Source organism: Zonotrichia leucophrys, chromosome 6, assembly GCF_028769735.1.
Source record: "Zonotrichia leucophrys gambelii isolate GWCS_2022_RI chromosome 6, RI_Zleu_2.0, whole genome shotgun sequence".
NCBI classification, from domain to species: Eukaryota; Metazoa; Chordata; class Aves; order Passeriformes; family Passerellidae; genus Zonotrichia; species Zonotrichia leucophrys.
In genome coordinates this window covers 2,014,704-2,075,651 of record NC_088176.1, presented here as the reverse complement: position 1 = coordinate 2,075,651, position 60,948 = coordinate 2,014,704, and the positions used below count along the sequence as shown (strand labels likewise).

The window sequence follows — 60,948 nt, the reverse complement described above, 5'->3', positions numbered from 1 at the left end:
TATCTGAGCTAAATGAAAGGCCCACCAAAACTTATGAAATAGACTTCAAAGCCATTTATTTGAAAAAAATAACATTTAAAAAGCTGCTTACATCTGACTGTATCACATCTAAAGTCATCACAGCACATAAAATAGTCTTTGAGGCAAGCTAGAAAATAAAACAGGAGTAAAATCAAAAGTTCTGCTTTGTAAAAGATCTGAATAGTAGAATTGTATCCCCTGAAGCACAAAAGGCTGGGTGACCTTGTCCTGTATCCCCTTCCCAAGCATCAAGCTTGGAATGAAGGTCACATTTCAGATCTCAATAATGCATTGTTGTTGTTGTTGTTATTATTAATATTGTTTTTCTTCTGTCTTCAATCACAGAACAACACAGTGTTCATGTTGATTCTTGGCCTCACAGGCCCTCAAATTCCAGTCTCAGTAATGAATTCCTGTTTTGGAGCAGAGATGGGGATCAGCTTTATATCTAAATGAAGGTAACTAATTTGTGGATTAAAATGGACTTAAAATACTAATTTAACTTTTATTTCTGCTCACTTGCTCCCTTTATTCTTCTCCCCCTCACCTTTGTGATTAATAGTATTTTTTGTGGCTAGTACTATTTCAATCTGATCAAACAGATGCTGAAATCACTTTATAAAGCCTAAGTGAAGCTGAATTGATATAAAGTGAATCTGGGTGTGTTTTATTGATTTGGGGAGGTGCAGATTTGGGACCACTGAGCTCCTTGCAAGTCCCCCTCCCTCAGAGAGGGGCTCGATAGGGCTGGACAGGTTCAGGTTTGGGAACAGGTTCAGGTTCAGATATAGGCACAAGTTCAAGTGTAGGTTCAGACACAGATCTAGATAAAGGTTCAGGTACAGGTTCATGTGCAGGTACAGGTGCAGCTATGGACAAGGGTTCAGCTACAGATACAGGTATGACCACAGGTATTTTTTTGGGTACAGGTGTAGGGACAGGTTCATATACAGACTCAGGCACAGGTACAGATTCATGTACAGGTATAGACACAGGTGCAGGTACAAGAACAGGTTTGTGTGCTGGTTCATGTACAGGTACAGGTTCAAATTCAGGTACAGGTTCAGATTCAGGTGTGGTCAGAGGTACAGGTAGAAGTTCACGTACAGATACAAGCAGAGGTACAAGCACAGGCTTTGTCATTGGTACAGGTTCAGGAAAATGTTCAGGTTGGGGCACAGATACAGCTCCAGGCACAGGTACAGATCGGGCACAGGTTCAGGACGGGGCACAGGTACAAGCGCAAGTTCAGGAGGGGACATAGGTACAAATCAGGTCCAGATACAAGCACAGGTACAAGCACAGGTTCAGGCCGGGACACTGATACAGATGCAGGCGCAGGTACAAGCACAGGAGCGATGCCAGCTCCTATTAATTTCTCCGTGCCGGTCCCGCCGTGAGGGACCGGCTGCTCCCGTCGCGGTTCCCGGGCAGCGCCTGAGGCGCGAGCGGCTCCGCGGGGCGGCGCCTCCGTTTGAACTCAAACCGCCCTCGCCGCTTCCCATTGGCTGCGCGGCGCGTCGCGCGCCGCCCCCTCCGCCAATTAGAAGCCACCGCGCTCCTTTTCGAATGTTCAACGGTCCTCTCGGTGCGTTCGTTTCTGCTTCCGCCGATCCGGTACGGGGTAAAGCTAAAAGAGTCCCTCTGTCCGGTACCGCTTGTCGCGGCCGGGCGGGCTCGGTGCTGTTCCGCCGCCATGGCTGCTGCCGGCAGGCGCGAGCGGTGGCGGCGGCTCCCAGTACATCCGTCTGCGCGGTTCCCGGGGGCTCTGTTTTGGTGCCTGGCGGAGGGATACAGCGGGGCGGAAGGGGGGGCGCAGTGCGAGGGCTCGGGGGCGGCGCGCGCGCGCGGGAAGGGCTCAGTCGGCGCCGCGCCGTGCCGGGAGCGCGCGTCGGACGCCGCCACACGGGGCCCCTCAGCGGCCGCCAGCGCTCCGGCTGACCCAGGTACGGGTGGGCCGGCGGGGAGGGGAGTAGGGCCGGGGGGACGCGGCTTTGGGGTGCCGCGAGGAGGACTTGGGCTGCCTGACACCCCGCTTCGGTGGCCACCTGCCCTGCCATGGTGGCCCCATGCCATGGCGGCTGTTGCCCTCTTCTCCCCCGGTGTTTACCTGTCCTGTGGCCGCCTGAAGCCCGTGCTTATCAGTTTCTGCTTCTGCAGCTCGTGTGGCTCGTTTGGCCTGTGGGCGCTGGTGGCTGCCGTGGGCAGGACCCCGAGTGTTTGCGTGCCCTAAAGCCTGAGGGACGGCCGGCTTCCCCTCCGAGTTGTGTCTTGTTATCAACAAGTGTTTTATCGCATGAAACCTACCTAAAAATTACTTGAGAACTTCTCTTTAACTGCGCTTAATTGCCTTGTTTTACCTTGCTGCTTTCAAATGGAGTGTTAATAAAGATGCTCCTTTGAGGATCGATTGTGGTAATAGTACTTATACATTAAATGTATATATATTTATACATTTGTATATATATATAACTATAAATATATACATACGTTTATGGGACGAAATCTGTGTTGCTCCTGAAGCTTTCCAAGGTTATGTTGGGTAACAAAAGTCACCTGAATACCAACATTAGTCTGACAATTTATATAAATATATTCCTAATTTTTACACAGAAAAACACATATAAGCAGCAGTGAGATTCTTCTGCCGTCCATTAGAAAATATCTCATCTCTGGTACAAAATAAAGCACAAAAATTTACATCAATTTTATCTCATGAACATGTAAATCATAATTAGGAGGAGTAATCTGGGTGTTTTTTATAGGTAAGGTTCCTTACGTTCGACGATGCCACGCTATGGAACCATCGTTGTCATTAAAAGGAATGGGACTGATGGAATTGTTTTTCCTCTCACCTCAACTTCTTGTTTATTTGGAAGGTGAGAATTTGCTTGCATACATTGAAAGAATGAGTGTTTTCCTGCAGATGTTGTATTTTAATGCTTATTTACATTGAAAGAATGAGTGTTTTCCTGCAGATGATGTATTTTAATGCTTATTTACAAAAATAAACGTGTATTTAAGAATGGTGTACAGAGGAGGGAAGGTGATACTGGACTAGGGTTGATGTAAGAGTAGAAAGTTGAACTTTATTTTATTACTCCTTTTTGCCTTTCCTTGCCAGAAGTACTTTGAGTGATTGATTGATTTTAAGTTTCTGGCCACAGGAAATGGGGGGAAGGGATTAAAGATGATGAGTGATAAGATGAACAGCAAGTCAAAAGCATTAGAGATTAGCTTCAGAAAAGGACAGAAAGGAAAAGTCTGTACATTTATAAACATGTTTTAGCTCACTAATAACTTTTAAGAAGGTGGAAATTGTTCTGCAGGTGAGACCAAGGTCCAGTGACCTGTTGGCAGTCTCAGGTCAGAAATGTAAACCTGAGAATGACTTTAACAGCTCATTTTGTGTGAAAATATTCCACAAGTTTCAGGAAGCTCTGGAGCAAGTGAATCCCACAGCACCAGCTGTGCTGTAGTTGTGTCTCAGCTTGTTGTGATCTGCTTTTTTCACTTTGGGTGTTTATCTGGTTTTCTGATGCTGGAGGCGTGTCAGCTGCTATTTTTTAAATAGCAGTTTAAAAAGACTTTGGTAGTTAATTCTCTTTAAACGAGACACATCACGCTGCTGTACCATTGCTAACTGAAACATTGGGTGATGCCCTGCTTGTGGCAGTGTCTGTGTGGGACTGAAGCCGTGTTTCCCCCAGGAAATCGGAATGCGACATCCGCATGCGGCTGCCCTGGGTGTCCAACGAGCACTGCAGGATCCAGATCAACGAGAACAAGGAGGTGAGCTGCTGTGCTGAGCATGCCCGGGGTGCTGCAGCCCTGCAGGTCACTCATGCCTTGCTTTGCTTTGCTTTGCTTTGCTTTTCAGGCAGTCCTGACCAACCTGAGCTCGGTGAACCCCACGCAGCTGAACGGGGCTTGCTTTGAGCAGCCGGTGCTGCTGAAGCACGGAGATGTGCTGACCATCATCGATCGTTCCTTCAGGTGGGTGCCAGCCTCTTCCTTATTTCATTCTAGATAAGAAATACTGAAATTTCGTTCATATTTCCCTGTAAAATCTTACAGGGCTGTCGCAGACATTTTGTCATAAAAATCTTTTCTTTGAGATTTGTTCATCTTCTGGGAAGCAGAGCCCCAGAAGAAGAATGTAAGCAGTGGTTATGGGCTGCTGTGATTGGCTCATGTTCTGTGTGTACAATTAAAGGCCAATCACAGGAGCAAACACAGACACAGAACTTTGTTATTCATTCTTTTCTATACTATTCTTAAGTTAGCAACCTCTGCAACTTCTCTTTATTCTTTTTAGTATAGTAATAATGTGTTATATATTATCTATCAATAAATCCAGCCTTCTGATCATCAGCCAAGATTCTCGTCCACATCTCTCACCTGAAGGCCTCATCAGGTCTCTGTAATATTGGGCTTCATCAGAAGGCAGGATTGCTGAAGTCAGCTTTTTATCACTTCTATTGCATGAAGCTAAATCAGTGAAGATAGAATTGTTTAGAGACATCATTCTTATTTTGTTTTAGGGTGAAATTTCAAGTTGCTAAAGCCTTTCAAATGGAGATGTATGCACTGTTGGGAGGGGGCAACATTCCTAGGTTATTCCTCTTAATAATCAGAATTGAGTCATCAGTTATTTGACAAAACATGGTGTTTGAAAATATTTGTTCAGGTTTGAATATCCTCTGCAATCAACACCAAAAAGGAAGCGGTCCAGGTCTCCAAAAGATGAAACTCTGCAGGTAACTTTGGGCTGTGGGATTTTTCTTTACAAACATATTGGTAGTAGTGACATGATTTTATATCTTCTAGTTCTGTTTTCTTATTAAAAGGAATTACACTTTTCTTATTAAAAGTAACTTTCAGCCCTAAACTGCCCTTCTGTCTTCAAATACAAATCAACTCTTTCTAAGTTCTTTGAAAAATTTAGCAAATTTTAGTCAGAAATTTGCCACTGTTTGGTAATAGATAATTAATAATTCATGGTGTTACTAAGACAGAGCTATAAATCTTCCACTGGGTTTGGTAAGGGGAGGTTCAAGTGTTTTCATTCTTATTTGACAGCTCAGAATTTAAGTGATAAAACAACATTAAAACAACATGAACTTTTCCCATCTAGGGCCTCAAATGTATTGGCCAATGTTAAATATTGAAAAGTTCAAGGATTATTAATTTGAATACTTTAAAGCTTGTTTAAGGACAGTGCATATTCTCCTATAATAGTTTATTTCAATGTAGAATTGAAAGCTGAAGTATAAAATATTTGTTGCTCTGCTGTAATGTTGTACAAATTTACAGGTTCTTCATGTTCAGCAGGTGGCAGAAGTGGAATCATTACCCAAACAACCTCCAGGAGCTAAAAGTCTTGATGCTTCAGGTTGGTGCCTGTTTCATCAGGGCTTTGTTTGCTTTTGCCCCCTTAACTGCATTTATTGTTGGCATTAGAATGAAACCACAGTTAAAAGAGGGGAGAAAAGGCATTTTAAGACTTTTCCAATCTGAGAGCACCTTGTGGTGTCAGTCATTATCTCATCATGTTTAAATACTGTGAATTCACCTTGGACATTCAAATTGAACTTGAACTGCTCTGCTGACCTACAGCTACACTTTTTTCCTTAGCCAATATGGCATTATCTCATGCATTCTTTCCTGATGAAAAATTGAAAAAGTAGAATTTTGAAGGTACACAATATATATATTGAAATGTTTACAGGAACTGTTTGCTGTAGAACCAGAAAAATCCAGAGCTGCTAATTCTGGGTAATTGTAACCCATAGACTGCTTAAATGCCAGGACTTCACCTTCCCATCCTTCTTGTCTTAAATAATCCTGATTTTCAGAGAAGGCTCTTTATTATCATTTCTGACTGATATTTTTGTCCCAATGCAAAAAGCCCCAGCTGCTTCCAGGTGTTCCATTTCAGTAGATCCTGTCACCAACATCTTTTCATAAAAATCCTTTCTCTAGGATTTTTTTTGTGGCCTCAGCAACAAAATGTAACCAATGGTTGTTTGCTGCTGTGGGATGCCACAGGTGCATCTGGGATTGTGTTTGGATTTACTGACCACTCACAGCAGAGCTGGGTCTCACTCTGTGCTTTATTTATTTATTATAGCCCTTTGTTATTCATTCCTTTTCTATTCTTAGCTTAGCTAGCTTCTGAGAATTTTCCTTCTATTCCTTTTAGCATAGTAATAATGTAATATACATCATAAAATAATAAATCAAGCCTTCTGAACATGAGGTCACCATTCTCACCTCTCTCTTCACCCTGAAAAACCCTTGCAAGCTCTGTAACAAGATCCTGGCTGACAGGGAAAGTCTTTGCTGACCTGGATCTTCCCCCTTGGGAGGGAAAATAAGGAATTTTCAATCTGTATTGATGGAACTTTTATTTGTAGTTCTGCAATTTTAAAGTAACTCTGTGTCTGTGTTTTTGTTTATCTACAAAGAAAGCAAAGCAAATGCTGAGTGTGAAGAAAAAAATGCCAATGAAGAGAAACAAACTCCAGAGAAAAATCTTCCTGAAGCTTTCCCTGTCAAACTCCAAACACCCAAATCTTCACAGAGAATACATCATGTTCTTAAAAAACAAAATGAAATGTCTCCCTTTAGTAAACTCTATGAAAAAGTGAAAAATGAGCTGAAAGTGGAAAAATCTCTGCAGAGGAGAAGTTCCTCTCAGCAAGCTGCAAAAGGAGACGCTGGGAGTGCTCCCATTCCATCCCAGAGTTGCCCTTTTGATCTGGGCAGCCTGGCTAAAAGAAGGGAATCAGGCAGGATGGAAAATATTGAAAAATGTATAATTGTGAGAAGAGAAGAAGAAAACAGCCCAGGTTTTGAGCAGCTGTCAGCTGGGGGGAGAGCTGCCAGGAGGAGTTTTACCAGGAGCCCTCAAGGTCCCGTTTCACAGGAGGTGTCAGCAGAGAGCAGGCAGGGTGCATTGCAGGATCCCAAGGGATTGAGGACACCGGGAAGTTGCAGAGGTGCTGCAGTTACCCCCAGGCCCAGCAGGGAGAGGCAGAGCAGCTCGCTGGTGCTGCTGGAGCAGTGCTGCATCGAGAGGTTTGAGTGCCCCGTTCAGAGGGCTGCTGCAATTCCGGCCGTGCTGGGCACAGCCACGGCCACCAGGAGGAGCCCTCGCTCTGCTCCGGTGCCACCTCCCACAGGGAGCCCTGCAGGCACCCCTGGCACCCCTGGCACCCCAGGGCGTGGGGCACTGAAGCTGGAGCCCCTTGCAGAGATGCCATCTGCAGCGTGCAGAATTGAGGACACACAGCTGCCTTTGCCAGAAGAGAAAAGCTTCAAGCAAAGACGCAATAGCAAACAACAAACACCAGGAAAACCTGCCCAGGAGGTGCTGAAAGAAATCTGGGATCAGGCAAACCTGGAGAACTCAGAGGTGGGATATTGTGAAACCCCTGCCTCTGTCTCTGATTCCAAGAGTCCCAGAAGAAGCAGCAGGGAAAGTAAAGAATTCTTGGGCAAAAGTGCCCATTCAGAGGCATTGGCTGCAGAGGGGATGTTGGCATCTCCTGCTGGTCAGACACCTGGGAGGAAAAGGGGGAGGCAGAGGAGCTCTGGAGGGCTGGCTGGAACAGCACTGGAGACAGACCCTGCTCAGGAGCAGCACAGCTCAGGCAGAAAGGCCAGGGCAGCTCCAGCAGAGCTGGCCATGGACAGGAGTCACCAACAGCAGGGTCTGGAAGTCACCAGTGCTGCAGGAGCTCGGAGAGCATCAGGCAGGAGATCTGGAAGTGCTGAGCTGGGAGACACCGAGCCTGGCTCAGAAAGCAAAACTTTGGGCCTCTTGCATGGAGGAGACTCAGGTAAATACACTGGATTCCCTACTTGGTTTTTGTATGAGAGAAATTCTGTAGCATTCTCCTACTTGGCTAAAATGTACAACCAATTACTGACACTAATTATAAAATATTTATAATGGAGTTACATTTGACCTTAACAATACCCAGTATGTATAAAATATCCTGGATTGAATCTATTTCCCTTTAAGGTAAGTTTCTCTGGGTTTTGTTTCCAACTTTGAAATGCACAAGGAAAAGTTAAAATGCTGCCTTGGATTCTTGGATATCTAAAAATCATTTCAATTGTTCTTTTCAGGCAAGACAAAAAGAATCTCTCAGAAGAGGAAAAGTGGTGAAATGCTCCCTCAGACTTTGGGCAAAAGGAAGAGAGTGTCCTTTGGTGGCCATCTGAGCCCAGAACTCTTTGATAAAAGTTTGCCTCCCAACTCTCCCCTGAAGAGAGGAGCCCTCCCTGCCAGGAGGAGCTTACCCCATGGAACCTCTCCTCGGGCTGTGCTCAAAAAGGCTCAGAGCTTGAGGCTCTTGTTAGATCAGGTAAATGTTCAGAGAAATCAAGTTGCTGAGTCCATTACTGTCAGCAGAATTTAGAGATTCTATTATATATGTATTTATTAATTCAGAATTAGTAGTAACCCTTGTGTGGTGCATGCTGGTGTCACTCATGAGTGTTTGGGGATGCTCAAAGAATCATCAGCTAAAACAGGTTTATTATAAAGTGAAAGTACAACCAAGGTCACTCTGCTACTTTGTGGATGGGTAAAACACACAAGGAAAAATCAGGCTAAAAGTTTAAAATCAATCAATCTGAAACTAAAATAGACATAAAAAGATGTAGTTGGTGGCTGAGGGTGGATGAAGGGTAAGGATGGGAAAGGATGAGGATCAAAAGTAAGGTAAAGGTAAACCCTCCTGCCTAACTTAGCCCAGACTTGATCAACAGTTTAGGAATCATTTATCATTCCTGAAAAAATAAAATCCAAGTCTCAGGCAGAGTTTGCCTGCACTGATCACTTCATTAAAAAGAAGGAAAAATTTTTAATTTACTTTTTATTTTTTTCCTAGGAAGAGAAGTCGTCACCCACAGCTTGCCCGGCCCAGCAGCCCCCGGGTGCCTCAGGGCCTGTGCCAGCCCCCAGAGCCCCTGTGGGCTCCCCATTCTCCATCTCCCAGCCCCCCACTCCCTTCCCCATCACAGAGGAGGATCCTGAGGAGGAGAGTGGTGCCCAGGGGAGGAGCCCCAGATCTGCTGCTGCTGCTGCTGCCCAGGATGGCACTGCCAGCTCTGCCAGAGGTGCCCAGCTGCGCCCAAAGGGCTCTGCCAGGAGGAGCAGGGGTGGGGCTGTGGCTGCCATCAGTGCCAAGAGGAGGAGCGGTGCCTCCAGTGCCAACTTAGTAGGTTGGTTTCAATAGTTAATTTTTAATATTCACACACAGGAACCACACTGGGAATGACTTGGTTTTGTTATGCAGAGGCCACCAGGTAATTGGGGAATCTTGTGAAATCTGCTGCATCTATAAATTCATTTAAAGACAAATATTAATGTTCAGAAGTTTTAAAATTAACATTCTCTTTGCAAGGTTATAGTCATGATCTTTAAAATCTGTCAGGTTCAAGTAGTGTTAAACTAAACCATGTTTATCACATCACTTTGGTTTTGAGAAACTTCACCTTTCATAGCAATGCAGCTTCACTTTGGTTATTTTGTGCCTTCTTTTTATACAAGGCTCACAAACTTAGCCCAGGAACTGGGCTGTATTTAACTGCTCCAAGTGGTACTTAAGTGATAGAAATAAAAAATAGGATCATAACTGGGTGTTATTTTCAAATCCTCAGAATTCCCAGTGTTGAGCACTGATTGGAAATAGTTCTGACAGCACTGGAAACTGTAATAGGGGAGTTCTGGTTCTTCAGGTTTTGACTTTTGAATAAACTTTGAAGCAGGGTGTATTTGTCACCTGTTTCTTCAGTTAAATCAGTTTGACAAAGTCCAATTCCCCATTCACCCAGGAATTTTTATTACTTTATTATTCTGTCCATTTCAATGGCAGCAGAGCTCTTGACAAATACCAGTGGCATTCCATTTCTCACCACTCTGTATTGTGCTTTTTAATATCACTGCAGCAATTCCTGCTGTAATATGAAAAGAACATCACAGCTCTTAAAAACTTCAGCTCCAAAGTAAAACTGATCCCAGAGCTTTTCCAGGTAATTTCCTGGATGCTTGGCATTTCCCCTGCATCCTGCACACCCTGGCAATGTCAGCTCTTCAAAGTTCTTTTTATTTACAGACTGACATAGCAATTCTGACAGGAGAATAACAGCATCCTTTTCTTGGATGGGAAAGGAGCAGCATTCCCCTTTTTATCTGTTTTAAAAAGTCATTTCTTTTATATGATCCCTTTGCTCTGATAGCTTTTATCCTGAAGTGAACCAGGCAGGTGTTTGACACCTTCCAGCTCCATTTATTGCACAGCTGTAACTCACTGCTCCCTCTGCTGGGTACAGAATGTGCTGAGATGAACAGAACCTTGCTGTGGGAATTTTGGGAGTGTGTCACCAGGAGAAAGTGATACAAGAAAAATGATGGGAAGGCTGTGTAGATCTAAATTCAGGCTAAATAACTGAAATTCCTCAGGAAGATGGAAAAGAAACTTCACTTAGAAACAATTTCTGTTCTGTTAAATCTCAGCAGAGTAAAGCTCATTTATAATGAACGAGGCTGAAAAGCTCATGGCAAGTTCCTGTTGGGAAAAATGAGTTCCTTCCAAAAGGAACTGGGTTGGTGTTCAGCTGCAGGATCTGAGCTGTGTTTGGCACTGTGTTTGTGTAAAGCTCATTGCTTTGGTGTGGAAACCTCACTGGGAACTTGGAGTCTCCTTAAACTTCAGCTGAAATTGGGTTTTCAAATTGAGAATATTTCAGAGAGCACTTCAGCTGTTACCAGATAATAACAACCAATTTCCTCTGCCAGACTGCAGAAAATGTGTTGGAATCATAAAAAAAATAATTGTGAACTTCCATTTACACAGCTGAGAGTTAAATTGGTTCTTTCTCCTTTTCTTCTAGTTGCAAAATCTTGGGCAGAAGTGGTAAAACTGGGAGTGGCAAGACCACAGCCAAAGACTGCTAAAAGAACTGTCCATAAAGGAAGAGCCCTGAAGAGATTAAACCACCCACCCAAGGTATCCCTGTCTTTCTTGTGTTGCTTTGTTTTATTTTCTTGCATGTCCACCAAGCAGCTTGGATGGATTTTGGCTGAGCCCTTGGTGTGATATAAAACGGGAGTCGATGTCTCCCACAGCATGTGGGAAATGGAGATTGGCACAGAAATAATCCCAGAATTAATAGGGTTGGAAAAGACCTCAAAGATCTTGGAATCCAAGCTCTGATCTTAAAAATCAGGCAGGAGCTGCCTTTCCTAAATAAACTCAGGCTGGCTGGACCTTCCAGCCCTCACCCTGCAGCCTCTGGCACCTCCCAGTTACCCATGAGTGATGGAAAATTATGGAAGGAGCTTGGCCACCATCAGTGTTTCTTCAATAACTGTTTGGTTTGGTTTTGTTTTTTGTTCTTTTCCCTCTGCAGACTCCAGAGAGGAAAATAAAAGGTCACTTCAGCACAGGTCATGCAGAGTCACCTGCCACCATAGTTGTAGGCAGAGCCTATTCCACCACAGTCAGCTCAGCTGGACACGTCCCCAGAGTGGTGAAAAATCCCAGGCTGAAGCTGAACATGGACATGGATGAAAGTTTCACAGGTGAGATTTCAAAGTGTTGCTTCATCTGCCTGCTGTGCAGTTCTTTTGTCAAAACCTCTGCTCATTTCCCCAAATGTCATTTCTAGGGGTGCCTGAAATGTTCCAAACCCCAAAAACTCAGGGAGGACGAGCACTTCCTTTGGCTGCTGCTCAGAGTGCTGATGTTACACCCCCGTGGGCTGCAGGGGACATCTCTGACTTGCACACTCCTGAGGAATCTGGTAGGTTTGGTATTTTAAAAAAAGAATATTGAGATATATTCTAGGTTAGGAGCAGTCTCAGCCTAGGCAGACTTAACTGAGGTGAAGCATCCAGCAACCCCTGAGAGGAGCCATTGAGATTTATCAGGTTTTAAAATGTAGTTCCAGTTAGTTTCTGAGTAGGATATTTTATTATTCATTGTGTTTGGTGTGGAACTTCAAGCTGCTGATGAGACATTGAGACACTGAATGCCCAATGCACTGTTTGGATTTTGATTTCTAGAAGGGTCTATTTGAATTTGAATTGGATTTTTTTTTTACTATGCAGCAATTAAAATGCTTGGATTTTCTGCTTAATTTATTTCCCAAATTACATAAATCTACTGCTTATTTCAGGAGAGATGCTGGTGTCACCATTAAATAATTCAGATGCTTCAGAGCAGAAGCAGGAGAGCCCAGGCATATTCCACCTTCTGGGAGAGGAGTCATCTCCATCTGTGTGTGATGAAACAGCCACAAAAACTCCTGAAAAGAGAAAAGCTGTGCACAAAGATCCTGGGGATGGTCTGGCAGTAACTCCAGCAAAACCAGCAGCTCTGGGGAGATCAGCAGGGAAAAGGAGGACTCCAAAGCAGAAAGTGGAGCCAGCTGAGCTCATGTCAAGCAAAAGGAAGATTTTGAGGACCCCTGAGCAAAGGTCAGAAGCAGGAGAGGTTTTGTCAGGTATCAGGAGACTCATGAAGACCCCAAGGCAGAAGCCTGAGCCTGTAGAGGCTCTGTCAGGCATCAAACAACTCTTGAAGACCCCAGAGCAGAAATTGGAGCCTACAGAGGTTTTGTCAGGCATCAGACAGCTCTTGAAAACCCCAAAGCAGAAACTGGAGCCTGTAGTGGTTCTGTCAGGCACCAAGCAACTTTTGAAGACCCCAGATGAGAAGTTGGAACCTGTAGAAGTTTTGTCAGGCATCAAACAACTCTTGAAGACCCCAAAGCAGAAGTTGGAGCCTGCAGAGGTTCTGTCAGGCATCAAACAACTCTTGAAGACCCCGGATGAGAAGTTGGAACCTGTAGAGGTTTTGTCAGGCACCAAGCACCTCTTGAAAACCCCAGATCAGAAATTGGAGCCTACAGAGGTTCTTTCAGGCATCAAACAGCTCTTGAAAACCCCAGATCAGAAATTGGAGCGTACAGAGGTTTTGTCAGGCACCAAGCAACTCCTGAAGACCCCAGATGAGAAGTTGGAACCTTGTTAGAGGTTTTTGTCAGGCACCAAGCAACTCTTGAAAACCCCGAAGCAGAAGGTGGAGCCTGTAGTGGTACTGTCAGGCATCAAGCAACTTTTGAAGACCCCAGATGAGAAGTTGGAACCTGTAGAAGTTTTGTCAGGCATCAAACAGCTCTTGAAAACCCCAAAGCAGAAACTGGAGCCTGTAGTGCTTCTGTCAGGCACCAAGCAACTTTTGAAGACCCCGGATGAGAAGTTGGAGCCTGCAGAGGTTCTGTCAGGCATCAAACAACTCTTGAAGACCCCAAAGCAGAAGTTGGAGCCTGCACAAGTTCTGTCAGGCATCAAACAACTCTTGAAGACCCCGGATGAGAAGTTGGAGCCTACAGAGGTTCTGTCAGGCATCAAACAACTCTTGAAGACCCCGGATGAGAAGTTGGAACCTGTAGAGGTTTTGTCAGGCACCAAGCACCTCTTGAAAACCCCAGATCAGAAATTGGAGCCTGCAGAGGTTCTTTCAGGCATCAAACAGCTCTTGAAGACCCCAAAGCAGAAGTTGGAGCCTGCAGAGGTTCTGTCAGGCATCAAACAACTCTTGAAAACCCCAAAGCAGAAACTGGAGCCTGTAGTGCTTCTGTCAGGCACCAAGCAACTCTTGAAGACCCCAAAGCAGAAGTTGGAGCCTGCACAAGTTCTGTCAGGCATCAAACAACTCTTGAAGACCCCGGATGAGAAGTTGGAGCCTACAGAGGTTCTGCCAGACATCAAGCACCTCATGAAGACCCCAAAGCAGAAACTGCAGCCTACAGAGGTTTTGTCAGGCATCAAGCATCTCATGAAGACCCCAAAGCAGAAGTTGGAGCCTGCAGAAGTTCTGCCAGACATCAAGCACCTCTTGAAGACCCCAAAGCAGAAGTTGGAGCCTGTAGAGGCTTTGTCAGGCATCAAGCACCTCCTGAAAACCCCGAAGCAGAAGCTGGAGCCTGTAGAGGCTTTGTCAGGCATCAAGCACCTCCTGAAAACCCCGAAGCAGAAGGTGGAGCCTGTGGAGGCTCTGTCAGGCATCAGGCACCTGCTGAGGACCCCACGGCGGAAGGCAGAGCCACGGGAGGAGCTGGCAGGCATCAAGCAGCTCCTGAGCACCCCTCAGCAAGAGCTGGAAGCAGTCACAGATGGAATTGCCCTGAAAAGGTTGCTGGAGACTCCAGCAGAGAGCAGGGGAGCAGTGAAAGCTGTGGCAGCTGGGAGTGCAGGCAGGAGGAGCCCAAAGCTGAGATCGCAGCCCCTGGAGGACATGGTTGGCATCAGCCGCCTTTTCCACACACCAAAGGAGAAGGCACAGCCTGTGGAAAACACCTTTGGCATTCAGAGATTGATGAAGTCTCCTAAAGAGAAACATCAGCCAGTGGAGGATTTTGTGGGGCTGCAGAGGCTCCTGGCAGAGCCCAGGCAGAAATCTGATTCTGAAGTGGATTATGCTGGTGTGACTGAAATGTTTGGTACCCCAGAGGAAATGAAGGTAAAATACTTCAGCTTTTGGAAAGGATGTTTTATTTAATCAATTTTTTTATCAAATTTATTTATTTAATCAATTTATTTAATCAAATATTTTAGATTTTGAAACTTGTGGTTGAAATGAATTTAGGCTTCCTAGTATGATACTTTGTATCTTGCAACATTTTATAGGGACAGCTGCATTTGTGTGTGTTAAAGTGCATTTATTTGAAAGGACCTGTCACAAATGAGTGTTTTAAGGGTGTTTAAGGATCATTAAAAACAGGCTTCATAATTAAGTGCTAAGGTGAATATAAAAGTGACATTCCCAGCATCTCATTCACCATTCCACACTGACCATTGCAGGCAGAAGGGAAGTGCTGCAGTCAGTGGGTCAGGGTTGGTGATGTCTGTGCCCAGCCTGGTTTGTTCTGCTGCTGCTTTTTATTGTGAGGAGAATCTTGATCTTCAGTGCAGATGTGCTGCCATCACTGCCAGTATCATTTCCTGAAAAAATGATTTTGATTCTCACTTTCCATAGGTGAAATGCTGAGTACCCCTGGGCTCAGAACTACAATGAAACACTACAGAACACTCAAATCTTCAATACCCCAAATTCCCTTTGAGCACTGATTCAGGCACTTCTCAACCTCTCCACAGTGCAGTCTTTCACTTGAGATGGCAAGAATTGAATTTGTTATCTTTGTGGGTTTATATCAGATAAATGGATGCATTTATAAGACTAATTGATTTAATTTGTAAAGAAAAGGGTTTCACAAGCATTTTTATAAACACTGCTGTACATTCATCTGGTATTGGTTGGCTCCAAGTTCTTGTCCTGTCAGACACACATTTATTGGGTTTTTTTTATTCCTTTAGGTCAGATCAGTAAATGTTATGGATTCTCAGGGAGAAATTTCACCTCCTGGTTCTAATTCCAGTCATAAACATGGTAAGGACAAATATTTTGCTTAGAGGAATAATGAATATATAAAATCATGAATGTTACCATGAAATTCAAATGTTGTGAGCCCAGCTATTTCCTGAGCTAAGATTTTTTTCCCTTTGACCTATTCAAATAAATTAAACAACTTCAGTCAGAAGCCTGGCCTTTAATCTAGGTTAAATATTTCTTTATTTATTGTATGATTTGTTTGAGCAAGATGCTTCTGCGAGGGCAATGGGAATACACAGATCCTTTGATGTGGCACAGGAATGTCTAATTTTTGTTTGTGCTCTTTGCCCTGCTCTAGAAGAGAAAGGAGAAGTTTGCCCAGGTGCAGATTGCCAACAGGACTCAGCTGGTGGAGAGCAGCCTGCCCAGAGAGGCAGAAGGGCCAGGAGGGCTGGAAATGGTGGCAGCTCCAAGGAGGTGCCAAGCCCTGACAGCCAGGAGGAGATGGGAGTGATCACACCTGGAAACAAGGGAAGAGCAAGGAGGACAAGGCCTTGCTTACAAGGAGTTGTTCCAAAGTGCCCTGATCAGGAAGGGATTGATGTTGTTTCATCTGTGGAACCACCTGGAGCTGCTCAGAGAGCAGGGAGAGGTAAAAGGAAAGAGCTGAAGGAGTTAAAACCTCCAAATGAACACCTGGAGTCGTGTGTGGAAGATTCCTCAGTGCTACAAAAAGCACCTGCAGATACCAAACAGAGTTTGCAGGAGGGCGGCACCAGTGAGGCTGAAGGTGACCCAGGCACCAAGACAGGAGCTGGAAAGGCTCAGAGTGAAACGTGGCAGCTGCAGACAGGTTTGAATAACCCTGAGAGCAAAGCTGAGGACAGTGGGGAAGGGCTCCTGTCACCGAGGAGGAGGCACAGGGGAGCAGAGAACACAGACCCAGGGATGGCACCAAGGAGAGGGACACGGGCAAGGAATGACCGAGGGAAAGCAGCTTCTCCAGGAGACCCTCATGGAACAAGCAGGAAGCTTCGTAAAGACCCATCCCCAAAGGTGTCACAAAAACAGGAGCAGGCTTGGGACAAAGCTCCTGAGGCTGTCACAGCACAAGAATCTGAAAATGGCACTCAACTTGAACTAGAGGCAACAGAGAGAAGAGTGAAGTCTCTTAGAAGTACGAGAAACAGAAAGCACTCAGCTGAAATCAAAGCAGACACTGCTGGGGTCGCACTTGAAAATACACAAAACATTCAGAAAACTGAGGAAACATCAAGTGAAACTGATGCTGAAGCACAATCCCACGTGAAAAATAAGATGAAAGGATCTCAGGGATATGAAACAGGAAATGCTCAGGAAAATACAACAGAGGCAGCTCGAAGATTAAAGGCAGAGTCACCTTCTGCAGAGACAAACAGAATGCCAGCCAGTGCTCAGAACGTGGAAGCAAACAGGGCTAGAACCAGGAGAGGCAAAAAAAACTCTTTGGAGCAAAAAACTGAGGAATTTCCTGAAAATGTGAACGGCCTAAAACCAATTGCTGCCAAATGTGAGTCAGAAGTGGCTGAGTGTTGTCTGCAGGATGCTGTGGGCCCTGTGTGTGGCAGTGCAGCCCCGGGCAGGGAGGGGCAGCCCAGCCCAGGTGCTGCTGACAGGGCCAGTCCTGCTCTGGGCACTCACAGGAGGACCAGGAATGAACGGGGAATCCTTAAAGCAAAGCAAACTGAAACCCTGCAGGGCAATCCAGCACAAAATAATGCAGTGCTGCCTAGAAGAGGAAGAGGTAAAAAAGTTAATTTTCAGCTTGAAGAAAGCAGTTCCAAAGCAATTGAAGGAAAAAGTTTACCTGAGGGTGATGAAGGGGTGACTGACAAAGATAATCAACGTGAGAGTTCCGAAATTCCTCCTTCACTGGGAAGGAGGAGCAGGAGGAAGCAACCTGATTCCATCCCACAGAAAGCTAGTCCTGCCTTTGTGGGAAAAGCAGCATCAAGTGCAGATGCCAGGCAAGTTGTGCAGGAGGCAGGATCAGCGCTGGGAGCAGAGGACACGGCACCGAGGCGGGGCCGGAGCCGCGGGGCGGCCGCAGCCTCAGCCAGCACATCCCCCTCTGTCAGAGCCAGGCAGGGGCTGCTCCTGGAGGGCGCTGCCAAACAGGTGCCACTGAGAGAGGAGCAAAATCCAGCTCTGGGGAAGAAAACTCTGAATGCACCAGCAAGGGACAGAAGGAAAAAGACGGATCCAGCAGCAGAGGCAGGTAGTCCAACTCCTCGTGCCTTGTCAGAGACTCAGGATGAAGGCACTCAGGAAGAACAACATGTGCCTTTGGAAGCAGGGTCCTGTGCCAAGGAGAAGGCACCAGGAAGGGGCAGAAGGAAGGAAGCTGCTCTGGCATCACACACAAGCAATTCCATCTCTCTGCGAGGGAAGCGCAGGTTGCCCGCAGGTGATGGAGAAGCAGCTCCCAAAGAAGAGCAGAATGTTCCCTTAGAAACTTGTGATCCATCTGGGAAAGAAAATCAGCTGAGAAGAAGCAGGAGGAAGGAAATTGCCCCCTTGGTAGAAGCCAAAAGTTCTGTTCAGGGAAACCAGGTCCTGTCAAAACAAAGTGGTAGGAAAAATAACAGTAGGGGAGTTCAACAGAGTTTGGACAGTTCTTCCCAAGAAAATACGGAGCTTGTAAAAGAGAGCTCGAGGCAAGCAGCCACCTCACTGCCTCCTACTCCCACCTCACTGCAGGGTTTGCCAGAAGATGGTAAGGACAGAATTCCTGAAGAAAAAAGTAAAGTTTTAAACATAGCTCCACCTGCAAAAGAAAATCCATCAAGAGTGAGCAGGAAGAAAACAACTTCTTCCACTTCTGAAGAAACAATTTCCACTTCTCTCAGGGGAAAACCCAACCTGCCCAGAGGCAGAGCTCAGAAGAGGGCTCTTCAGGAAAGTGAAGATGCATCTGCAGAAGATGACCCATGCCAGGGGAGAACAAGGCAGCTGAGAGGCAACAGGAGGAAGGTGGAGGTGTCAGAGGCAGCTGCTCCTGCTGCTCCCCACAGAAGCAGTGACTTGGCAGGCAATGGCAGCGCTCTGGGAGCTCAACATTTGAGTGCAGCTCCCACTGGTTCTGGAGAGGATCAGCCAGGACAGGGCCAGGATGGTGCCCCTGCTCCCCAGGCAGCTCCCACCTCTGGCAGGAGGAGGCGCCAGCTGCCAGCAGAGGATGTGCCAGCCAAAAAACTGAAACCAGGTGAGGCAAGGCTTGTCTTTCTCTGTAAGCTTGGCTGAGTTTGTGATGGAAAAGCTCCCAGCTCCCTCAGCTGCTCCTGGGGCTCTCCCAGCCCCATTCCTGTGGGATCTCAGCACCTCAGGACTGAGGTGTCACCGAGAGCACCCTTGGGGGGCTCGGGAGTCCTGGAATGTTCCAGAAGTGTCTGGTGGCTGGACTTTGATCCTACACAGGAGACGACACCTGTATGAGGAAGGAGGATTTCACCGGGGTGAATGGTGAAGGGATTAAGTTAATTAGAGGGTGAGACACAGGGTTTAGGATTTCTGTACAGGGGGGTTTAGAGAATAAGATGGAGGAATTGGGGCGTGTCCTGTCCTTCTTCTTCTTCTTCTTCTTCTCCTCCATCTTCTTTGGTGATGGTGGCACTTTGGGATTGGTCATTACTAAAAGTGCACCGAGCAATAAGGGATAAATGGTATTGGGGAAAAATGATAAATATTGTACACGTAACATTTGGGTATAAAGATAGGTGACTGTCCGGAGGGCAGCACAGTGTGCTCATGGCTGGCTGCTGAGCAGAGCTCTGTCGGGCTGAAAAGAAAATCTTTTAGATAAACAATTAATAAACACAGAGACCGAGAAAAGAACTGAAGCCTCTTCTCGTCCTTCGATACGCGGCTGCCCCAAGGCCACCCCGGGCCTTCCAGGCCCTCCAAACAGCCGAAAACCGGACACTGTCCCTTCCCTGCTCACTGCCCAGCCCCTCCTGAGCTGAGGGACCCAAACTGGGCCCTGGGCCAGTCCCTGCCCTGTCCCTGCCCTGTCCTGCTGCCACCTAAAATACTGCCTGCAGTTTTCAGCTTAACCTAAAAACTCCCAATTAGAAAATATGATCAAATGAGTGCCTTGAAGGAGAAATGGCAGCAGCTCTGTAGTGCTACAGCAAGGAATTGCCTGCCATAAAACTTGCCCTGTTTTCATTTTTGCAGGACTTTGGTGTTGGTTGTGTTTTAGTTTCACATATCAGTGGAAGGAATTTTAGCTAAAATGGCAGCTAATTGGTTTTGGTGCTCTCATTAATGTTAACCTACTTTCAGAAATAGCTGTGACTCCTCAGGGATCCAACTTAGAAGTGTGGGGTTGGTATCTGGTTTGTTGAATTCAGAGCTGTCATCTTTGCAGTGTTGTCATTGGGGACATTTCCTTGCCAAACAATGGAGGGGAAGATGGAATTTTGTGGGGAATGTTTGATGGATGATACAAATTGACATTTTTGTTCCATGTGCAAATAGGGAATGATGAAAATGGGTCTCTGCAAAGAGGAAGAAGAAACAAAACTAAACCTGGAGAAGAGGATGCAAGGGCAGCTCAGAGCACTGCAGGGATGGAGAGGAGGACAAGATCCAGCACAAGAACCAGGAAATAGCCTAAGAGTCCCAGAACCAGTTTTTAAATCAATTCAGTAATTCCAATTACAGGATTTTTTAATGTGAATTGATTTGCACTCTGATTTTAAGCTAAGACTTTTGGTAATTCCATGGTTGCTTTGCAAAATATATTTCTTAATGTGCCTACAGATAGACAGTAGATATTTCCTTATAGCTTTGCCAATATGTGGTGGTTCCTAAACCATGGGGTGCTTGTGCAAAGCTGCAAACATAAATTCCATTTTGTTTACCAGTGTTTCTGCCCTTTTTCCTGTTGATCAGTACAACAATCAGGAAGCTAAAGCTATTTTCTGCTGAAATTTTCCTACGCTTAAATTTTATTTTTCGTTGGAGTTCTGTAAATATTCTTTTAAAAAAAACATAGTTGTATTAGCAGAAGTATTATGCTAAATTTTAATAAGTTTTTTTAAAAAAATTCAATTTGTATTGAAAAGTGCAGGTTCTGAAGTCATTAAACTTGTAAACAGTTTGGTGCTTGTGTGGTTTTTTGGGTTTTTAAGAATGCATAAGAATAATTGCTGCTGTTTTAAAAGTTCATTTCTAAGGTTCATCCTCTGATTGATGTGGTTTGCAGACAGAATTTTTAGGACTTTTTACAGATAATTTGTCTTCAAGGCTGGGGACTTCTGAAATGCAGAAACAGAGAAAATTCAGCCTGGACATCAAAGTTGTGTGCAGTTTTTAGACCTGATTTCAAATCCTTGTTGATGTGTGTGAGGAGCTGGGGATGGTTCTGCAGCAGAGCAGCTGGAACTGGAATTGTTCAGGTTGGAAAAGATCCTAAAACTCCAAACCTCAAAACTGATATAATAATACGATTTTTTTTTATTTAGGTTGGATTTTTTGCCTGTTTTTTATCATGTGGAATGTGCTGTACTCATATCCACAGAGGGTTTTTATTGAATTATAATGCACTTTTTAAAAAAATTATTTTATTCTAGTGTGAAAATTCCAGTCTGTCCATACATCCAGGGTTGCTCCATCCCAGGAGCAGAATCTGCTGCTTTCCCTTGAGCCTCACATGGTTAAATATGAGAATTGGAATATTCTGTGGTGAGGGGGTCTGTTTGGTTTGGTTTGGGTTTTTTGTGGGTTTTTTTTAACCCTGTTTCCCAAACATGACATTCCTAAAACTTTAACCCTGAAATCTCAGAGGAAAGCAAAATTTTACCATCTCCCCTAAATTCAAAACTGTCTCCTTTGTATAAGCAATGCCATGGTTGGGAAATACAGGGATGCACAGGAATATTTTTCTGGATTTAAGAAGTTTGGGGTTTTTTTTCTCCAGTCACTCAGATCAGATTTGAGTTTTGTCCTAATTCAAATTTAACAAAGCTTGGATTAAATGCCTCAGTTCTCCTCCACAGCTGGGGTTTCTCCCCAAGATGGAATTTGTGGATAAACTAAACTTCAGGAACATCTCCTGAAGTAAATTCTCCTTGTCTGGTACTCAAAAATCAGAATTGTCTGCTCTCATTGCCACTTTCCCAGGTGCCTCACTGGAGTTGGTGTTGGGTCTGAGCAGGAATCCTGGGCAGAGGCTGCTCTGAGGTGGGCAGAGCCTCTCCAGGAATTTATCCCACTGCTTTTGCAGGAATTGGAAAGATCTCCCTGAGGAATTTATCCCACTGCTTTGTGGGAATTAGAGATCTCCCTGAGGAATTTATCCCACTGCTTTGCAGGAATGGGAGAGATCTCCAGATGCAGAGCCAGTTTCTGTCATGCCAGGAGCACGCCCACATCCTGTGGAGATCTGTGCAAGGCCAGATCTGTGTTTGGTGGAGATGGACAAGGTAGGATGGGAATTCCCAAAGCAAAGGTTCACTTGTGGAAGCCTCAGAAAGTGATGTTGTGTCATGTTGATTCAAATTTGATAAAGATGTATTTCATTTTATAGGCAGCTCCACTCTGAAAATCTGAAACTGCAAATCCACCTCAAGGTAGTTAATTCTGAGGGAGAGCTGAGACAAATCTTTTACCTGAGGGGTCAAACAAATCAAAAGAATGCAAGAAGCTCTTTTGCTGCTTCTGCTGCCCACAGCATCCATGCCGGAATGCCCTCCAATGCTGTGATCCGTATGATGTCCTCTCCCTGTTGCTGCGCTTCATCTGAAATCTCTTCATCTTCACGAAATCCCGAAGTTGAAGGACAATCCGTTTGCTGCGTTGTCATTGTTTTCTTAGATGTTTTCTTTTTATAAGTTGTTGGCAAAAATGGCTGCATTGTTGCGGTCTCGCCACGAGATGGCGCTGTGGCTCCCCCGAACAGATCCGGCACCCCGGGCACTTCGGTCATCCCCCCACAGGGTGGCGCTGTCACCGGGCCGGACAACCGTGATGGCGGCACGAACTCGACTGCCCCTCGTTCGGCAGAGTGCCGCGTCCGCGATCTTGTTTGGCTGCATGACTTCTGATTGAGCTGACAATGGAGCTTGAATACGTGAACCTCTCCCCTGGATGGAAGAGGCTTGGGCCCCAGGGTTTGGACTGAAGGCACCGGGAGCGGAGAGGGGGTGGAGCCCCGAGCGCGGCCCCTCCTCGCCCGACGTCACAGGGGATCGGGCCCGCCTCCCGCCGCGCTCTGCTTTCCGCGCATGCGTGCTTTCGGAAACGCCCCCCGTCTCCTCCGAGCTGACGTCACTGTCTCCGTCCCGTTCCTCCTCCGAAGTCTCCTCCGTACGATCTGTCCCTGACTCTCTCTCCTCCTCCTCTGACGCTGTATCCCCGCCTCCCACCGGGGCGCGCAGCCGGGCCCGCTCCGGGATTCGGGCCGATCTCCGCGTCCCGGCTTCCGGGTTTGACGTCACAACCGCGCGTCCTCTGCGTCTCCCTACGGCAGCCGACTGGAGCTCTGTAACCGCCCCTGTCTCGCTGCCCGTGTCTGACGCTGCCGCGTCGGTCTGAGAGCCGTCCCCGGAGTTCCGCGAGCCTTGCCTCTCGCACGCGTTGTTGGCGCCGTGCCGGCTGAGGCAGCCGCCGCTCCCGGCGCTGCGCTCGCAAAAGCCGCACCAGAACCCGCGTCCCTCATCGCCTCCACACGCGCTCCCCCCGCCAGCCCGCACCGCCGCCGCCGCGAGAAAGCGCTTCCCCCTCCCCTCCTGTCCCCCTTGGACCCCCCTTCCGACCCCGCCGCTTGTCCCGTCCCGTCTCCCCCTGGCCCCTGCGAGTGGAAGGGCGCGCCCCCAAGGAGCGACCCGCGTCCTCGGTCTCGCTGGGAGAAAACCTCAACTCGTCTGGGATTGGGATGGTGTCATCTGTGCCTGAGTCGGAGCCTGAAGCCCCTGCACTCTCTGCGGTTTCAGGGCGTTTTGGAGATCTCTTGGGTTTTCGGGGTGGTGGGACCGGAGGCAATGACATTGCTCCCTGCTCCCGTTCCTCGAGAGCTTTTTCCCCCTGACTAACTGGGATCGGAGCCAATCTCCGTTTCGAGCCTTGCTCACCTCCCTCCGCCCCTGTGGGATTTGCATCAAGTTGTTGCCTCGCCAATCTTTTTGACTGCACTGAGGTAGCTTCTAACATAATTCTTGCCGGAGACAGCGATGTCAAGGCAGTCTCGTCCTTTCTCGCGGCTAAGAGATAAAGGTGTCTATTAATTTCTTGCCAAAACCCCACTTCAAACAACAGACGCGTCTCCGAAAGCGGGTAATTGAGTCTTGCGGCGAGGGTGTATCTGGCCTGGGATGGGTCCGGCTCGCAGAGGGCAGGCCGACACCCCGCTGCAATCAGCGAGCACCCCTGGGCGTGTGAGGGCCTCGGGCTGTGCTCGCCTGCGCACCGATCTCACCGCCAGTGGACTCTCGATGGGGTTAAGTCCGGTTTAATGAACGATCCAAGATGACATCCAAGGACAGGCCCCAAGGAAGGACTCCAAGAAAAAACCCCAAGGAGAGACCAAGAAATGGGGGAGAAACAAGGTTATGAAGGGAGTGGGTGTACAAAGGAGGGGTTGACACGGAACCAATCAGGAAGGGTGCAGGGATGAACTTAACATGACTGACGTAAAGGGGAATCCAGTGAATACAAAGTAAAGGAGGGGCCCCACAGGCAACCACAACCCCCAGAGAGAAGAAGGCTGGAAAGTTGGGAGGAGTGGGGGGTGATTGACCAGGGAGGGGAGAAAGTCTACATTTAAGAAAATAAAGGGAGAAGAGGTATTATATAACTTAACTGACAATTTATGCCAATAGCGGGAAAACTGGGAAGGGCAGAACCATTTGCAAACATAGGGGGGAACAACACAAAATGGGGGAGCTATACAATACACTTAACAAACACACTACTACACTTAACAAACACACTACTACAGGTCTGCAGGGCTTCAGGCTTGTCCCCCTTGTTGGGGTGGCCCACCCAGGAATGCCAAATGACCGCTCCAGCTGTTCATCCCTGCACGGTCACACACAGGATGGCCTTGGGACAGCCCACACTCCAAAGGACGAGCCTGCACTCTTCAGATTTTCAGTCTTCGATATTGTTTGTTATTTCTTACCTGCAAAATTTTCTTCCAGCCTGACAGAGGTGTGACCAGCAAGGCAGCCAAGGGCACTCTGACCTCCCACTGGGCGGTCGTCTATTTTTATACTAAAAACTACCTACAATATATTTACCTTTCACTCATATTAGCAAGTCCACCTTCACCAAGAACCAATCCCAAAGTGCCAACATCACCACAGAAAGTGGATGACAAGAAGAAGAAAGAAGAAGGACAAGACACGCCCTGATCACTCCATCTTGTCTCCATAACCCCTCTGTACCAAAATCCCAAAATCTGTATTTCCACCCTGTGAATACTTCATTCTTACACCACTTATCCCCAAGTGACTCTCTTGTCCTCAAACAGGTGGAACATCCTGTGCAGGGTCAAAATCCAACCACCAAGCCCTCCTGGCAACATTCCAGGATTTCTGAGCCCCCCAAGGGTTGTCTCAGTAACTCTGGCCATCAGGGGTGATGTGCTGAGTTCCCACAGGAAAATTTCCAAATTCTCTATAATTTATGCAGAGTTACATCTTCATTGTTGGTTGTGTGGCAGCACAAATAAAAAAAAAAATGGAAATGGTAGGAAAATGTCATTGCAATCTTTCTGCATTGTCAGTCTTTTTTATTTTTAATCTGGGCAGATGATTTTCTTAAGGAAAGAAGGAAAAGAATGGGACATAACATCAGGAAGCAGAGGTTTCTCTTAGTTATCCATGATTGTTGTTCACATTTACAAGTTGCTGGGTATAGATATATCTATATGTTTTAATATCTATGAATTTATTTAAAGCTATTTTCTTCAGTGATTTTGGGTGAGCAGTAAAGAAGAATGAGTATTTTAAATTTTGTGTAAATTTAGAGAGCTGCCTGTTGATGATATTTAATCTCTCAGCCTCATTTAGGTTGGAAAAGTTTTCCAAAACCATTGAGTCCAAGGCCACCTCTGTCCCATGTCCCCAAATGCCACATCCTCATGGCTTTTAAATCCCTGCAGAGTATTTATTATTTAAGCAGGAGCATTATTTTTCCAGAGGTTTTGGTTTGATCCTCCTTTTGATGGCATTGTCACCGCTGTGCTGTCAATTGTCACCGATCCCTGTGGGAGCTTCCATCTCTCCTCTAAATTCCATCTCCACACTTATTAAAAATAGATGGACTTCCTGCTTCCACCACATAAATAAGGTTGAAAAATCAACCTGATTGTCACAGAGAGTTTCAAAAACCTTCAAAACTTCCTGCCAACAAAATGATTTTAATATTTCAGCCCTGCCTTGCCGTCAGTGCCACAGCCCTGCCTGTTCCTGACAGTCTCTTTCATATCCAATTTCCTTCCAGGCTCCTTGGCTTGAAAGAGTTCCCTGACAGCAAGACAAGCTGCTTAATTACATGAAATATGGCAGGAAAATGGTTTGAGTTTTGCAGCTTTTAATTTGTCTCTTTCCACAGCATTCCTCCCTGCCCTGACCCAAGGTGTGATGCTGTTTTGGGAGGGGAGTTGTTAACCTTGGAGCTGAGCTGTAAACACCCCCAGAATTTTGGGAAATGCTGTAATTTCCCAAAGGCTGGGCTCTGATGGAGGCAATTCTCAGAGATTTGCAGGGAGCAGGTAATTGATGATCTTTGAGGATGTTTTCTCCATAGATTCCCACTCCAGCTTCCTTCCCTGCTCCTTTAGAATATCATTTATGGCTGGTACCCACAGGAGGTCACAGAAAAATCCCAAACACCAGTGGGAACTCCCATCCTTTTGAACAATTCCATGTGAGGTTCCCTGCCACTCCAAAAGCTGTAATTAGTGAATATTCTCAGGTTTGCCAACAGAGGCTGGAATCTGTGGATAAACTAAATTTGAGGAACATCTCCTGAAGTAAATTTTCAGTAGTACTAAAAAAGGTAATGAAAACATCTGGAAATTAAATATCAGGGTGTGGGGTCATCTGGGAACGTTTGATGGTGCTCAGGGCAGGTGTTGATGTTTTTGTGGTTCTGTGACAGGTAGGTCAGGACTTGCCAGCCTGTGACAAACATTTAACACTAAAAATAGGGAAAAAATCAGTGTATTTGACAGCTAAAACCCCAATCTTGTTCTGATCTTCAGCATTATAAATTTCCCTTTTGTATTTAATGAATTTAAGCAAATTCTCCATATTTATGTAGTACATTTTTTCTCCAGAAGTACTTCTTAAATTCCAGTAGAATGCAGGATTGTGCGTGGCTAAAATACACCCTTGTAATTCCAAAGTTTGATAACCACAACTTTTATGGGACACATGGCAGAAAGAGTAAAACTTTCTACTGTATTTCACTGAAAATATCAGTTTTATCGAGAGATAAAACCAAATTCTGCAGCCAGAATTTGGAATTAAGGGGGGATACCATAAAATCAAGACTGAAGTGTTTCAATACCAACTCACTGCTTATTCTGAGCAGCATCATTCAGGATCACAGGAAATATTTTCAGCCAAAGCCAGAAGAAATCAAAACTCTTTGAGGCAAATATTCCTTTGTCTCTGTATATAAGGAAAGAAACACTGGAAAGAAATCAGTGTTTTTAGCACTACTTTTAGTGCTGCTATTAGAATTATCTAAAGAAATACATGATACATTTTAAAATTTATTACTTACTTACTATATTTTAAATTTTATTTTATTAAGATACAAAAATCTTGCCAGAAAGTTTCTCGTGGCTTATTTTCCCACCTAAAATTGGGTGAATATTTAAAACAAAACCTGAGGGAGAGGAGTTTCACTCCTCAGTGTTCATTAAGGAATTAAAAAATCTTATTTGGACTTCAGCAGTTTAAAATCTGCTGATGCAAATCTTTCACCACAAATTTCCCAGCTCCAGGAGACACCTGGACTAAGTGAAGTTCAGCACTTAAAAAGAGGAGTTTAATCTAGTTTAACCCAAGTTTAAACTTGGACAGATGCAATAATTTGTTGGATTGGAGTTGTTTTCATGTTTTACCAGAAGAGAAACTTCTTAACAAGAAATAGCAGCTCTTTCATTTAACAAAAAAATGTTATGATTTCCAAAAGAACACCACTTTTTGTGGTAGGAGATGAAAGGACTGCACAGCTTTGCAGCCATCTGAAAAGTAGAAATTTATTTCTAAATTTCTTATTTTAATTCTAAGTAAAAGTTTATTTCAGAAATTAATTTAATGTTAATATTTAGCTTTTTAATAGAAATATTTTTATAAAATAAGTTATGTTAGTATGAAATTATTGTAGAATCTTTTATATTTAATATTCAGCTTTTAATTTTTTTTAAATGTCGTTTTCTTCAGTGAGAGGATCACATTTTCTAGGGCATGATGGAAGGAAATTTGGGATTTTGTGCAATTTAGAGAGTTTTCCAGGCTGCTTGGTGGAAGAATGTACCTGAACTCCCGATTTTCTCCTCTGCTCCTTCCAGAGGGAGCTGCATCTCCATGTGCATCTGACACTCCCAGTGTTGCAGCTCTGGAGGTATTTTAAATTTTAAATTGCAAAGTTTGTGAATGCCAGGGAAGGATGCAGCTTCCACTGCCCTCAAGAAGGTCAAACAGATTTTTCTAAAAAGCAGCTAATTAGAGCTGTAAATTAGATTAGACCAGGCTCTTCTCACCCACCTACGAGCATTTATCCTGTGAATCTCCCCAGAACCCACTGCCATAAATCCTTGTTTTTCTTTGAGGAGAGATGCCCCACCAGCTGACCAAAACTGTGCTGGTGAACTTTGTAATTAATATTTTGCACGTGTTCCTAAAACTCTCAATGACCTATTTTTAAATAATGGGAAATGAGAAACCCCTCCAGGAGGGTCAGGCGGATCAGAAATCATCCACGAGGCAAGCGAGGGGCCAAATCCATTTTAATTGAACCCACTGAGAGCATCCCCTCAGTCAAAGCCTGAAACTAACTTTAAAACTAAAGCTGAGACTTTTAGGTGCTGGACCAGATGAAAACCCACCAGCTTTTGTTTTATTTTGAAGCCGAATCCTATCAATTTACCAAAGCCCAGCTCGTTATAGACATGCAAATCAGGCCAGCAGTGCCTTTTGGGGTGTGGGCATCGCTTTGCAGCCCTCCCGGTGCAATGTGTGATTAATCCCAGCCAAGTCAAGCCCACCAATTAGCACCAGCTCATTTTCCTCCCTTTCCAGCGAGTGCCTCCTTTGTTGCACCGCTCCCTGTTCATTAGTGGGAGCACCCCGTGCCAATTAGGCAGGCAGAGGCACTAATTTGATCATCTGGAGAGTTGATCCTCCCCAGATCCGCGGCCGTTCCTCCAGGGCGCTCCGGCTCGGCTTGGGGCTCGCGTTCCCCCTCTGGAGAAGGCTCCTGCTTCCCATTAACTAAAGGGAAAGCCCTGCTCCTCAGGCAAAGCTCAGCCCCGCCTGGCTTCACGAGGGAACCCCGGGCACGGTTGGCTGGGGAGTGCCGGGGCTGAGGTGGCTTCTGAGAGAGCGGGAGCACGGACACCGCCAGGCCAGCCCAGCCTGGCACGGCTTCCCAGGCTCTGGCATGGCTGTGCTGGGCCCTGGGATCAGTTCTGGCCCTGGGATCAGTTCTGGCTGTGGGATCAGTTCTATCCCTAGGATCAGTTCTGTCCTTGGATCATCTTCCTCTGGATCCATTTGTCCCTGGGATCAGCTCTGTCCCTGGGATCAGTTCTATCCCTGGGATCAGTTCTGGCCCTAGATCAGTTTCTGCCCTGGGATCAGTTCTGGCCCTGGGATCAGTTCTGGCCATGGGATCAGTTCTATCCCTAGGATCAGTTCTGTCCTTAGGATCCCTCCTGGCCCTAGGATCCATTTTGGCCCTGGGATCAGTTCTGTCCCTAGGATCAGTTCTGTCCCTGGGATCAGTTCTGGCCCTGGGATCAGTTCTATCCCTAGGATCAGCTCTGTCCATAGGATCAGTTCTATCCCTAGGGTCAGTTCTATCCCTAGGACCAGTTCTGTCCATAGGATCAGTTCTGGCCCTGGGATCAGTTCTATCCCTAGGATCAGTTCTGTCCCTAGGATCAGTTCTGTCCATAGGATCAGTTCTATCCCTAGGATCAGTTTTGCCATAGGTCACATCCTAGGGTCAGTTCTGTCCTAGGATCAGCTCTATCCCTAGGGTCAGTTCTATCCCTAGGGTCAGCTTTTGCCATGAGGTCAGTTCTATCCCTAGGGTCAGTTCTATCCCTACGATCAGTTCTGGCCGTGGGATCAGTTATGTCCCTCTGATTAGCTCTGTCCATAGGATCAGTTCTATCCTCAGGGTCAGTTCTGTCCATAGGATCAGTTTTATCCCTAGGATCAGTTTTTGCCATAGGGTCAGTTCTATCCCTAGCATCAGTTCTATCCCTAGGATCAGCTCTGTCCATAGGATCAGTTCTATCCCTAGGGTCAGTTCTATCCCTGGGATCTCCAGTTCCCCCTTGGACAGCTCCCGGATTTCCTCAGGACACCACTGCCCTCCCCAACACAGCACCAGGGAGGGATGAACCTTCCCAGGAGTCAAATTCTTAAGTGATGTTGGCTGTGGCACCTATTTGGTGGAATTCATGGAATTCTAGAGTCATTTAGGTTGGAGAAGACCTTTGAGCCCAGAGCAGTTTCCCAGAGCTGTCCCTTGCTGTGGTTGGCAGTGCCCACTCTGAGCCTGCACTAAAACTGACCCTAAAGACAAACACCCCCTTTGCCTTGCCCACCATTGCTCCCCTCTAATGGCAACTTTTAAAAGCCCAAATTCCCTGTCAGGATCTCGGAGCAGACCTTGGCTGGTGAGGCAGGACTCAGCATCCAAAGGAGATGAATCCTCCTGGAAGTTTGGGAGAGCCCAGCCTGAGCAGTCCTGACCAGAACCAGCTGAAAAAAGAGCAGCCTGTGAGTGGATTTAATAACTTCTCATATTTAAAATTGCCTTGTCATTTGAGTAATGAGCTCTCTGTGCTTTCTGCTGGAAAAGATCACCACGGAGCTTTGTTTTTGGTGGGGTACCCACTTGGGCAGCCCAGGTGTGTTGCTAACTGAACCCAAATTATTAACCTTAATACAATTTTTAAACAATTATTAAGCTAATCGGATGCAAATTAAACAAAATGAACCTATAAATATATGTGTTTTTCAAATTAGTAATTGGATTTTTTGATGATCTTTGGCTTGACATTGATAAGCTGCTTCTCATAACAGTCTAATTAGGCAATATGTAAACTTTGGCATTCGGTTCTGTCCTAGTGGCTTTTTCAAATGATGTTTGTAAAATTTGCAATTTCATATTACAGATTAAAAATTAAAAACTGCAGGAGGCTAACATTAAAATGAGAATTCATTTCATGGAAAGCCCTGTAGACAAAATTCACCCTAATAGAATTGTGCATAAGGGGCTGCAAATCATGATCTATAGTTACACAGGGGAAGGCTTGTCAAAACCAGTATTGTTGGCCTGTAGTTCTATTCACAGTATTAAACCCATCAGTGGAGTCACTTTGGGGAAAATGCGAACATTATCAAAGAACAGTAAATTAGCAAGAAATTAAAGCATATACCCTTGCATTTCCAAAACAAAAGATCCCTTCATTAAAAACCTTTCATCAGTGGTTTAATATTCATAGCAGTAATTTGCATAACTAAATCAGTTTTCACTGATGAGAGACGACCAAAGTTTTTTTTTTTTTTTAATTTTTTTTTTTCTTCACTAATTTCTTTTTTGAATGAGCTCTCTAGTTTTTTGATTAAAATTTCACACCAGTAGTTGAGCAAAATTGAATACATGACTTCACTGTATTTGTGAGCATCCTCCTTTCCAGGCCCGGGGTTAAATGCTGCTGGGTGAAAAGCAGAGCCTGGGCTGGCTTTGTTTACCCCTGTGCACCCATCCTGTGTCCCTGCCAAACTCCAGCCCCAAACCCCACAATTCTTGGGGTTTTATTGCCTTTTCCACCTCTCCATAAACACGGGGGGTTGGTACAGGTGAGTAGGAATAAAGAAAAGTCATTTGAGTGCACGGTAAGAACTTTCTCTGACAGTAAAATCCTTTTTCTGAGTCCTTTTTGATGTTTTCCAAGGACCAACTCCCTTGTGAGCAGCAGGGAGGGAAGAGGAAACAAATTTGCCTTAGGGAATGAAGACAGAAAAGTCTTTTTCAGTGAAAATCAGTCTTTTTTTCAGGAACTGTTTCAAGGTGTTGATGGTAGGACTTGATGATTTTTGAGGTCTTGGAATGAAGACAGAAAAGTGTTTTTCAGTGAAAATCAGTCTCTTTTTCAGGAACTATTTCAAGGTGTTGATGGTAGGACTTGATGATCTTTAAGATCTTTTCCAACCTTGCTGATTCTATGATTCTATGCAAAATAAATGGATATTGTGCTGGCTGAGTAGCCTTTACTAGAAATTATTTTGGGAAATAATGAGATTTGATTCATTAAGAGATACAGTGAGCAAGCAGTCATGCAATATTTACATGTGGGCTCTCTGGGCAGTGATTCATCCATCTGAAATAATCAAATTTATTGGAATTCTGACGTGACCTCAGTCACAGAAAACAACTCTAATAACAATTAGCAAAGACCTCATTTCTCCTCTTACCCAAACTTTTGGTCCTTTATTTTTACAACTGGATAGAACTACTTTAAAAACTTTAATATTTCCCTTTGCACCCTTAAGTATTCAAAGGTGTGATCTCCCCAAGTGTTTCTGCTCTAACCAGCAAACAATATTTCGTACAATTCTGATCTGTTAATTCTAATTAATATTGAAGCAGATATTGGCAGGGCCTTCCAAGTTTTTCCTTTATTTTTGAAGAAAGGCCTTGAAGGAGAAGGACCTTGTCTTCATGATAACAAAGGTAGATATTTCTTGGAGTTTTTTGTATTTTTCTGACATTTCTTAAATTATTCATTCCATGAGAACTATTTTATTATTTACTTTCACTCCAGAGTGGTGATAACAGTGTCCAACTGTGCAGGAATGAAAAAGAAAAACCAAAATGAACAACATTGTTGTTCATATCAATAAAATAAAATTAATGAAATTTTAAAAATTATTTAAAATGTTGATTGTGTTAATAAAAGCAAATAAATCATTAATTTATTTCCAAGAATACCCAAGTGTCCCTTGGTTGTTTCAAAAGGCAGGGCAGGAATGATCAGAAAGGTGCTCCACTAATAATGAAGGATCATTAAAATTCCTTAAAAAAGAAGTAAGGGTATCCCTGTAAATAAAAATTATATAATCTATCTACAAAACTAAATGGCAGGACTGCCTTTGGAGAGGCCCATGGAGAGCTGGATCCCATGGGAGCCAGGCTGGAGCAGGGCAGGGCTCCAGCCCTGAGGAGGAGGAGGAACAGGGGGTGAAGAGCTGACCATGGCCCTTCTGTCTGTCCAGCCCAGGGAGGGAAGGAGCAGCTTTGGTGATCCCTGGGTCAAACCACACTCCTGGGCCTTGGAACAGCCCCAAACCATGGGATGGTGTCCTACAGAACATCCTGGCTGTGCGAGAGCCACCCTGCATGGTCCAGCTGAGGAGGAGGCTTGAGTCCTGCTCTGGGTGCTCCAGGTATGGCAGATGATGGTACCAAGGTGATATGTTTTAATCAAATAAATAATGTGGGGGCCTGAATATATGTTGTATTGTAAGACCAGTGTGGGTCCCAGTTGCTCCAAACGAGCTGCAGCTGCAGGGTCCTTAGTTGGGCAGCAGCTGTAGCTCGTGAAGGTAACTGAGATAAATAGGGGTGGGTCAAGAGCCCAGGAGGAGCCCCTGAGAAGATAGAAAGGATTGTGCTGCAGGGAATGGAGAAGAGCCCCAGCAGAGAGGCAAGAACAACGCTGCAGCAAAGATTACAACAACTGGTGCCCCGTGTGAGGAAGAACACACAACCAAACATTGAAAGAAGGTATGGAATCCCCTGGACAGCCGAGAGCTGTGGCAGCCTGAGAGCTGGGACTTTGGAATATCAGCCTGAGAGCTGGGACTATAGAAGATAGGACAGCTGAGAGCTGTGGCAGCCAGAGAGCTGGGACTGTATGTGTATTGTAAATGTGTAATTGCTAAAAGAAAAGGCGGGAAATATGGGGGCCTGAATATATGTTGTATTGTGGGATCTGTGTGGGTCCGAGTAGCTCCAAACGAGCTGCAGCTGCAGGGTCCTTAGTTGGGCAGCAGCTGTAGCTCGTGAAGGTAACTGAGATAAATAGGGGTGGGTTGAGAGCCCAAGAGGAGCCCCTGAGAAGAGAGGAAGGACTGAGCTGCAGAGAATGGAGAAGAGCCCCAGCAGAGAGGCAAGAACAACACTGCAGCGAAGATTACAACAACTGGTGCCCCGTGTGAGGAAGAACACACAACCAAACATTGAAAGAAGGTATGGAATCCCCCGGACAGCCGAGAGCTGTGGCAGCCTGAGAGCTGGGACTTTGGAATATCAGCCAGAGAGCTGGGACTATAGAAGATAGGACAGCTGAGAGCTGGGACTGTATGTGTATTGTAAATGTGTAATTGCTAAAAGAAAAGGGGGGAAATGTGGGGGCCTGAATATATGTTGTGTTGTGGGATCTGTGTGGGTCTGAGTTGCTCCAAACGAGCTGCAGCTGCAGGGTCCTTGGCTGGGCAGCAGCTGTAGCTCGTGAAGGTAACTGAGATAAATAGGGGTGGGTTGAGAGCCCAAGAGGAGCCCCTGAGAAGACAGGAAGGACTGTGCTGCAGAGAATGGAGAAGAGCCCCAGCAGAGAGGCAAGAACAACACTGCAGCGAAGATTACAGCAAATAATTTTTAATATTTTAAATTTTTAATATTTTAATAATTTTAATGAAATAAATAATATTTTGCATTCAAATTCAGCAAGGATGTTTCTGTGGGAGCAAATCCCCTAAGTTGGTGCCCATGGGCTGAACGTGCCCTGATGGCAGGGAATGTCTGCAGGTGAACCTGGGCAGCTTCCAGTCCAAGGATGGGAATAATTCCCTCACAGAATCCCAGGTTTGGGTTGGAAGGACCCCAAATCCCCCCCAGTGCCCCCCAAGCCATGGCAGGGACACCTCCCACTGTCCCCAATGTCCAGCCTGGCCTTGGGCACTGCCAGGGATCCAGGGGCAGCCACAGCAAATCTGGGAATTCCATCCCAGCCCTTCCCCACCCTCACAGAGAACAATTCCTTCCCAACATCCCATCCAAATTTCTCCTCTTTTTTAAGCCTTGCCCATTTTAATATAAATTTACAGCCCAGGTCTGAGAAAAGCAGAGCAAATTTCATTAAAATCTCACCAAAATCCAAATGATGAATAATCTCCATTTAAAAACCCAAATTTCACTCTGCATGTTGTGTGTTAATCATCCGAAGGACAAGACAGATAAACTCAAAAAAGGCAGAGAGATTTGTTCTTTTGTTTATTTATGAAACTCTCATAACCTTGGGCAATAAAACACTGACTGCAGTTTAAGGATCTATATAAAAATGATAAAGACTGAAATTTTGGTTTTTATCATTGACTTATTCCTAATAAGATTTATAGTACTTAAATTATTTACGTTAATATAAAAGTTAACACATCTAATATTGCTAAGCTAGAGAATTCTCTACAAAATAAGTTTAAGTGCACAGATTGCTTCAATTAATATCTTTGCATAGTAATTAATCATAAATGTGTGAAATGCCTAATTTAAACTGCAAGCTGAGACATTTGGGGAGGTAAATTTACTATGTATAAGTGACAGAGTAAAATAAACTTGGTTCTAAATCTCACCCAGCTCTAATTTGCAGCGCTAATTATTATTGTTGTATTCACAACTTCCCCAAAATGCTCCTCACTCAACTTTTTTGTGGTTGGGATTTTTTATTTTTTTTATTCTAATGGAATATGATCTGGCTTCCTAAAGAAATCCTGGTGGTAGCCCCTGACCCAAATGTACATCAGGAGCTGTTCCCCCATGGCCCTGGCCTATTTATTGCTTTCCTAACTCCTCCAGCTCAAACAGGAGCTCAGAACAAAATTGAAAATGAGCTTGGGGTCTTTGCCTGGTCCCAATTTGTTCACTTCCAAAAGCACGACCCAATTTAGCCTGGCTGCTCACCGGAGGGCAGGGGCTGCAGGAGGGCAGGGCTGGAGCTGCTGCCCCAGGAGCCTCCCCAGGCCGGGCAGCGCCTCAGCTGGGACAATCTGAGCACAAAATGCAGAAAGGAAAAATAAAAAAGGTTGGTTTTTATTAGTCCCCACTCAAAATATGTGTGGTGAAATCTGTCAGGGGCTCTGGCAGCAAGGCAGGTTGTTGCTGAGGATTAAATAGCAATTTCTTGATATTTATATTATCAATGTAATATATTACACTTGTTTTCAATAAGATGCTTATCATTGATAATATAAGTATATATTATTGGTAATATAGCTATATTATAAATAACATAATATATACTTATATTATTATCAATATACTTATATTGACTTATATACTATCAAAATAGTATACTTATATATTTATATATATATACTTATATATATAAGTATATATATGCTTATGGATATACTTATATACTTATATATACTTAAGTATGTATAAAGTATATATACACTGATATAAAATATACACATAAATTATATATATATAATTATATATTTATATATGTATATATAATATACTTATATATATTTATATATATATACACATATAAACTATCAAGATAAAATACTTATATATTATCAATATACTTATATTGACTTATATACTTATATACTATCAAAATAATATACTTATATATTTTATATATATTTTTATATATAAGTATAGATATACTAATAGTTATACTTATATATACTTATATATACTTAAGTATATATAAAGTATATATATACTTATATATATAATTTATGTGTATATTTTATATATAATTCTATGTATTTATATATGTATATATAATATACTTATATATATTTATATATATAAACACATATAAACTATCAAGATAAAATACTTATATATTATCAATATACTTATATTGACTTATATACTTATATACTATCAAAATAATATACTTATATATTTTTATATATACTTATATATAAGTATAGATATACTAATAGTTATACTTATATACTTATATATACTTATATATACTTATTTATTCTTATATATACTTAAGTATATATAATTTATGTGTATATTTTATATATAATTCTATGTATTTATATATGTATATATAATATACTTATATATATTTATATATATAAACACAAACTATCAAGATAAAATACTTATATATTATCAATATGCTTATATTGACTTATATACTTATATACTATCAAAATAATATACTTATATATTTTTATATATATACTTATATATAAGTATAGATATACTAATAGTTATACTTATATACTTATATATACTTATATATTCTTATATATACTTATATATACTTAAGTATATATAAAGTATATATACACTGATATATATAATTTATGTGTATATTTTATATATAATTCTATGTATTTATATATGTATATATAATATACTTATATATATTTATATATAAACACATAAACTATCAAGATAAAATACTTATATATTATCAATATACTTATATTGACTTTTATACTTATATACTATCAAAATAATATACTTATATATTTTTATATATATACTTATATATAAGTATAGATATACTCATAGTTATATACTTATATATACTTATGTATACTTATATATTCTTATATATACTTATATATACTTAAGTATATATAAAATATATATACACTTATATATATAATTTATGTGTATATTTTATATATATTTCTATATATTTATATATGTATATATAATATACTTATATATATTTATATTTATAAACACTTATAAACTATCAAGATGAAATTCTTATATATTATCAATATACTTATATTGACTTATATACTTATATACTATCAAAATAATATACTTATATATTTTTATATATACTTATAAGTATAGATATACTTATATACTTATACTTATATACTTATATATACTTAAGTATATATAAAGTATATATACACTTATATATATAATTTATGTGTATATTTTATATATCGTTCTATATATTTCTATATGTATATATAATAGACTTATATATATTTATATATATAAACACATATAAACTAGCAAGATAAAATATATTATCAATATACTTATATTGACTTATGCACTTATATACTATCAAAATAATATACTTATATATTTTTATATATATACTTATAAGTATAGATATACTTATATACTTATACTTATATACTTATATATACTTAAGTATATATAAAGTATATATATACTTATATATATATAATTTATGTGTATATTTTATGTATATTTTTATATATTTATATATGTATATATAATATACTTATGTATATTATATATTTATTGTATATTTAATTTATTTTTTATTTTAAAATTTTTTTTAAAATTTTACTTTATTATTTTATTTTACTTTATTTCTTACTTTATTTTATTTTTTACTTTAGTTTATTTTACTTTACTTTACTTTATTTTCCATTATTTTATTCTATTTTTTAAAATTTGCTACAGAGGCATGGCTTGCTTCAAATGGTTTGCATCAATGCCTTTTCAGAATGGAAAAAAAGTCATGTGAAGGTAAGTAAGAGAATACTGACCTGGGGAAAAAAAGTGAAAATGTAAATGAAAAATGAAAAAAAAATTAGGTCTTATTTTTGTCCTACTGGAAAATCTTGAAAATAAAATTTAGCATTAAATTTGTGTGGTATTTTTAGAGAAATATCTGGAGCAGCCTTTGCTTTTCAGGGCTGTTCCTCCTGCTCCAGGTTATTTCCTGGCATCATCAGCAGCTCTGGGTCTGCCCCTGATTCAGTAACGCCCACTGGCAGTTTAATTTAGCAACAAAAAGAGATTTAGAAATAAAAGAAATGCTTTAGAAATCAAGAGAGACACAGAGGAAAACTTTCCTGCTATAAATTAGGAGTGAAACTAACTTGTTAAACCCAAAAAACCCCACAAAGTGTGAGAGAAATACAGAATTAAAGATTTAAAATTGAAAGCTAAAACTCAAACTAAGGTTTTTTGTTTGCTTGAGATATTAATGGAGTGCCAAAAAAGCCACACACAAATATTACAAATATTACAAATATTTCTTGTGACTTTATTCCTGTTTTCTCCTGACATTTCCCACCTGGCTTCACACGGATTTGGTGTCAGGAGACTCCCAGCATTCAGGCCCTCAGTCTGGGCAGAAATCACACCTTTAATAATAATTTTCATCATTAATAATTAATTTTTTTAAATAGTTTTGCTTTGAAAATACTGAGGTGGCCTTTTTTCACCTGTGCTTTTAAGGAGCGTTAATTTAAAATGCCTGTACTTGAATCTGGGATTTTTATGGATGGCCCAGGGAAGAGAATTCCTGTTACAATTAATTATGGAAAATTTTACTCTTGGCAGGTAAAAAAATCTGTTCCATGCACAGGTATAAATATTTTTAAATAGTGTAATGGGATGGAGGATTTCCAGAATTTGATATGGATTATATGGATACTTTTTTTGTTTGTTTAAATGAATTGATTTGTCTTTGGAAAAGCAAAGTAGTTAAATGTGAATGAAGGATTTGTTAAATGTGAATGAAGGATTTGTTAAATGTGAATGAAGGATTTGTTAAATGTGAATGAAGGATTTTTCTCCCCAAGTCCTGCTCTCACTGGGATCAGTCTGCAAACAAGATAAACTTTTTTTTTTTCCACTTTCCCATTTCTTTCAGGTAAAGGATCCTAGGAAGAAAATAATAAATGTTTCCTGCCAGCAATATGGCACAACTGGAAAAGCAGGAGTTCAGTGCAGGTTTGGTAACTGGGGTTGCTCAGGAAATATTCCAGGATATTTCCAGAAGAATATGAGAACAACTGAGGTAGAATTAAACTGAGAATCTGTATTTTTATACACAGGGTGACAGAGAGTGACACTTGAAGTTTTGTCTTTGTTTTAAGTTTAAAAATGCTGAATTTGATGTAAAAATCTCTTTTTACAGAACTAAAATTTCTGATTTTTTAGAAGACCCTCAGGACCACCGGCTGTGTGTGGGTCATTCACCATGAGGAGAAAAGGAAGGAATAAATTTGTCACTTTGCTGCCAGGATGTGGATTTGATCCATCCAATTCCCCAGCAAATGCCCAGGGCTGCCCCTCCTGGATCTCAGGAAATTCCTGCTGGAAATCCTTGGGATGGCTCCTCCCTGAAAAATGCTGGTTGCATTTTTCCTTTTCATTTTTATGGATTTCCAGGACATTTTAATGGATTTCCAGGACATTCATTTGCATTTTTATGGATATTCAGGACATTCCTGCTGGAAATATGTTCCTTGGGATAGCTTCTATCTGGAAAATGCTGCCTTTCCTGGATTTCCAGGACATTCCTGCTTGAAATGTATTCCTCAGGGTGGTTTCTCCCTGAAAAATGCAGCTTTTCATGGATCTCAGGATATTTCTGCTGGAAATGTGTTCCTCAGGGTGGTTTCTCCCTGAAAAATGCAGCTTTTCCTGGATCTCCAGAACATTTCTGATGGAAATGGGTTCATCAGAGTGGTTTCCCTCTGGAAAATGCTGCCTTTCCTGGATCTCAGGACACTCCTGCTGGATCTGTATTCCTCAGGCTAGTTTCTCCCTGAAAATGCTTTTTTCCTGGATCTCAGGACATCTCTTGTGTTCCTCAGGGTGGTTTCTCCTGAAACGCTGCTTTCCTGGATCTCAGGACACTCCTTGTGTTCCTCAGGGTGGTTTCTCCCTGAAAAATGCTTTTTTTCCTGGATCTCAGGACACTCCTTGTGTTCCTCAGGGTGGTTTCTCCCTGGAAAATGCTTTTTTTCCTGGATCTCAGGACACTCCTTGTGTTCCTCAGGGTGGTTTCTCCCTGAAAAATGCTTTTTTTCTTGGATCTCAGGACACTCCTTGTGTTCCTCATGGTGGTTTCTCCCTGAAAAATGCTTTTTTTCCTGGATCTCAGGACGCTCCTTGTGTTCCTCAGGGTGGTTTCTCCACCCTCTGGCCTGGAGGTGCTGCCCCAGCTGAGACTTTGGTTCATCACTTCCCACTGCAAATGCCACAGGATCTCCTGCAGGGAGGAAGCAGCTCCAGGCTTGCTGCCAAAGTGCTCTGACCTTGTCTTGGGCATTGTTTGAAGCCTTTTCTCCAGTTGTTACAAGCTCCAGGACTCCTGGAGGCTCCCAAGGTCTCGGAGCTTTCTCATTTTGATGACCCAGCTCAGGACAAGCAGCGCTGACTCCAAAAGGGACAAATTTCCAAATTTCTCCTACAATCAACTCAGCATCCTCCCATTCCCTGCCGCACTCCCATGGCAGATGTTACACCCTGAACCCCACTTTTAGATGCTCAGCTTGAAGCTTTTCCAGGGATCCTCCAGGAGAGAAAACAAGGAGCCAAACCATGGGATAGCCACGTGGCTGGGCTCCCTTCCTCAGCTTTCCTCAAGGGGGGAATAAACCAACCCATTCATTCCAAAAGAATTCATTCCCTACAACTGGTTTGGCTTTGCTTGACAAGGTTTTGGTGGTTTCTGGGAGAAGCTGCCGGGAGTTTTCCCCATTTCCCACAGAGCCAATTCCAGCTCCAGGCCCCTCATTATATATGGGACAAGAAATTCCTTCAGCATAAGGCGTGAATGAAATCAGGAATGTTTTTCCTGATAAAATGAACCTCCCGATCAGGTGTTTCCCACATTTATAACCCAGCATCACCTTGATAAACAGCTCCAGGATGGAGCCAGTGCTGGCCAAGCTGAGCCCATGGGGGAGCAGCTTTGGGATAACAGGGTTGGAAAGGGGATTTTAAACCCTGCACAAGCTCAGCTGGGCAGGGGAGAGAGGACGGGCAGGAGGAGCAGCCCCAGGCATGAGGAAGGAGGGCCAGGAGCTGTCCCTGCACCCACGGAAAGGGAGCCAGGCTGCAGGGGAAGGCGTGAGGGGGACACAGTGACCCCAGCCCCACTCCCCATCCCCTGCGCCTCTGGGAATGGGGAGGGAGAGAAAACAGGGAGTGAAGCTGAGCCAGGTAGAAGAGAAGGGTGGGGGAGGATGTGTTTTAAGATTTGTATTTCTCATTATACTGCTCTGATTTGATTGGTTGTGGTGCTTTACCCCAGAGATACCTTGGCTGCTGGAGAGTGCAGCGGGGCAAGTCCAGGCTTGTCAGGACTCCGTTTACCTCAGGAGAGAGAGCTTCTGGCGATGGTGAAGAGAAGGAAGGAGTGGATTCTGCTGGAAGGTTATATCCAGATGTTTATTCCATGGGTGCAGAGGTCTGCACCGGGACAATTCTTCCAACAGAATAGAGGCCACATGGTCTCATTAACATTTTAAGCTCAGGGCAGGGGAAGGGGAGGGGACAGGTGAGCCACCAACCAGGTGAAGGGGCAGGGTCTCAAGGGACTGGGGACACCAATCACACGACGCCTTGCTGGTATGTTAGCCTGATTGACAGGGCACACTCAGCGAGGGGCGAGGGGGAAGGGAGAAGGTAAAACAGGACATTGCAACACACCGCAACAATTGGTGATAAATTAAATTAATTTCCCCAAGTGGAAGCTGTTTTGGCCATGAGGGTGAGGGTGAGTGATCCCTCCCTGCCCTTATCTCCACCCTTGAGTTTTGGTTGTGTTTTCTCTCCCCTGCCCAGCTGATGGAGGGGCTTTGGTGGCACCAGCCAGGATCAGCCCTCTGCCACCACAACTGAATATTGTCACCATTGCAAACCGTGCATTCTTTGCTGTTAAACAAAAAATTAGATACAAGTCAGAGTACTGAAAAGTGGCTGCTGTGCTTGGGGAGTTAGTATATTTTATCAAAAATGTGACAAGTTTAATGTAAATATTTCACAAACTTGAGTGGCTCCTCAGATTAAAGGCTGCCAAAAATCCACGGTGACACACAGGGCTGGAGTCCCTCTCTCCAGAGAGGTGCATTTGGTGCTTGCCCAAAACCAAAAATGAGCTGTGGCACTTTCTGTGGCCAGAACTTAATTTTTGATCAGCTTGCTTTATCTGCAAGCTCCATTTCTGTAACCACTTAAACAGAAAATTTAAACAAACTCCATTTCTGTAAACATTTAAACTTTAAATTTAAAGTTCTTGCCTATGAGTGTCTGTACCAAGTGCAAATTTTAAAAACTGTTTTGGTTTGTGTTTCAAAGAGCACTTTCAATTAAAAAAAATCACATTGAGCTAAACGAGAATTAGACTTTAAAATGTAAAAAGTCTTTGTATTACCCAGAATGAAAGATAAGGTGTTGATCAAAGGTTTTGCCTTTATAATTAGGTACAACCATAAGAACTTAGAAACTTTTCTGTTCCTGAGTATCCCATCTAAGCAGATTTTGTACTGGTGGATAATGGAGAAATGCCCAAAATCGTGTGTAAATGTACATTTCTGACAGAATCATTGGTCATCCTGACTTTTTAATTGCAGCTTGGAAATAGATCTTGGGATTTGAAAATGTTTTCCTGCCTTCCTCTTCTGAAGTTGTAATTCCCATTATCAGGGGTTTGCCTGCCTCCTCCTGTTTGTGTTCCCACTGTCCCCCCTTTTGTGAATTGTGCAAAGTGGGTGAGAAATTATAGAAAATAGAAATGATAGAAAATCTGGGCACGACTTTCCTCCCATAAACTGCAATTCTCGTTAATTGTTGTAATTCTTTCTTTGATTGGAGTGTCTTTATTTGTTATATTTTTCATAAAGTGTCTCAAGAACCTCCCATGCTACCTGTGCTGCACCAAATACCCAAAGATTTCACTTCTTTTCTTCGTCCTTGACATTTTTTCAGGTAGAATTTCAACCTCTTCTTCATGAAATACTTCCCATCCTGCTGCTGCTTCCCGTATCTTTTTGTGGGACTCTCCTGCAGTTAGGACATAATAATAATAATAATAACAACAATAATAATAATAATGTAATGTATATATAGATGTATGTATATATATGTATGTATATACACACATGCTAGTCTTTTTATAATAACAATAACAATAATAATTATTAAAAGAATAGCGTGTGTGTATATACATACATATATATACATATACAATTAAACATTATTAATATTATAATATTATTTAATATTATAATGTTATTAATATTATAATATTATTTAATATTATAATATTATTAATATTATCATCATCATCTATCTATACCAGCACAGTTTGAGACTCTGGGGGCAGTGAGAAATCAGGAAATCTGTCCCAAAAATCCAGGGCAGGAGCAGCCCCTGGGTCGGTGTCACCACCTGGGCAGTGCTTGGACCCGCAGCAGTTAAAGGCGCATAATTAGCATTTAATTGTTGGTAATTAAGTGTAAAACGCCACCGCCCAATTGCTTTTTTTTTTTTACCGGCCACACTGGGGAATTATCAGGTGAATGAGTTCTTTCAGTGATGCTTTTTATTCCAAAATCCTCGGTCTCAAGGTGTTGCTTTCCAGGAGGGATTTTAGGCTGGATTTGCATCTCTAAAAGGTTGATAAATTCTGATTTGATAAATTCTGATTCACCCCGAACTCTTTCAGGTTTTATTTTTATCCCCACCAGCCCAGTGGAACTCTTCAGTTCCACCCGAGGCTTCCCAGCTTTGCCCACAAAATGCATCAAATCCTGAATTGTTTATTCGGGGAGCCCCAATAAAAAACTCAACATTTTTAACATTTTAAACATTTTTTAAAATGTTTTCCCCCCAAAATCCAGACAGGAATTTTTACAGGATCACAAGAGAATTGATTTCAGTCCTCATATCTTCCATCCTGGCTGCAGTTCAGGTCGGTGGCTTTCCTGGAAAGTTTGAGGATAAAAAGAGTGTTCCATTTGGGTTATTCAGGTGAGGAAAAGCAGTTTCCAAGGAGAATTCCTAACAGCCCAAATTCCTGGGAGCAAATGGGAGTTTCTGGTAAGTCAGAGCTTAATTCAGGTGGGGTTTATCAAGGCCAAGCCCAAGGAGCATTTCTGAGAGCACAGAGTGGCCAAGGAGGGCTGCAGGGATGCCCTGCCACAGATAAATGTGTCAGTAATACAAAAACATGAATTTTGTTGTTTCACTGAGCTGTGTGACAGAGGATCAAACAGTCTCACTTCCTCTCCAAAAGAGAGAAAAGGCCCTGCCCTCTGCCCCTTAGGCTTGGGTGGGATGCAAATCTGTGTTTGTGTGTGTGATTCCCAGTGGGACTGGGAAAAGAGGGATGGAAGCAGCCTCTGGCTCTGGGAAAACAACCCCCAAAAACGGAATCTGGTGTTTTCTCCCAAGCTCTCACAATTTACACATTTAAACAAGTGGTACTCAGCCCATCTCCAGGCTGAATTTTACTTTATTTTATTTTATTTGACTTTACTGTATCACAGTCTCCTGGGAGGGCTGGTTTGTACACCTGTGAAACTGGAATTAGTGAAGGAATGAAGATAAGCTGGCTTTTAATGCTCTCCTTGTTTTCCTTTTCCTAAAGTCTGAAGAGGAAGTCGTGCCTGCATGTACAAACTGCAGTGTTATAAATAATTTGTTCTGTCCCTTCTGAGACCGTGAGAATGGAAATGTTTGCTTTCAGCAGAGCTTGTTTTCTGTTGACTTCATTTGATAGCTGTCCAGATAAAAATATGAGCTAATATATTTTGACATATTTCCTCAGAATGTGTGTGACATCAGCTGGCTGCTGCTATCTCAGGGAATGTCAGAGTGATGTCATGCAGCCTCTTGATTTTAAATGAATTAAAGATGAAATATGACCCCTCTGTAGGTTGTTGTGCTGTACTGAAGCTGCACAGCCACATTCATTTACTATCAGCTTTAAAGTACTTCAAGTTTTCTTGCAGGAGCAGAAATTCTGATCTGGTGTCCAACAGATGGGAGAGATAAAATCCAGCCCAAACCAGGCTCTTCTTCAGGATATTTATCCTTGCATGCTTTGTAACTTCAGTTTATATTTGCTGTCCAACCTGGTTTTCTACAGTCCTGACAGTCACAAGGGCAGCCATGGACTCTGATTAATGGAGGAGGATAAATTACTTAATTGATGCCTCTGCATCTTTTCTGCACTTAAGCCAAGAGCAGGGGAATGTGCAATCCTCAGTGCCTTAAAACCTGACAGAAATGTAAATCCATTTAATTTCATTTTTAAAATTTCTTTTAAAAAATGAAAACTATCTCGTCTCTTCATATTAGGAATATGCTTGGCATTTCTCCCTCTGTCCATCCCTGAATTTCCAGGGAAGGGAGTTATTCCTTTGCTGAAGTTGCAGCAATTTTGGCTGGTTCAGACCCCTCAGAGTGATATCCAGGTACAAACAAAACCAACCAAAAATTCCTGCCAAACTGATGCTGTTTGTATGTGATCTCCTCCTTATGGAGCCAAAAATCTGCTTCCATTTTAGAATTCCCCTACAGTTTAAATTTCAGTACATTTCAATAACATTTGAATTTTTAAATTCCCCTAAAATAACTGTTAAAGCCAGAGCTGTGATTTCTAATTTTGCCATGGCCTCTGAGCTTCCTTTTGGCCACCTCCCACAGCCCCAGCTCTGATCCTCACTGCTTTATCCAAACTCAGGGCTCCAAATCTCACATTTATTTCTATGGCCTAATTCCATGGGCTCCAAAGAAACAAGTCTGCAATGACTGAGCCACACCAAATTCCTTGACTTTCCTTAAAATTCCATTTAAAACAGCCTGGGACAATCACAGCAGTTGCTGTGGATTAAATATCCAGGGGGATGCACTCTGTCATTTATAGTGGGTGCAATCAGTTATTTAATGGAGATTTAATTAGATAGAAGCAGAGGCCACATGGACACACTTCCATAACCATCAGAAAGGCTGGAAAAGGAGCCAAATCCCCATTTTGTCAGCCTGGTAAAAGACAACTCTTCTGGGAGGTGTTGTAGGATACCAACCAGCATCATATGGACGGTGAGTTGTCAGCAGAAAGAAGAGTTCTCCAATTTAATTTATTCTCCAAGGTTAATGGGGAACAAAGTCCCTGAGCTTCACTTGAAATAACTAAAACTGGAGGGTTTAGGAATTTAAAATCTGAAGAAGACCCTGAGTTAATCCTGGAGGTGGCACTCAGAGCTCTGGGGACAAGGTGGGGATGGGCACAGCTGGGATTCGATGGTCCTGGAGGGTTTTCCAGCCTCAGGGATTTTGTGATTCCTTTCCTTTCCTTTTTCCTTTCCTTTTTCCTTTCCTTTCCTTTTTCCTTTCCTTTTTCCCTTCCCTTCCCTTTTCCCTTCCCTTCCCTTTTCCCTTCCCTTCCTTTTCCCTTCCCTTCCCTTTTCCCTTCCCTTCCCTTTTCCCTTCCCTTCCCTTTTCCCTTCCCTTCCCTTTTCCCTTCCCTTTTCCCTTCCTTTTCCCTTCCCTTTTCCTTCCCTTTTCCTTCCCTTTTCCTTCCCTTTTCCTTCCCTTTTCCCTTCCCTTTTCCCTTCCCTTTTCCCTTCCCTTTTCCCTTCCCTTTTCCTTTCCCTTTTCCCTTCCCTTTTCCCTTCCCTTTTCCCTTCCCTTTTCCCTTCCCTTTTCCCTTCCCTTTTCCCTTCCCTTTTCCCTTCCCTTTTCCCTTCCCTTTTCCCTTCCTTCCCTTCCCTCTTTCCTTTCCTTTCCTCTCTCCTTTCCTTTCCTCTTTCCTTTCCTCTTTCCTTTCCTTTCCCCTTCCTTTCCCCTTTCCCTCCCTCCTTCCCTCCCTCCTTCCTTCCTTCCTTCTCTTTCCAGTTTTGAGGAATTCATGCCTTGAATTCCCTCTCTTTGGAATTCCTGCCCCAAATTCCCCGTCTCTGGTCTCTGCAGTCCCCTGAAGGCAGGAGGAGCCCTTGGCACGGCATTTTCAGGAGCAGAGCCCATTCCCACTGGGATCCCTGCCAGCCAGGGCGCGTGCCCACCCCAGCCCGGCCCTTCTGCTCAGATATTGATTAGCAAAACAAGCTCATCGCGAAATTGCCGAATTTAATTTTGATCAGTTTTGTCTTCCCCCAGGGAAAATTCACACTTCTCTTTTTTCCCCTTTACAGGCAGTGTTTGAGTTTTCATGTTCTGGGTTTTACTCGTGACCATCTGGTATTTTGTAGACACTTCGCTGGTGCTGGATATTGATTTCTCTAACGATTCCTGGGCAACCCAGCTCTAATTATTTGCAATTTTTACTGGTTTTAAAGTAAATTAGATGCTGTTTTTGATGTTGGCTCTGGCGATTTGCGTTTTCCTCCACAGCAAAAACGGACCATACCTAATTACTGTGCCCTTCAGTTGCATTTCTTTCAAGGAAACTTCAAACTTTGTCATGTTCTTGACGTGCTGTGGAGACTGTGCTTTTATTTTATTTTATTTTATTTTATTTATTTTAGAAAATAATTTATTTTATTGTAATACTTTGTTCTATTTAAAATATTTTATATAAGGTCTTATTTTATTTTTAATATTTTATTTTTAAATAATTAATATTTTAATATTTATTTTATTTTAAAAATATTTTATTTTATTTAATTTTTTTATTTTATTTAATTTATTTTAAATTTAATTTTAATTTTTAGAAACACCTTTTCTTTTATTTTCTTTTTAAATTTTATTTTTTAATAATTAATATTTTATTTTATTATTTTATTTTATTTTATTTTTTTGTTGTGTTGAGCAGGCACCTGATGTGTTTTCTGTGGAATTGTGGCTTCCAGGAGATTTCTCAGCTCATCTGATGGGTGAGGGCATGGTGTGGAAGATCCCCACAGGGTGACAATGTTCCCATGCTCCTGGGCTGTGCAAACCCAGGTCACCACTGGGAATATTTCTTGTCTGCTCTGGGGTGCCCTGACCCCCAGAGGAGCTCTGACTGACCCTCATCCATGGAGAAATTTTCCCAAACTTCACAATAGACTGGAACCCACAAAAGTGTGAAATAGATTATAGAGAGTAGTGTAGGTGAGAAATTGAGGTTTTGGGATTTTTAGTGTGTTGTGGATGGAAACAAGATGGAGGGCACAGGTGCTGTCCTGGGTTTCTTCTTCCTTCTCCTTCATGGGTTTGGGTGACATTTTGTAATTGGGCAGAAAAGTCCCCATTGCGGCTCTTTGGGATCAGTTATTGGGTTAAAAGGTGTCAATTCTTCATTGGATATTTAGCTTTAAAAGACCTTGTAACAAGAGATTGTTGGCCATTCTGTACCTTCTAATGAAAAGCAGCTGAACTCACAGTACTGGGGCTGTTTTACTGATAAGAAATAATAAACTCCTGAGTGTGAACATGGACTGCCCTCTCAAGTGCCTTAACCCAGACCCAGAGAAACCAACGACTGGAAAAGCCACACCTGGTGCCGGTGTGAGGATGGAGCTCAGGACCTTCAGATCCTGTTCCTGCTCCCAGGGCTGGCTGTGGGCTCAGGGCTGGAGCCCAGCCAGCCCCTGGATGCTCCCGTCCCACCTGGAGCTGGGCAGCAGCACCAAAGCTCTCAAGGTAGGAGCCCTCCCAGTGTTGGGGGTTTGGCAAACATCTCCTGGAGCCTGAGCTTGGTCTCCAGATGAGGCTTTGGGCTCAGCAGGGCCCTCCCAGGCTGTTCTGGGCTGTAAAGCTCCTGGGGTGCCCAGAGGGACAGGCTGGGACACGGGCACCAAAATGGGGTGGGGAACAAACCTGAGGAGCTGCTCCAGGGCTGGGACATCTCTGCTCTGGGACAGGGGCACCAAAATGGGGTGAGGAGCTGCTCCAGGGCTGGGACACCTGGAGAGGAGCAGCTCCAGGGAGAGCTCAGAGTCCTTCCAGGGCCTGAAGGGGCTCCAGGAGAGCTGGAGAGGGACTGGGGACAGGGATGGAGGGACAGGACACAGGGAATGGCTGTAAGCTGACAGTGGGTAGATTTGGATGGGATTTTGCGAAGGAATTGTTCCCTGTGAGGGTGAGGAAGGAATGGGATGGAATTCCCAGAGCAGCTGTGGCTGCCCCTGGATCCCTGGCAGTGCCCAAGGCCAGGCTGGAGCACCTGGGACAGTGGGAGGTGTCCCTGCCATGGCAGGAATGATCTTTAAGGTCCCTTCCAACCCAAACCATTCCCTGATTCCATGACAGAGGAAGCCCCACCTGGCTTTTGTAGCCCCAGCCCATTTTCCTGCTCAGGTGTGGAACAGCCTCCTGGTACCTCCCAACAGGAGAAATTATCCCAAGAACCTCTTGGAAAACCCCTATTTTTGTCAAAACTTCCTCCTGCATCCTGTTCAAGTATTTATAGCAGATCTGTTTTCTCATCCCTACATCAACGTTGAGGTTTAATGTCAATATTAGTATGAAGTGTCTGCGAGGGTTTGGAAAATGGGAATCAGAGCCATCAAATCTTTTATTTATGCGCAGTGAATTTTTAAAGGCTCCCCTGTGTTTTGATCGAAAATGCATATTACTGAACAGTTTAGTTCCCAAAGTCTGTCTGCGGTGGGAAGATTTATTTGGGATCTGCCATGGGCTGATTGAAAGATGGGAAAAATCAGCGTTGCCCTCACCTGCACCCTGGGCAGGGCAGCTGGAGGTTTGGGTTCCTGGGTTAAAGGGAACAATAATTCCAAACTCTGGGCATGTCTGCAGGAGTGAGCAGTGGGGAAATTGGATGATATTCCCTGATCCTTTAAAATTCCCCCTTGGCACAACCCCAGGGCTCCTCCTGCTGCCCCAGGAGCTGCTCTCAGCACTCCAAGTTTTCAGTTTTCCAGGGAAATTCTCTTGGTTCTGCTCTTGGGAACACAGAGCAATGCCCTGGAAAGAAAATAATAATAGGAGTAGTAGTAGTAGTAATAACAATAACGATTATTAATAACATCAAATTAAACAATAGTAAATTAATCAAACATATTAATATTTAGATACCAATCTTTAATTTAATAATAGTCAATAATATTTAATTTAACAATATTAATAAATAAATAATAATGTATTAATTATGTATATAATTAATAATAATAATAACCCCTCATTATAATTAATGGCTACTAGATTTTTATTTCTAAGGCAACATTTTCCCTCCCTTTCCTTTGAAATAAAATATTCTATATAAGAATAATAATGAAGTGAAAATGAAAAAATGCACCACTACATAGAGACAAATTTACTCATTCCTAGTAATTTTTTTTTTTCAATTAATGGCAAATAAACATGAGTGTCCTTAATTACCCGTAATTCCTAATTAATGTCAAATAGCATTCCCTTCACCTCCAGGTGATGGCTCGCACTATTGAGGTGGGATGACCACTATTGGTGGTGATCTTTTACACAAATAATCCCTTTTTACTGTTAAATCCTAGCAAGTGGCAGATTGTTAAATTTTTTTTTTCAATTTCAGAATATTTGGGGGTGTTTTCTGTTCATTTCTTTTTGAAACTGGAGTTTCTGACAGTGCAGAATGACAGAGACTTGCAGCTGGTCCCTGTTTCCATCCCTTCTCCCACATTTCATTTCATTTCATTTCATGCCTTCAGAAACTGAGCCCAATTCCAGGAGAGCCTGAGCCAGTTTTGCCAACCTCCCCATTGTGGATCTGACAGTGTGCAGAGCAGCCTAAATGATTATTCTGGTTTAATTTATGTGTATAATTATGGAACCCTAGAATCCTGGGATGGTTTGGGTGGGAAAGGACCTTAAATCCATCCAGTGCCACCCCTGCCATGGCAGGGACACCTTCCCCTGTCCCAGGGTGTCCCAATGTCCAGCCTGGCCCTGGGCACTGCCAGGGATGCAGGGGCAGCCACAGCTGCTCTGGGAATTCCATCCCAGCCTCTCCCCACCCTCCTAGGTAGGAATTCCTTCCCAAAATCCAACCCTGCTCTGCCTGCCCAAGTGTGGCCAGCAATGAATTTTCCTTGAATCACCCATACCTGGCTGAAGATCCTGCTCTTAATTTAAATTTAAAGGATAAATCTTTTCAGGGTAGAAGAAAATTGCAACTTAGATTCCCTTTAAAAAGAGAAAAGCTGGAAGGTGAGTACCAAGCACCAATATCCCAGGTTGGAGATCATGTCTTGCTCTCAAAGAGTCCAGGGCTCTCACTTTGGGTCCCAGTTTGAAGGGACACAGAGAGCTGCCTTTAACCCTGCTGCCTTCCATCCTGGCCACAATTTGGGTCAGGAACTGCTGGGTCTTGGCTTCTTTTCTCCTCTGTCGATATTTTTCTTTACAAGGTCTTTTAAGGCTAAACTATTTAATTAAGAAATGACACTTAAGATATTTTCATTTTTAACCCAATAACTGATCACTCAGAGTCTGCACTGTGGACTTTTCTGTCCAATTACAAAATACCACCCAAACCCATGGAGAAGAAGGTGAAGAAGAACATCCAGCCTTTGCCCTAAAACCTCCATCTCCCTCTATATCTATTACTATATTCTAAAACCCCGAACTCTGTTTTCCACCCTGTGATATCACACACTTCTAATCAAACTCCACACCCATAATTCCAGTGCTATCAATCAATTTTGGAAGCTTTCTCTACAGCCTCAGGTCAAATGCAGTGTTCTCTTGGGGATCAGAGTTTGTCAGCACAGAAAGTCTGAAATTCTCAGCATCCAGAACTCCAACAAAAACTTCCTTTGAAAGATTGATAACAAAAGTATCCTCCCCCTTTTGTTGTTATCCAGGTAAGAAAATTCAGTTTTTGAGGCTGTTGGTTAAAAACCTGGAGCTGTTTATCCAGCCTGAGTTCCGTGGGAACTCCACCTCCTCTTTACTTTATATTTTTCAGCTGAGCTATGGCATTTTTGGCATGGAGACGTCACTGCTGGTTTATTCCTTGCCTCAGATAACTCCAAGCACACAGATAAGCTTTGACCCTGCCACTGGTGCCCTTTTCTGCCAGGGCTGTTGGCTGGCACGGGGAGCAGCAGTTTGTGATTAATCCAAGTGTTCATTAGAGCTGTTTATTTTCCACGGGAGCACCACAGAGGTGGTGGCTGGAGGTGGTGGCAGTGGCACTGTGTGAGCAGGATCCCTGTCCAAGGGCTGCAGCGTAATTATGGCACTGCTCTCATTTGCATATTGCCAGGGTGCTGCCAGGAAATATTAATGGATTACTTTTTGTTCCTTTAGCCCGTGTTTTTGAAAGATGCCTAAAAACAAAAAGATCATATCTGTATGTTGTTTTTTAATTTATTTTCACCTTTTTGTCTCCTTTGGAGACCCCTGGTGTATCAGCACTTTGTTTACCACAAATTAAACCTTAGCTGATTGTTTACCAGGCTGAAGACCCTTGTGCATTACTCCAGCACTTTCCCTTTTTTTAATAATCACAACCTGGGATTCATTTGCAAGAGGCCCTAATCTGCATGAGAATTATACAATTAACTTTTGATTAACCGCCTAGTTCTTTTGGAAACCGCAGTGTATAGGATACTCTGCATTTAAATAATTTCCCTTAAATTGGGAGCAGGCCTTTCATTAAAGCGGCGACTTTGACTAAACAACAACATTTGGAGATAATCAGGGTCAAGACAATAGGCAAGGCTGCAAGGCTAGAATGTCATCTTTAAATATAACAGCTGAGATAAAGGCACCCAGATTGTGCCTTATCGAAACACAAAAAATCAAAGCTCTCTCTTGTCTGTGGCAAAATACCAGGCCCTGGTGTTTAGGGCGCCCATTGTTTGGGCCTGGAGGGTGGCAGGATTTGCATTCAGAGAGCCGGCTCTAACACACATTACATCACGTAGGGTACTTATCTCGCAGTCTGACAATAATTATCAGGAAGAATATACTCAGAATGACTTTTTTGTGATTTTTATGCATCCCCGACACAAGGAAAGGGAGATAACGGCATTATGAAAAAGGGGAGAGTCTCCAAAGGCTCTCCCTGGAGCTGCGTTCTTCGATTAAATTTGCTGTGCCACTTTGGTGTGCTGAACAAGTGGAAAGAAAGACTGGGAGGCTTTTATGGAGGGTAATAATAGTCCTGAACACAGCCCCTAGCAAAAGATAAGATCCATTGTCAAAACAAACAAAAGGAGCTGTATTAAACACCACTTGAAGAATATCTATGAGCAAAGTTTGAAATCCTTGCCTCTCTTTTTCATACCTTGAACCTGGCTCTGTGGTGTGGCCATCTTCTAACCAGGCACCTTGGCCAGCCCTGAGGCTTCCACTGAGGCTTTTCCCCCTGTTCTGATCCAAGGGGTTTGTGGTGGGATCTATCCATGGTTCCAAGAAGGATTTAAACCATCCCAGCCCAAGTTTGGTGTCTTTCCCATGGGGGATTTTTGGGCATATTTGTTGCTCAAAGAGTATTTTGTTCCTGCAGTGCCTTTGCTGAGGGGTGCTGCAATGGTTTAATGCTCGTTTTTCACAGGGTGATTGTGGCCTTGCACCAGAGCTCATCTCCACGTCAGCACAGGACAGCTGAGGGTGATGGACCCCTCAATGGATTTGCAAGAGCCAGAAAAGGGGGAATGGCTTCCCACTGCCAGAGGTAGGGTTAGAAGGGATTTTGGGATGGAATTGTTCCCTGTGAGGGTGGCAGGCCCTGGATCCCTGGCAGTGCCCAAGGCCAGGCTGGACTGGGAGCTCCTGGGACAGGGGGAGGTGTGGAACAAGATGGGTTTAAGAGGGGCTCTTCCAGCCCCAACCACTTTGGGATTCTGTGACTGTAGGAAATAAATTAGAAAACAGTGGAGGCATTTCTCAACATCCTCCCTCGGTCTCTTCATTCTGCCAAAACCTCCATAAAGGCCCAGGAGAAATTTTCGTGGGATTGTGCCTTGTGCATGTCCCAGGCTTCCAGGAGAGCTGTGGGGGCACAAACTCTGTGTTTGCAGCAGGAGCAGACAGAGCTGAGTTCTGCTGCTGCTCCTGCTTTTCCTCCTGCTCCTCAGGGCTCTCCAGGAGAGCTCCTGGAGCTGAATCACAGCTCAGACCTGGGCACAGATCAGGGAGGAAGGGCTGGAGAGGAGGGTGATGGAGCCCAGGCAAGGGAATGATCCATTTGGCACCTCAGAAAGTTCAGAAGTTCAACCCTGACAAAGCTTTGATACTTCAGATCAGTATCTTTAGAAAGGTGTGACCCTTTCAAATAATTGTTTCAGCCTTCTCCTCTCTCTCCCCTCTTCTCTACTCCTTTTTCTAAAGGCTTTTATTGCTTCCAGGGCACCCCATTCTTCTCCTAAATTGAATCCAGGTCTTCCTTCTGTTCCCTTCCTGCACGTTTTGCCCATTTTTACCCCCACTGCACCTTTTTGTTACTGCATTGTGAGTCACTTGTGGAATTCAGTCCTTCATCAGAATGTTCTCTATGCCAATGACAGAGAATGTCTCATAATACAGAAGCAGTCCCAAGCACTCAGGAAGCAAGGTGAGTCTCCCAGATCATGTCTAAAAATTAAGATTCTGAAAAGAAAATTGTCATTTGCAGCCCTGTATTTGCCTGCTGCCTTTTTTTTAAGTTCAGAGGGTTTTTTTGTAGTTTAATCTTATGGGTACTTAAAGGAAAAAAAAAAAAAAACAACAGGCAAAGGGAAGGAATGTGAGAAGTACAAAAGCTTTGTGAGTAATGTGAAGTATCACGGGGCTTGTGATTAAATCTGTATATAACATTTGAATGCAGCAGGAGGAGACACTTTATTTCCTGAGTAAATCAAAGTGCTCTGATATGGAATAAACTGCAAGAGTGTATTTATAGGCTCCAGGGCCTCACACCCACTCCAGACACCGCAGCAGCCCCAAAGCCCAAGGGTTCCTTTGGTTTGGGTGTGGGGTTGAAGCCTTGTGAAGGCTGAGCTGGAAGAGAGACTGGACGGAGCTACAGAATAAAGCAGGGATTGATTCACAGCATCTCCTGCATGGATGCACCTTGGGCAGCACCAGAGCCCAGCCAGGGCTGCACCCAAGATGAACCAAAATGGCCCCAAAATGCACGGCCGGGCACGGGCTCTGTCCCTGGGATCAGTTCTGCTCCATTTGCACCTTGCAGTTCATTGTCCCATCCCAGCTTTAGCCCAGGCAGTCCCACCCTGCTTGTTTTTCTCTCTCCAGCCCACGGGGTTTGTGCTCCTGGGCTGGGATTGGGATCATTTGTCCTTGGTGCCCAGCTGGAGCAGGAATTGTTTTGTCTCCCTGCTCTGTGCACAGAGCTCAGCATCCCTGATGTGAGCCCAGCCCCACACACTAAAGCAGCACAGAATGGGAAACACAGAAAAGCCAAACCTGAGGATCAGGGTGGGAGGTGATGAGGGACCTGCCAGTGCTCCCCAGGCTGTTTCCTCAGCTGATCCACAGGATTTGAGTGATGCCACAGCTCTGGATTCATGGAGAGATGGCAGAGAGGCCTTCCAGTGACACAAACTGGCTGGAAGGGATGTGCCACACCCCAGAACAGCATCCCAGAATGTCAACTGGGGGGACTGGGGGGACTGGCTGGCAGGCAGCAGCTGTGGCTGAGAGATGGGCTGGGGATTGGTCAGTGCACGCTGAGAGATTGTGTTGGGCATCACTTGTTTCTGCTGGATTTTGTTACTCTTTCTCCCTCTCCCTGTAATTTCTATATTATTATTATTATTACTATTATTACTATTATTACTATTATTACTATTATTACAATTACTATTACTAGTACTAGTACTATTACTATTATTATAATAATTTCTTTATTATATTTTTATTATTTTTATTAATTTTATGTTAATATAATCAATACTATTAATATAATAGTTATAATAGTTATAATAGTTAAAATAATATTATTAAAATAATAGTAATGGTATTGATAATATTAATTGTATTAGTGACATATAATAATAATAATTTTATCTTAATGTAGTCAATACTATTAATAATATTAAAATAATAATAGTTATAATAGTTATAATAGTTAAAATAATGAATATTTTAATATTATTAAAATAATAGTAATAAAATTGATGATATTAATTCTATTAGTGAGATTGATGACTAATAATAATAACAACAACAACAATTATTGTTGTTGTTGTTGTTGCTGTTAAAGGAAAAGCCACTGCCTGAGCATTCTCACATAGATCAAGGATTCACCATCCCTGGAAGGGCTCAAAACACCTCTGGATGTGGCCCTCAAGGACGTTTGAGCAGTAACACCTGAAATTCTGCAATGGGGACACCAGAAATCACAGGAGGGACTCAAGACTGTCACCAAATGAACATCCTGTGACAGTGCCAGGGTGTGCTCTCTTTTTTGGAAAGAATGGGACAAACCTGACTTTCCTTCGTGCTACCAGCATGGCTGGAATCCCAGATCAGTCTGACTGCAGAGGATTGCCCAGCTCCATTCCTGATTTCCAGCTGTGCTTCCTGGGAATTGCTCCTTTCTCTCCCTGCCAGCACCCAGGACCACCCAGACCTTTTGAAGGTATTGGCAATGAAATCAGCCCGCTCAGACTTTTAATGGGCTAATCTATGATAAATATCTTTGCAGGACTGAAACGACCTCAGCAAAGCTGCCAGCAGTGATTTCATGGTTATCCTGAATTTTGAACTCCCTTTAAACCAGAGTTCAGCTTCAGCTGATGCTCCTCACGGCCTGGCAGGCAGCAGTGGATGTTTTCTTCCAGACAATGCCTTCCTTCATTCCAAAAAGGAAGGTGTGAAACCAGCATCTCATACAGATATAGAGAGATGCTCACTTGTGTCCTGACAGAGTGGAGAGGCCTTTGGGGATCCTGGAAGCATCTCCAGCCAGAAGGGTGTGAGAGGGGCAGCAGAGACAGAGCCTGGCAGGCCAGGTCAGGAATTATCATCCTTAAAAAACTGCTGTAGCAAGCAGTAAGGGGAGCAGAAAACCTTGGAGATCCGACAGCAGCTGTGCTTTGCAAACAAATCCATTGAAATGGGAGTTTCCCCAGGAATTTCTGCCCCTTGCCCTGCGCTGATAGCCTGGAGTGTCCTGGCGTGTCCTTCCCAAGGTGGGCAGAGAGCCCTGTTGGGGTCTCACACTGGCTGGCATTGCTTCTGCTGCCCTTGGTGATTTATGAGCTTTTAAATTTATCTTTTATGGGCAGGGAGGAACAAGGCTCCTGCAGGGCTCCTGAGGAGCAGGAACAGCTGATCCAGCTTGGATGTGAGGCTGGGCTGCCCACTGAGCTCCAAGCAGCTCATGGGGGACACAATTCCCATTAAACTGATATGCTGGGAGCACCTGGATTAGGTCACTGTTACTGGGGGAGTGTGAATTTACAGTTCTATTGTCCATAATACAGTGTGGGGTTTGTTTCCTCTGTCCCACCTTCCTGGGCTGGGAAAGCAGGAGAGGGATGACCTGGGAATTGGGAATGAATTACCTTCCTGAAAGTCTGAACCTAACCTATAAACTTTCATATTTCATCTTATAAACCATCCACTGGAATATTTCATCCTATAAACCACTCATTGGCATATTTCATCTTATAAACCACCCATTGGCATCCTTTCCTAATTAGAAACTTTAAAAAAGCATATCTTCCTAATACTTGCAATATTTTCCCAATATTTCTCTGTTTTTTGTTTTTTTTCCACAGAAAATCTTGGAGATCTGTGTTTTAATCTAAATACGCTTAAATTGGAATTTTCCACAAGATTTTCTGCTCTTTACCCTGAATTAATAACCAGGAACATGGGAGTTGTGTGTGGGAGAAGGGTAACAGGACTTATTTCCAGATTTTGGATTTAGCATGTCCAGGCAGAAGTTCCTATTGACATAACATTTTTTTACTGATAAAAATCAAAGTTTCCTGGCTGCATTTACAAATAATAGCACAGATCCTCATTATCTTCATATCTCTGACAGCCAAGTCACCGTTAATTGGCTAAAATATTAAAGATGGGTTGTCATCACCTGTGACCACCTCATTTATAGCCCTGGATGACAGGAAAATGAGAATATTGACAGGGCTGACAGCGAATTTGGGAAGGAAGGATGCTTAAGAGGAAAGAGCAAGACTCCAACTTTGGTCACTTTAAATTAGAATTTGCAGGAAGAGGTGTCAACAGAGAAAGGCAAGGCTGAATGAAAGGAGACAAATTGGGGAGCAGGGAGGAGGATCTGAGAGTCTTTTCTGTAAAAATAGACATTAAATATCTGTGTGAATATCTCTGTTCCACCCTCACTGTCAGGAGAAGCAGGAGGCCTTTCATGGAATATTCTGGAGAAGAAGGTGAAGAGGAAAATAAAACTGAAGGGGAAAATCCTGCACTTGTACCATGTGGGAATGAATGGGAGCTCCCAGCTTCTGCCCTGGGTGGATAATTCAACCTCAGCCAGCCCAGTTATTGCAGGGCTCTCACAGATACCAAAAATATCAATATATCACAGATACCAATATTGCATGGGGAGGGCCTTTGGACTACTCAGCACCTACAGAATTTTGTTTATTTATTTGCTTGTTTGTATTTTGTTTTTTTTTTTTTAAAGGCAAACTCTCTTTGGAGAGTATTTGGAGTACTCAGCAGCTTCTGAGACACTCTGCTACAGAATTTTGTTTATTATTTTATTTTATTTTATTTTATTTTATTTTGGCAAACTCTCTTTCAGAGCAGAGGTGTGATATCTGTGTTATATCAAAAATGGGCTCAGGACAAACCCTTCAGTGTCCTGCCCAAAGTGAATCCGTGTGGCCCATCCCAGGAAAAAGGTGAGGGGTGGGTGAGGAGTTGTTGCTGCAGCTGGGCAGGTGGGGAAATGGGATGGAGAAAATGGGGAAGGGGAAATGGGATGGAGAAGGGGAGAAGCTCAAGGTGACATCCAGGACTGGGAGCAGAGCTGGAAGCAGAACCAGGCTCTTTCCCCCAGTCCATATATTAATAACATCAATATATGAATATATTAATGGCATCAATGACCGCCTCACCTCCTGCAGCATTACCTCAGTGAGGATCTCATTGCTAAAATCCTCGTGTGATCAATCAGGGCTGCTGCAAACAGCACTGGGCAAAGGCTCCTGCTCTGCAATCATTGCTGCTTCTCCCTCAAATTGAAGAGGATGAGCAAAGGCACTGATGGCATCATCATCCTCAGGAGGAGCTGAGGTGGGGTTGAGCTGTGTTTTCTGCTCTCTCACCTTTCAACTGTCCTGGAAAGGCAGAGAGCAGTGATGTATTTCTGATTGCTGCCTTTCAGCTTGGCAAAACAACTCCTAAAGCCAGTTTGGAGCTGTTCCAGGACCATTGCTTGTGGTGGAGGTGCTGCCAGCGCCACTGAGCAGCAGCAGATATGAAAATGAATCATTCCAGAGCATCTGTTCTGCACTGCTCCCAGGCTGGGAGGAGAGAAAAGCAAACGAGGCAGCAGAGTTGGTGCTGAGTTATTGGTGAGTGGCTGAATTCACAATTCTCCTTCCTTTTTGCATTGTCCTGTTTTTGGCTCCCTGACTCAGTCTGGCACTGAGTGAGAGCTCTCCAGTTACAGCCCAGGAATGTTAGAGGAGAGCTCCTCGTGCATTATCACATTATCCTTGCTATCAGCTCGAGGAAATGGACACTTGATTCATCTTCTCCCATCTATTGATTCAATCCTGCTTTTAATTCAGCACTGGAGCAGGCTATTAGCCTCCATTCACATTGCCTGAGATAATGCACCCTGATAGCTGCTCTCCTGATCCATTATGGAGCAGGGGTGGAACAGTTTGGTTTCTGTGTGTGAGGAGCTATCGACTCACCCTGCTGCACTCCCAGCACTGCTGTCCCCACTCCCGGCTGCCTCAATGGCTCTCACAGCTGGGCACTGATGGGAGCTGCTCTGAGGAGCACACACAGGGCCTTGGGCAATGCCTTTTGCCCTGGAAACACACCAGCCCTCTGCCTGGAGCTTCCATGGAGGGTATGAAGGCTTGAGGAGAACAAACTCCATCTCTGCCATCACCATCCACCATCCTTTCCCAATTCCCAGGCTGCAAACCCCAGGCAGGTTTGTGCTGCCTGGGTCCCTCCCTCCACCAGGGACCCTCCAGCTGCTCCTTCAGCCACATCCCAGCTGCAGCCAGCTCTCTGTGTGCACAGACCATCCCCACTGATCTGAGCACTGGCAACTGCTCTTTTTAATTTTTTATTTATATATATATAAAATTTTTCCTATTTTCATATTTATTTTGTTTATTTGTCAGTGTCAGCCTGCCTTGTCTCACCCACAGACAGCCGCTGCCAAAGCAGGGATTCTGCTTGCTCCCAAAGTAATGGAATCACAGAATGGTTTGGGTTGGAAGGAACCTTAAATCCCACCCAGTGCCATGGGCAGGGACACCTCCCACTGTCCCAACCCCAATGTCCAACCTGGCCTTGGGCACTGCCAGGGATCCAGGGGCAGCCAAAGCTGCTCTGGGAGAAATTGAAATCCTGGGCAGGTACTCAAGAACCCTTTTCTTTCATTCACAAATCTATTAATTCTCAGTTTGGGATGATCTTCTGAACA

General features: G+C 43.4%; 1 protein-coding gene across 1 annotated transcript; it reads left to right on the top strand.

The window, feature by feature from the left end:
• The first annotated feature begins 1,887 nt into the window (after nucleotides 1-1,887).
• Nucleotides 1,888-20,580, top strand: MKI67 (marker of proliferation Ki-67). Its single transcript, XM_064716894.1, has 17 exons — nucleotides 1,888-1,967; nucleotides 2,787-2,900; nucleotides 3,732-3,813; nucleotides 3,902-4,017; nucleotides 4,712-4,781; nucleotides 5,356-5,416; nucleotides 6,492-7,868; nucleotides 8,161-8,399; nucleotides 8,928-9,261; nucleotides 10,933-11,048; nucleotides 11,452-11,623; nucleotides 11,710-11,844; nucleotides 12,220-13,008; nucleotides 13,090-14,567; nucleotides 15,422-15,494; nucleotides 15,796-18,681; nucleotides 19,956-20,580. Exons 2-17 carry the CDS (start codon nucleotides 2,809-2,811, stop codon nucleotides 20,087-20,089), a joined length of 8,154 nt encoding a protein of 2,717 aa, XP_064572964.1. The 5' UTR covers nucleotides 1,888-1,967; nucleotides 2,787-2,808; the 3' UTR covers nucleotides 20,090-20,580.
• Nucleotides 20,581-60,948: the final 40,368 nt, after the last annotated feature.

Bases quoted from the DNA above. Each gene is read 5' to 3' on its own strand.
- MKI67 (XM_064716894.1), top strand. From the start codon at position 2,809: ATGCCACGCTATGGAACCATCGTTGTCATTAAAAGGAATGGGACTGAT. The intron at 4,782-5,355 runs GTAACTTTGGGC...CATGTTCAGCAG, and splicing joins CAAAAGATGAAACTCTGCAG to GTGGCAGAAGTGGAATCATT. The intron at 5,417-6,491 runs GTTGGTGCCTGT...TTATCTACAAAG, and splicing joins TAAAAGTCTTGATGCTTCAG to AAAGCAAAGCAAATGCTGAG.